Source organism: Cryptomeria japonica, chromosome 2, assembly GCF_030272615.1.
Source record: "Cryptomeria japonica chromosome 2, Sugi_1.0, whole genome shotgun sequence".
NCBI lineage: Eukaryota > Viridiplantae > Streptophyta > Pinopsida > Cupressales > Cupressaceae > Cryptomeria > Cryptomeria japonica.
Genome location: NC_081406.1, coordinates 94,557,753 through 94,629,841, shown reverse-complemented (window position 1 = coordinate 94,629,841; position 72,089 = coordinate 94,557,753). Strand labels below are relative to the sequence as shown.

Here is a 72,089-nt window from a genome sequence, read left to right as displayed (position 1 = left end):
AGCCATCAGTGCCTTGGATTTAAAATCAACAACAAGAAAGAAGTTTTCATCATGTTGAAGATAAGAAACCCAAATTTTTTCCAACATGCATGCAGGTTGAGCCAAGTGAGCAATCATTAAGTTCCCCTAAAGAAGAGACACAGCCAGATGAACACAAAACTATCTTTATCCCAAATTAGTCCTTAGAAGGTTCAGACAATGACTTTCAATGTGGTATTGTGGGTGAAGATGGCCATATTACAGAAGTTGATGTGAATGCATTCACTTGTAACTCTGGCGACATTAAAAGAGGTATGAATGTACCATTATTAGATTCTCTTGATAAATGGGTTGAGGAAAAAAAAAATCGAAAAAGAAATGCATGCATGTAAAAATAGTTTGATTGAACCATCTCAAGGCATAAATAATTTATACTTTCAACCCGCTCGCTTTCTCAATGAAGATTTTCTTTGTGCAAAAGAAAAAGAAACAGTTCCTATCAAATTTGATCTTATGCTTTTAGAATATAACACCCAGGGGTCACAATTAGTAGCATGCACAAATTCTTTTTCAAATGACAGGTTGAAGGAAGAACCTTTGATTTTTGATGTTCCTCTTGTATGTCCAAATGAAATTATGGTTAATATTGCATGTAAAAAGAATGTTGAAGCGGTGATGAGAATAGAGAAACTTTGGGAAGATCTTGAGAATAAGATTACTTGGGGAAAACTCAATGCACTATACTTGCCAATAGAATTATGTGATCAATCAAAGATTAGGAATAATCCTCTTTTTGAATTATATGAAATCAGCTGATGAAAACTCGTTTTCTTCTCTTGCCAAAGATGAGATGGGAAAATATATTTTTTAGAATAGTTCTGAAAATGATTGTTTTGAAATCATGTTGCAAAGAGAGGAGAACCACTTGGATATTAAATCTGATATTTTTTACGAATGTAAACAAATGGAAAATGGTCATAGTGTTGGCATTTCAAATCAATACTTGAAGGCTTATGTTAATGATGGCTTACTGGAAAGTGAAATTGTTACATCGAGCTTCCAAACCATGGTTCATGAATTTTCAGTTAATGAAGAAGAAGATGGAGAGTTGGTGCTCGAAAAAGAAAAGTTGTCTAAATTGATTGCTGAAAAGGATAGCTTGTTTGCATTTTTGAACAATTCCTTTATGTCTAAAATAAAGCTTGAGGTTGTTGATTGTATCCAGGAGATATATGATGAAACATGGTTTTTCGGCTGCGAGCTGATACATAGGGGCTTCTTATATATGGTAAGTCATCATTTGACCTACGTGTTATTTCAATAGGTGTTGAAGGCTCAAACGATGTTGAGGGGGATATTGTTGACTTGGTGGTCGCACCTCCTTGGAGACTCGTGACATGGTTTAACTGACTCTCGTGGGTTGGGTTAAATTTGGCATTTGTATTGAGCATTGATAGTTCAAGCTTTTTGCGCAATGACAAATGATTCTAACAAAGCTATACTGCCAAATCAAAATAGAGATTTGGTTGTTGGCCAGAATAACTTGGCAAATGATTCCCATTCATGGTGTTTCCCATGCAATGACGCACAGATGCCCCAAAAGTACCTTAGGGATAATCTTCAACAAAAGATAGTATAGCAGTGAAGCCTAGGGATTGCACCTGATGCTAGTGCCTATGGATACTAGTCCAAGGGGTTGACAATGCTATCTTGATGGCCCGAGTGCAAGGCATGTCACAAGAGAAAGGAGGAATTTCTTCTGATCATGTGCTTCCCTCTTGGATGGAGTTGCAAATGCGATGTTTTCCAATGATGTTCCTGCATCAAAGGCTCTTCAAGTTTAGTTAGACTATTACACACATTTGAAATAGAAGCTGAATGAAATCCAAGAAAGTAATCTACAACCTAAAGTTACTTTTGGGAGAAATCTAGGACAACAAGGACAATACAAGGGTTGAAGCCCCTCCTGTGCCCCCAAAGAAAAAAAAATGCCAATTATTTAATGGATTCAACTATTATTTTGGCATGTAAACCAACCTTTGTAAACTGTCAAATGGATTGGTAAATAAGTTGGTATGTAATGTGAAAGATCATCATATTGTAATTTTTCTCTTTGTTGGATAATAGAAACGAAGTGGACAGTTATTTCTCTAATGGATGTAGCCCACATTAAATATTCATGTTATTGTGATTTGTTTTTTTTGCCTCTTATTTTACATTGAATTTTTTATTGTTTATTGCTCTAGTTTGCCTTAAACCCTAACAACTAGTATCAAAACCATGTATTTTAGTCATTTGGAAAGAAATTTCATATTTTAGTGGGAGCAATAGTAGAAGAAGGCAAGCTTAAGGTTGATAGGTTTAATGGTAAACTATTAGTTATGGAATATTATCTATATCATTTAAAGGATCTTTACTTACCGTTGGGTGGAAAAGCAAAGAAGTCAATTACTATGATAGATTTGCAATGGTAGATTCTCAGTAGGAAGGCACTAGGAACAAAATGGATGTGTATGACTACGTAAATGGATTTCAATATAGCAAAAGAAAAAAAATGATGGTCCTGATGCTAGAATTCAATGAATTGTATGAGAAACCCAAGGGATTAAATAAAGTATTTCTTATAAAAAAATTATTTAATATGAGTATGTGAGAAGGTGGATCTATTGCTAATCATTTGAATGATTTCAACATGGTCACTAGTCAGCTAAGTTCTATTAAAGTAACTTTTGATGATGATTTTAGGGGTCTCTTGATTGTGTGCTCATTGCCAAAAAGTTGGAATAGCTTGGTCATGGTTTTAAGTAATTTTTTCTTTGGTTCAAACACTTCAAAGTTTGATGATGTTATTGGTGTTATCCTTGGCAAAGAAATACGATGAAAAATCACAAGTGAGACATTAAGTAATGCTTTGACAGTTGAGAACGGGGAAAGATAGGGGGAAAGATAAAAGAGACCAACAAACCATGGGAAATCTAGGGCAGATCCAAATCTAGGGCAAGGTTCGAGTGTTGGCATTATGAGAAGAAAGGACATCTAAAGAAAAATTGTTGGTCTCGAAAGGGAAAACAAGGGGATGGACAAAAAGAAAATAATAAGGAAGCATATGTAGCAGGTGAAGTGATACAAGATGCTTTAATTATGTATTTAGATAATATTATTGATTCCCAAGTGTTAGATTTAGGGGTATTCATTTCATGTCACACCCCATAAGAAATATTTTCTAGACTATGTCTAGGGTGATTTTGACCAATTTATTTAGGTGATGATAAACCATCCAAAATTATTGGAAATGGAAACATACAGATAAAATTACCAAATGGAAATCAATGGTTTTTGAAAGAGGTCATACATGTTTATGATTTGAGAATAAATTTAATATCAACGAGACAATTGGGAAGTGAAGGTTGCACAATTACATTTATAGACAATTTGTGGAAGGTCACTAAAGGCCCATTGATAATAGAAAAATGGGAAAGGTAGGTACATTGTATTTATGTACTATTAATTTTGATTATTTTATTTCCTAAGCTTCCATAGGAACATTCAGATACAACATTATAGCATAATAGACTTGGGCACATGAGTGAGAAGGGGATGAAGATTCTCCATTCCAAGAATTTATTGTCAGGTTTGAAACATGTTGATTTAGATTTCTACGAAAATTGTGTTCATGGAAAACAGAAGGGAGTCAGATTTCCTAGAGTTGGGAAGGAAAATAAGAGTGAAAAGTTAGATCTTGTGCATTCAAATATATGGGGACCAGCTCAAGTATCATATCTTTGTGGCTCTTATTATTATGTGACTTTCATTGATGATGCAAATAGAAAAACTTGGGTTTACTTCATTCCTAGAACATATGATGCATTTGATACTTGTAAGAAAATAAAAGATTTGGTTGAGAATGAGATAGGAAATAATTGGAAGTGTCTCAGATCAAATAATGGAGGTGAATACTACAACAAAGAGTTTGATAGTTACTATTCATTACGTGGGATTGGTAAACAAAAAATAGTTCTAAGAAAACCATAGGAAAATGATGTGTCTAAAAGGATGAATAGAACAAACAATGATCATGAACGAAGTATGAGATTGCATGCAGGATTGCCATTACAATCTTGTGCAAATATTGCAAATAGTTGTTTAGTTAATAAATAAAATGCCTTCAAGTTCCTTAAATGGTGGCATTCTAGATGAGGCATGGACAAGTACAAAGGAAAACTACTCATTTTTTAAGACTTTTGATTGTGAATCATTTGTCTATATCGACATAAAATAAAATATAATCAAATCTTGAGGCAAAATCCAACAAGTGTTCTCTTATTGGATATGGAGTTAACGATTTGGGTAAATTGTTTATAGCATTATGAAAATAAAAATCATTAGGAGTGGAGATGTCATATTCAATGAGAAGGTCACGTATAAAGATTATTTGCAAGGAAAGAAATAGGAAAAGGGGCACACATAATACACTATGCTTGATGAAACCCAAAAAAATATAGTACCAATAGTGCCAAAAAATATTGAACAACCAAAACAACAATAGGTACCTCAAACTCCTGCAAGAAGATCTACCAAAATAAGTAGACCCAGTAAACGATACTCCCACTCATTATATTATGCATCATTGACTAATTTTGGTGAACCAAAAAGTTATGTAGATGAAATTCAGGTTGAAACTAGAAAAAAAATGGGAGCAAGGAATGAAAGAGGAGACGGATTCTTGATACAAAGCCAAACATAAGAATTAGTTGAATTTCCTTAATGTATAATAGCATTGCCAAATAAATGGGTTTACAAGCTAAAGGAAGAACATGGAGGCAAGAAAGGATGTAAGACGAGACTTGTGGTAAAAGGCTTTGTACAAAAAGGGGGTATTTATTTTGATTAAATATTTTCTCCTATTGTTGAAATGACTTCAATTTGAACTATTATAAGTCTTGTGGCTACATAAAACTTGCATCTTGAAAAATTAGATGTAAAGACAACTTTTCTCCATACGGATTTGGAAGAAGAGATTTATATACAAAAACCATAGGGATATGAGGTCAAAGGTAAGGTGGCTTAGTATGCAAGTTAAACAAGAGCTTGTATGGCCTCAAGCAAGCAACCCGACAATGGTATTTGAAATTTGATAGTTTTATGGTTGAACAAGGTTACAACATATGTCATCCTTATCATTTGTGTTTATTTTAATAGATTGGATAATTGTAGCTATATTATATTGTTATTATATGTTGATGGCATGCTTTTTATTGGATCTAATATGCAACATATAAATGAGCTTAAGAAAAATTAACAAAGGAAGGATTTGGGTGTAGCAAAATAAATCCTTGGTATGAGAATAACTAGAGATAGAAAGAATAACACATTAACATTGTCTCAAAGTGATTACATAAAAATATTGTTGAGAATATTTCAAATGCAGGATGCAAAACTAGTTAGTGCACCCTTACCCAGTCATTTTCAATTCACTAAGTATATGTGTCCCAAGACATAAGAGGATATGGAGTACATGTCCAATGTTCCATACTCTTCAATAGTTGGTGGCTTCATGTATGTCATGGTGTGTACATGAACAATCCTAGAAAAGAGAATTTGAATGCAATACAGTGGATTTATTGGTATTTGAGAGGTACTATTAGAGTCATTTTGTTTTGGAGGTTCTAAATCACTCTACAATAATATGTTGATTCAGATCTAGTATGAGATATTAATAACACAAGTAGAACAACATAGTATGTGTTTACCAGTAGTTGGAACAACACTTAGTTGGATTTTATGATTACAAAAGGTTGTTGCACTTTCCACAACATAAGAAAAGTATTTTATTGTTACCGAGGCTAGTAAGGAGATGGTTTAATTACAAAGGTTTATGGAGGAACTGGGCAAGAAGCAAGAGAATAGTAGGTTGTATAGTGATAGTTAGAGTGTCATCCATCTTGCAAATAACTAGAACCCTTCATTCTAAGATGAAACATGTACAACTCAGGTACATTTTCATACACTCGGTTTAAGAGGATGGACAATTGAACATGGTGAAGATACACACTAGCAACAATCCTAAGAAATATGTTAACCATGGCAATTACTCTAGAGAAGTTCATTTCTTGCTCAATTTCTATTGGCCTTCACCAGCCAAGTCTAGGTGCATAAATTCAGTGGGAGTTATAGGTGCAGTGGTGCTTGTCCAGGATTAGTCTCCAAGTGGGAGATTGTTTTGGTGTGGAGCCTGATCAATCTCCAAGTGGGAGATTGTTGGTATGTGGTTATTGATCATGTTGTTGGGCTTAAATATTGGTGACTTTTTCAACTTCCTTTTCTCCCCAAATCAATTAATAAGGGAGTGCAAGCAAGAAAATCCCCCGCTATGCCCCCGAAGCAAAAATTGCTCATTATTTAATAAAGCAATTGGCTATTATTTTTAAATGTAAAAAAAAAAATTTAAACCACCAAAAGGCTTGATAAATAAGTGATTGGGTAATGTGAAAGATCATCGTGTTGTAGTTTTTTCTTTGTTGGTAATAGAAAAGAAGTTGATGGTTGTTTCTCTAGTGGATGCAGCCCACATTAGGTGAACCACATTAAATGTTTGTGTTATTGTGATTTGTTAGTTTTGTCTCTCTTATTATGCATTATATTTGATATTGTTTATCGCTCTAGTCCGCCTTAAACACTAAAAAAGTTCTCTTCAATTTCAATCAAACTATTACATTCATTTGAAGAATAAGTTGAATGACAACCACGAACATAATTCGCAACCTAAAGTTACTTCTAGAATAAATCCAAGACAACAAGGACCAATTCTTCCATTCCAAAAAAATATTGAAGTAGATTTAAATAAAGGAAAAGGGCACATAGTTTAATCCCTTGAATCACTGAACATAGTGGAACAACCAAAGAAGGCTCCAACTAGGTCTATTTATGGGACATTTTAGCAATCCCCAAACAAAAATCATTGTTGCAAGAAGCCTTGGAAATCCTAGATCTAGTTTTAAAGGATAAAGGCATAGAATGTGGCGTAAAGAGATGGTTAAAGGTGCTCAAACCCAAGTGGTCATGACACTTGCAAATATAAAAGATGAAGAAGTAAGTCAAAACCTATGCCTTTCTTCTTTACTCTAACTGTGAGAAATAAGTTGTTGCATAATTTCATGATAGATTCTAGTGCAAGAACTACAGTAATGCCAAACAAAATTGTAAACTCGTTGCAATTAGAGTATGTACCTTTAGATAGGGGGTAATGCAATTACATGGGAAGAAGGTCCAATAAATAGGTGTTCTCAAAAAACATTCCCCTAAATTTATATTCTTGTTCTAGTATTACTGTACCATATGAGGTGGTGCTAATAGATATTCCTCCCATCTTTGAACCGTCTTTCCAAAGATTTTACTTCTAAAATTGGAGCTTATTTGTCCTTAGTTTGGTCCCATTTGATTAAAAGGACTTTAAATATGGTTTTAAAATGAAAGTGTTATTCAAACCACTATACTCAGAGTATATAGCTCATGATGTTATGATGAACTTTGAAGCTACACGCACATCATTTTCAAAAAATGAGATGTATTGTATAGAGATGCTTAAAGAAGATGGGGTAACTAGAAACAAATGCTAAAAAAAACAAGTTCTAATAAATGATTACAAAAAAGGAAGAAGATCAAAGTAAGAGCCCTAAAGATGAGTCTAATTTTTGAAATCTAAGTATTGATGGCGCAAATTGCAAGAATAGTTTAGGAGTTGGTATTCGTTCGATGTAGATTTATTTTTTAAGATTTAGGACCTGTACTTTTGGTACCTAACATTTGGCATTATTGTTAGGGATGAGAAAGTAAGAGTCTAATTTTGGAAACAAATTGTAGATTATGCAACCTTGGGGTCATTTCTTGTCACTGCTATAAGAAAAGTTAAGAAGAGTGGTGACTCTATTGTAAGATAAGCCCAAAAGAAACAACTAGACCTACAAGAATTAAAAAATGGAGAAAGGAAAATGATATAGAAGACAAAAATACCTTATGTGATTCAAACTAATATAAGGATGCAATAGACTAAGTAGAGGGATAAGAATCCAAGTATGTTATTTATGACTCAAAGTATTGAATTAGTGCGTACATCGGGTAGGGGAGATGTATCAAGGAAATAATATCAATACAACTTAGATGAATCAATTCAACTTAGATGAATCAATTAACAACAAGGTTAGAACTAATAGGAGAATTCTCAAGTAGGATTATAATGCACTCAGGAATGAAGCAAATATTACTATAAGAAATATAATTACACCCTAAGGATTACATATTGAGGTTGCCGATATGAATTTACCTTTATCTCCATCTCTAAGAAATCCAAACAAAAGTTTATGTCACAACTCTCCCACCTCATCTCATGAAACTGAATAGAAGTTGGAAACCCCTTTTTGAAATGTATATGCAACTACTTAGTCATAAATGAAATGAAGGGAAATGTGGTAGGTGAATATTTGATTTGATTGATCATCTAAAAGAAAGAAAAGGAGAAATTGAAGCTCAAATAGCTCTATAGAAATGTTAGCTTGCACAAAAGATCCCAATTACTAAATCAAAAGTGATATATTCAAAACATCAACAACAAAATAAATATGTAAACCTATACATTGCTCCTATAGTAAAACATTAGAACATTCCTAACTAGTAGGAAAGATGATAGATAAGTCATATGAAAGTGATGAAAATATAAGAGAACTCTAGGAGGATAACTTAAAAATATCCTCCAATGAGAAAAACCCTTACAAATAACATATATGGACAACTGAATTTATTTAGTGCACTGATTACCCAAACCCTATTCCAAATGAAATTAAGGAAGAACCTCATGATTTCAAGGTAACAATTAAGTGACATGTGAGGAGAATCTTGGGCACTTCAACAATATCACTAATGAGTGTGAAATTAAAGATGAAGATGTAATGATAAATTTGTTTGTGCAATCCCTAAATAAGTACAAAGGCATGGTATAATAGTCTCCCTAATATTAACATTGACAAATGGGAGGAGATCATAAGTTTTCAAGTTGTAATATGGTGCTAGAATTAATCTTTAATTTGAAGTGCGTTGTTCATGAACTCATGGCCATCAAAAAGGGATTAAAATAAATGATGATTGACTTTATAGCATATTCATTGTGTCAATGAAAAAGGTACCACAACAATTAAGGCCAAATGAATTTATGTTGCTTGTCTTGTACTGTGATAAATTTGATGCAAAAATTGGATATTGCCTTAGAGATAAGGATCCACAAACTCTTAGGGAAGCATAGTTGCTACCACCAACATTTAAATCAATATAGGGGTATCTACTAAAAACATTGGAAGAGTAGATGTCAATATAGCCTTGTAGAAAAGCCCTGACTAAACTTCTTACAATTGATGATAAACTAGACAATTTTATGGATGTTGTAAAGATCTAGAACATACAAAATTATGAGAAATGAAAAAAAACTACCACCTTTCAATGTTGCAACTCATTTCAATGAGGGATAGTGTTTGCACAATAGGTTGTATAATTATGACTATTCTAAAAGACCACAATATCATGATAGACACAATTTTATTGTTTAGAGAATTTCAAGTAACAGAGTAAACTATCCCATGATCATTTATGAAGAGACAATGTATATTTCTATGAAAATTCCCTATAGTGTAAAATTTGTTACCCTGTGATCCTAAAAATAATTTGGTTCCCCTAATTGAAAATAAAGAGAAAGAGTTCTGATAAGGATGAAAGTGCATGGTATTATGATTAAGTGATTGATCAATTAGATGCATTTGATAGTCACATAAGTAACAAGGAAGATGATTACTCTAATCATGAGATGTTGATTGTTTTTCAATATGGTCAAGATGTTCAAATAGGGCGATGTAGATTTCCACCATGATTTTGAGCATTGAAGGAAATGATGATGCAAATGTATCAAGAAAGAATGTCATCCAATAAAGATAAAGAATCGTTGTTGATATTACAATTGTGCATGTTCAAAGTGGATATCAATTAAGAAACAAGCATGTCCTTCTAAGAGGTGAGGAAAATGTTGCAGCACCAAAAGAAATGAATCTAATGCAAATAAAGATAAGAATGTTGTAGGGAATAAAACCAAGAATCATAATCCTGATGATGAGATAATTGAAAATACAAGAGACCAAATACAATAGCCAATGGTCAAGAGGAAATAAATTCCAAAAAATAATCAAGGTGTAGCATCTTTGCGAGTAAAAGATGCCTAAGAGGAGAATAATTATGTCATCAAAGTATGATACAATTTATCTCAATTTAAGCAAATATGCAATTAGAGACAAAAGAAAGAATAAAGAGGTAATGGTATTTTATCTTGTGATCTTGCAATGCATTTCATCCCTCAAGCTAGTGATATTCTATGGTACTTGTTTATACCTTGTAGACATGACATAAATACATATTTAAATTTAAATTTATGTGCCAATAATTGAACTATTTAAAATCCCTACACATAGGGATATGGTTGTGTCTTATTTTACTATTATGAAGAACACTAATCAATCTACTACAAACTCTGATTGTACTATTACTTCCTAAAATTGAGGAAATCACTAACATGTATTTATGAAACTCCTTATCCAACAACTAACCAATTGTTGATTCATTTTACACCACATTGTTAATTAATGGGTGGCTTTGACATAGCTACATGTTAGAGCCTAGTGCATAAAGCAATCTCATGCCTCTCTCGGTAATGAACCATTTAAGGTTGAAGGAGTCAAAGTCATATGGCAAGCACTTTCCCATGGATTCGCATGAGGTCAATTTTGTAGGTGTTGTTAACAATGTGGAATTCCAATTGGCTACATACCCAAAGAAGTTTTTTCTAATGGACATAATCATTGTTGACTATCTAGTCGAGTGAGGTATATTATTCATTAAATGGGTTGCCTCAATAGGTGGAAATATACAAATGGATGTGTCCTACGCTACTATTCCATTGCAAGGTGAAATTGTTAAGTTGCATAGAGAGAAGGTAAAAAATTAAAGATCAATATAAAACATCTGATGAAATACATTATATATCTACATACCCTAATCACTTCATTGGATATTGTGGTGAAGAGTCATAGTGCCACTAAACCTCTCTCATTCTGGCCCTATTGCCACTAATCACTTTTGCTTGGCTTGAATGTTACTCATGAACATGGAATCAACTGCACAAAGTCTTGGAGATTCAACACTTATTGCTTTGAAAATAACAAACTGTAGCGTCCTAAAATTGCGACACTTGCAATTTCGAATGCATTTCGGTCTTCACGATGGCGACGCAACACGCAACCTGAATGGAGACCCTGAAACTTGCTCACGACACTGAAAACTGCACTTTTCAAGCACCCTGGCCTGAACCTCCTTACACCCTGCTGTCCCGGGAGGTGGGACCAGAGCGCCCAGCGCCCTGGTCCTTCAGGACCAGGGCGCCCAGCGCCCTGGTCCCTGGGTCCTATTTTGGGCCTGGTCTCTTTTGGACTTCGGGTCTTTATGTTTGCAAATTGGAAATTATCTTTCCTGGTCGGCCTAAGGTCGGGAAAATCAGTCTATCAGCCCTAAATGACAAGTATATAAACTACATTTTCTCTCTCATTTTGGGTAGAAGATGAAAGTAAGAAGGACATATGTGTACAAACATTCAAGCATTCAAGCATTCAAGCAATTAATCATTCCAAGTCTCCATTCAAGGCTAAGTGTTGCATTTAAGACAAGGATTCAACCATTGAAGAGGAGATCACATACTACATACTACAACAACATACAACATCTATACCTTTGCACATAAGGATACAAACATCCTTACAACAAGGTATTAGTACTTGTTTTACATTACAGACATTTACATTTACAGCACTTGCTCATTTCTTGGTTAATTCCAAAACCGGGGTTTGACCTAAAGGCAAACCCCTAATCCCTAACCCCCCAATCGTCTTCGCTTTTCTGTGTGTAGGTTGCAGGTACGCGACTGAAATTGAAGATCTGGAATCCTTGTGCAGAGACGAACAGATCCCCCTTCGTTTCGCGGATTTTTCGGAGGACCGTGGCGCTCGGGCGCCATCGTCCCGACAACTTTCGCTCAAATTTGCAGGACAGCGCCGTATCGACATTTTACTGCTAATTCCAGGTCCGCAGCTTCATCCTATATCCCTATCTCAGTTTATAAGCGAATCTTTGTCACTTTCTATGCATTCCTAGCTTAATTCTTCTATCAACATTCTTTACAAAAGAGGGTAGCCTTGCTTTCTTAACCCTTGAAACACATTTAGCATCCAATCTTGCATTGCGTGGGATTGGATCTTGTGGGTTTCAACCCCTCTTTTGAATGTAAAGTCTCTCCCTTAAGTGAAAACCATCAACCCTAGTGAATCTCCCTTCTCTCTCCTTGGAGTTGGAAGAGGGGAGAGCAACGAAGGTTCGATCGCGATTTTCCGCTTTACATTTTGGTGAACCCGACGTGAACATCCTTTCTGATTATTCATAGTTAGATCTGAAAATTGGATTCCTTGATTACATTTCCATGTTTGATCTTTGGCAAAATTTTAGAGGTTAATTGCATAAAAACCCTAAATTTTCTTTTTAAGTAATTAAACTTGTGAAATGTTTAATTGTTAATGCTTGTTTCAGATCTGCCCTTCTATTACAAATTATCAATTCATATTTGCGCTTTAATTTTGAAAATTAAGTGGTTAAGTGTCAAAACCCTAATTTTTGAAACCCTCTTGATTCAACCTTTGTCCGACAATTTCACTGATCAAAACACCTCCAAATCGGCTGTAACTTTGGATTCCGGCATAAAATCACAATATCTTTCATCCCTGAAAATTTGGAAAAAAGTTGCGAGGACCGTGTGCACTCCGAGCGCCATCGTCCCCGACATTTTCTCCGAAATTTCGGGAGCTAGATCTTACTGTATTTTCCTGCTAAAATCCAGAATTTTGGCTGATTTTATCAAATCTAACACTTTCAAAATTACAGTCAAAGTTGGTCTAGGGATTGCTTGGATTAACGCTTCTAATCATTCAAAAATCATTGAAATTGAAATTTTGTGTCAAAATTGTGTTCTTACTGTCCTAAATCTGAAAAGTGTGTTATCATTCATTCGAAATTTCAGTGCTTTATTCAAATTCTTGCAATTTGTGACTTTTGAAATTAAATGCTTAATTACAACAACTTTAATTTCCGCTTTCAAAATTGAATTTTGCGTGAAATTGAGTCAACTTTTGAATTTCAAAACTTGCATTGCTTTCGGTATTCCCTCTAAAATCATAAAATTCAAAATTTCAGTTTCCCTCTCTTTTTCAAAATTCAAATTTTGCATTTTTCGACAATCTTGGTAGGGTTCAATTTCGAGATTGCAACTTTAATTTGGCCTATCTACAGATCGTAAAATCTCTCAATTTTTTCAGATTAGCTCTAAAATCATCATACCTTTCATCCCTGCAAATTTCGAAAAAAGTTGCAAGGACCGTGTTGCACTCCGAGCGCCACGATCCCGGACATTTTTTCCAAAATTTCGGGAGACTGTCGTGATTGCATTTAACAGCTTAAATCCAGAAGATTGGCTGATTTTACTGAAAATTGCTACCTTTAAATTCAAAATCTTCTCTCTCTTTCTAGTGCATGAGTTTTACAACAATAAGCCCTACTTACACTATTCCCGTTAGACGAAGCCGTAGAATTAAGTCTTTCCGAGGTTTAATTACCGAGGAGATGGAACCTAATTTGAATAGCCTTTTTAACGAGGACATGGGTAATTCCTCTAATCCTCCTAATGATGAAGAAGCTCTCCATGAGGTTTCTGAAGAACAACTTTCGAAATTGGATAACCAATTTGACGATTTTCGACAATGGATGTCTCAAGAATACCCTGATAGTCAAGCTCTTCCTTTAATTGAGGGTCTAAAACGTATGCTTCAAAGTGATAAGAATGGAATTGATATTTTGCGTGGTATTGCACACATTGTGGATTCGAATGTGATGCCTATGAAGAGTTGTGCTGAAAATTTGGGTTATACACAACCTCCTACTCAAGTCAATCATTCTATTCCTTTGATGACTTCTATTGCTAGCGTACCTACCTTTACATCAAACATAATGGCTACTTCTACACAAGACATTCCTCCTGTGATCACCAGTCATGGGGGCAACCCTTCTTCTTCAATTAACCCTCTTCCTTCATTTAATCCGACTTCTTCATTCATTCCTTCAATGAGTGTCCCTATTATATCTCCACAAATGAACATGACGCAAGGGGGCAATTCATTCAATCATTCCATTCCTCCTTGTAGTGTTCCTCCTGTCCAATCATCTCCTATGACTAATTATCATAGAGTCCCACCACCTTACTCTTTACCTTCTTTCAATAACATAACACCTCCATCTCAATCTAACACATCTAATATGAATTCTTCGACTGAAGCGACCATTAACAATCTTGCACAAACTGTCTCTTCTTTACAACAACAAATTGCCTCTATGAATCAATCTAAGTTTAGTGTGCCCACATTTGATGTTGCGAGCCTACTTTCTCTTGACATTGTTCGAGCTATCCCTCCTAAACATGTTGAAATCCCGCATTTGGAGCTTTATAATGGTAAAGGTGATCCTCTAACACATGTTAAGACTTTTCAAACAATATGTACTGATTTTGCTTATGACCAAAGGTTGCTTGCAAAATTGTTTACTAGAACATTAAGAGACAAAGCCCTACAATGGTATTGCTCGTTGCCTTCCTATTCTATTACTTCTTTCGAACAACTTGCAAATGCTTTCATTCAACAATTTCAAAACAATATAAGTCCTAAGGTTACTTTGATTGATTTAATGCATTGTAAACAAGGTGTTAAAGAAAAAGTGACTGATTTCATTGGTAGATATAAGCATTTGTATGCTCAAATTTCTTTTCCAGTGCCCGACAATGATATTCAAAGAATCTTTATTTCTAATTTACAAAAAGATATTCGAGACAAACTTTTGTTTTCTGAGTTTACTTCTTTCCAACAGTTGTGTGCCACTCTTCACAATTATCAACTGACTGTGAGTCAAATGGAACAATCACATCCTATGGCTCCGAGTGATAAGGGTGATAGCAGTCAACAACCATTTGGAAAGTTTAAACCGAACAGAGATTCCATCAAATTCAATGAAAACATCATCAACAACAATGTGAATGCAGCATCAGGTGTGCCTCCTATTTCTAAATTTTTCAGGAAAGAAAGAAAGTATACTCCTTTGAATGAATCATTGCATAGTATTATGAATAAGTTATTGGAACAAAATGTGCTTACTCTTCCTCCTGTACGACAAATTGATCCTGCAAAGATTACTTCACCTTATTTTGATAACAAAGCTTTTTGTCAATTTCATCGTCAACCTGGGCATGATACTGAAAAATGTTTTTCTTTAAAGGGTAAAATTCAAGATTTGATTGATAATAATACTATTTCTGTTTCTGGAGTGAATGATAAAGGCAATACATCTGTAGCTCCTCCTAATCAAAATCTTCAGATTTTCACTGATCCATTACCTTCTCATACCTCTAATGCAATTGAGGCTAATGATTCCTCTCTCTCATCTGATGGTCTTGTGTCTATGACTCCGAATGTGATAAGGATGAGAACATTCCTCCTCCTCACTCTTCGCAACTTCCTACTAAGACTAGACGAAATCGTTCGGCACGTGAACACCGACGAAAGCGTCATCTTAGGGCTCAAGTAGCCGCTTCTCAAACTTTACAATCTCCAAAGACACCTTCAACAAGCATTATTCCATTTTCTCCTCAGCCGACGATTGAGCCGAAATCTCCTAAACAAAAGATGCATGATGGTCTTGATCCTGTGCGAGTTAAAGATCCTCTTTTTATAAATCTTGATGATGATATAGATGAAAATGTTATTCATGATGAAAATGCTACTTCTCCTGTTCATTCTGATAGTGAATATGAACTTGTTGATATTGATAACCATTTATCTAATGAATTTTCTAAAGCACTTATCCTAGCTCCTAGACAAGAACAATGTGGCTCGGAACATGAACATAGCCCTTGTTTGGATCTTGTGATAGCTCCATCTGCTATGTTGGATGTTCCTCCTCTAGCGTGTTCCCTACCTTCCCGAAACATTGATCAGCAAGATCGGGGGGTAGATGACATGCTAGACTAGTTTCATTAGCATAGCAGATTCTCTCCCCCTCTCTTTTGTTACTTCTTCTATATGTTACTCTCATTCTTCTATTTGTTGTCCTTAGTGTTGTCTACTTGAGGACGATGCAAAGCATTGAGATCTCTTTTGGTCTCTCTCATGTTGACTCAAAAGACACATGTGTTCCCTTCTTCTAGGTGACCTTCCTTGATTGGGGAATGAAGAACAATTATGCATACATACATATGATATACATGAATTATCATACAGCATACTGACCCCGAGGAAAGCGAAGTCACCTCGTGCTTTGTGTTTTGTGTCTATTATCCTTGGGTTTATCTCACACTTGGGGGCTAAATCTTTGTGATAACGTGCTCCTTTCCTTTCTCATTTCTTATGTGTATCACTACGTTAAAACAATCACCCCCGTTGAGGCGTGTGCGATCGCTTTAACGTAGGGGGGCATACACCCTGTCTATCTCTTCAGGATACTTGAAAATTTCTTGGCGAACTTAGCTTTGCCTTGAAAATTTTTGGTATTTCTTTTACATGACTCATAGTGAGGGAACCTTACTACTGACAGTCATGGTTCTCCCTCGTGATCTTCCCTTTTACTTTGTCAATCGAAGTCGTAAGATCCTTAGTCCACTGGGGGCTTGGTGTGTCTTGCCTCCTTGACGTGGTGAAAGTCTTTCAATATTGTTTCCTTGTACTTTACCGGAAGTATGAGCATACATACTCCCGCTAAAGTGGGGGCTAAATGTAGCGTCCTAAAATTGCGACACTTGCAATTTCGACTGCATTTCGGTCTTCACGATGGCGACGCAACACGCAACCTGAATGGAGACCCTGAAACTTGCTCACGACACTGAAAACTGCACTTTTCAAGCACCCTGACCTGAACCTCCTTGCACCCTGCTGTCCCGGGAGGTGGGACCAGAGCGCCCAGCGCCCTGGTCCCCCAGGACCATGGCGCCCAGCGCCCTGGTCCTTGGGTCCTATTTTGGGCCCGGTCTCTTTTGGACTTCGGGTCTTTATGTTTGCAAATTGGAAATTATCTTTCCTGGTCGGCCTAAGGTCGGGAAAATCAGTCTATCAGCCCTAAATGACAAGTATATAAACTACATTTTCTCTCTCATTTTGGGTAGAAGATGAAAGTAAGAAGGACATATGTGTACAAACATTCAAGCATTCAAGCATTCAAGCAATTAATCATTCCAAGTCTCCATTCAAGGCTAAGTGTTGCATTCAAGACAAGGATTCAACCATTGAAGAGGAGATCACATACTACATACTACAACAACATACAACATCTATACCTTCGCACATAAGGATACAAACATCCTTACAACAAGGTATTAGTACTTGTTTTACATTACAGACATTTACATTTACAGCACTTGCTCATTTCTTGGTTAATTCCAAAAACCGGGGTTTGACCTAAAGGCAAACCCCTAATCCCTAACCCCCCAATCGTCTTCGCTTTTCTGTGTGTAGGTTGCAGGTACGCGGCTGAAATTGAAGATCTGGAATCCTTGTGCAGAGACGAATAGATCCCCCTTCGTTTCGCGGATTTTTCGGAGGACCGTGGCGCTCGGGCGCCATCGTCCCGACAACTTTCGCTCAAATTTGCAGGACAACGCCGTATCGACATTTTACTGCTAATTCCAGGTCCGCAGCTTCATCCTATATCCCTATCTCAGTTTATAAGCGAATCTTTGTCACTTTCTATGCATTCCTAGCTTAATTCTTCTATCAACATTCTTTACAAAAGAGGGTAGCCTTGCTTTCTTAACCCTTGAAACACATTTAGCATCTAATCTTGCATTGCGTGGGATTGGATCTTGTGGGTTTCAACCCCTCTTTTGAATGTAAAGTCTCTCCCTTAAGTGAAAACCATCAACCCTAGTGAATCTCCCTTCTCTCTCCTTGGAGTTGGAAGAGGGGAGAGCAACTAGGGTTCGATCGCGATTTTCCGCTTTACACAAACATATATGCAACTAACAATATATTGAATTTGATTCCATCTTAGTGTTAGTTTGGTTTTGAGGTCCTAACAAGACTTAATATACCTAACAATATCGTAACTAACATTTATTTAATGATAACCAATAGATATACAAAAAAATTAATTGCATGAATGCATTTGATAGCCAAAAAAATTGATTGACCTTTCATAGTTAAAGTTGGTCAAGGAAAAGAGATGCTAATAGGAAATGAAGTGGTGTAATTAAGATTAACCAAATTCCCAAATGGATAGTTTAACTATAACAGGTGGTTGAGAGCAAGTCAAATGATAGATGAAAATAAAGTAGGTCTAAACTTCAATATAGAACTTGAACTTAAAATGGTTTGCATTGATAGGAAATTAAAGCCAACTAAGAAGAGAATGTTGATAACATTATTGAAGACATTTAGAAAGAGTTTTTTCTTGGACATATGATTTGTTGGAAGCATATAGAGAAGACCTCTTCCAACATACAATTCCTCTACAATCGGATGCAAAACCATTTCACCAAAAGTAGCGATCTATCAAAAAATCAAATCAAACCCACCCTTGGCCCAAGTTGTGAAAGGGCCCGAAGCTAAAATAATTGGATATCATCAAACCAATTAAGCACTTAGAATGAGTCTCAAACCTAGGCTTAGATATAAAGAAGAATGGAGATTTTAGAAATTGAGATTTTAAAGTCTCTCAAGGATAACTATCATCTCCCAAATATGGATCATTTGTTGTCTAAATTATTGTATGTGATGTACAACTTCTCAAGATATAAGCAAGTTGTAGTCAAGGAGTTTGAACAACACGAGATTGTGTTTACAACACCTTGGGGCATATATATGTGTACGTGAGAATATCATTTGGACTTGAGTATGCAAGGTTGAATTTTCAATGAGTTGTGGATGTTACCTTTTTTGGTCCAATAGATGAAATAATGGTGGTGTTACCTGACAGCTTATTCTAAGGAAAGAATGGATCATTACAAACATTCGAATCAAATATTCCAAAGATGGCTAGAATATGGGATTTCCTTAAATCCAAAAAAATGTGTATTTGGCATGGAAGAAGGAAAATTGTTTGAACACATGTCTAACAACAGAATAAGGATATATGTAAAATCAATTGATCTTATTTCTAAGCCCAAAACTATTAAGGATGTCCAAATCTTCTTTGAGAAAAATGATTTCTTGAGGCAATTCATGCCAAACTTCATCAAGAATACTAAGGTGATTTCCAACATGACAAAAATGTGCCATGGAATTACTTAGACATATGAACCAACTAAAGCATTCATGGGAATCAAGAAAGACCTTGATGAAGTGTTGGTTTTGGTAAGCTTGAATTATTTTAAAATGTTATATATGTTCACATTTTCTTCATTACATACTATCATTATTGTATTGCTCCAAAAGAACAAGGATGGGTATCAAAAACCCATCACATTCTTTAGTAAATTATTGAAGGGGTGGAGATGAAGTACTCAATGATGGAAATTCACACATATGCCCTAGTCAAAGTTATCAAAATTTGTAGGTCGTGGTTGATTGGCGCAAAGATAATTGCATACATGTCACGCACAATATTTAATTATGTACTCAATTAGAAAGTTGCCTCAATCAAAAGATGCAAATGAATCAATAGGATCTAAGAATATGATATTGAGGTACAAACAATCAAGCTAGTTAGAGGTCAAGGTTTAGCCAAGTTAATGACTAGTGTCAACATAAAAACAGATGTAAATGAAAATAGTGCTTATTGCACATCCATCAATTGCCCATTAGAGAATGATCTTTGGTATAAGGGCATTGTCGTTTATTTGTTAAACATGAAATGGCCTATTGGAATGAGTGAACTCCAACAAAAAATCATGAAATTGCAATTTCAAAAATATGCATTGATCCATGACAACTTAATGTGGAGGACTACTACCCAAATGCTTAAACCAAGAACAATCCAGCAAACTAATTGATGAATACCATCAAGACCTATGTGGGGGAAAATGAATGAACAACAAAAAATCATAAAATGCAATCCCAAAAATGTGTTGATCCATGACTACTTAATGTGGAGAGATCCAATTAAATTACTTCTCAAATTCTTAAACCAAGAGCAATCCAACAAACTAATTGATGAATGCCATCAAGACAATATTTGTTGGCAATTGACACTCAATTGGTTGGTTTCACTATGTTGTCATTGATGGCAACATGGTTTCTTGTTCCGGCTTCATGTTTTGGTTCAGTTGTGTACCGGCAGGCACTTCACCGACACCGACACCGACAGGTTGAAAGGATTTATTTGGTTACCGGTAATGCAGGCCAACATGGTTTAGAATAAGGTTATCGGTATTGAAGGCCGACATCTTCTGGATCCGGCATCAGCAATTGTTTTTGATATTCATGTATTTATGTTATCTAGCCGACATGTATATTGATATTGTAATTATCTTTGTAAGCCGACATAAGGCATGATAAATTGTATAGGGTATATAGGTCAGTTGGATTAGATTATTTTGATATGTGGATGATATCATGTGAATATGTATTAGGGAGGAAATACTGAAGGAGATGCGAAATATCTGAGAGAGATTATGTATGTGAGGATATTTTTGTAAAGGGGTATTCCGGTAAAAGGTTTAGGGTTTTAGACCAAAACAAACAGAGCTTAACCGGAACTGTATTCTGGCATAGAAGATGCTATCTTAGCAGATCACTCATTTCTCCGTATTGTAGTCTAGATTTATATGTAGTTAGTGAGGCTCCTTTTGTGATTGAGCAGTGTGCTCTAGGCTGTAAGCCTTCCTGCAAGTGCAAACCCCTCTATTTTGTAATATCTCTTCATATGGCCAGTAGATTGATATTGTGGGTCACAAATCCCACCATGGTTTTTCCTCTTTGAGGTTTTCTACGTATAACTCTGTGTGTTATGGTATTCATTTATGTGATTGGCTTATTGGTTGTTTTACTTCTTTCAATTCTATATGTACTGGTATACTGGTTGGTGAATGCATGTTTTAATAAGGTTAAAATTGATCATACCGGTAGAAAACTGATTCACCCCCTCTCCCCCCCTCTCAGTGTTCTTGGATTCCAACAATATTTAGGTGGCCTACCCTATTCAAAGATTTAATTGAAAGAGTAAGGAGATGTGATGCCTATCAAAACTTGGTAAATTAAAATTTGTCAGTTCTCTTCCTTTTCTAATTGTGACAATAGCAATTTCGAATCAATTTCACAAGGAGGATACAAGAAAAAATTAGCAGTGAATATAAATGTACTCTAACGACAATTGATTACTTCACCAAATGGATCAATGTAGTTCCCATCTACAAAGTTACATCAAAGGTGGTAATTGATTTTCTATTGAACAACATCATAATCAAATCAAGCATGCTTACAAAAATCACTATTGGTAATGTTGTACTTTCGTATGACTATCCAAAATCACATGCTCCTTTGCATGTTGAGAAGGCCATTTATGGCCAAATTTGATCCAACCACCATCTAAAAAGAGCTTTTCTCACCCAAAAACATATTCATCATTTGGGCATGGATTTGCATGCAATTTTAATCAATTAAGTAAAAACAATACAAGGTACAATTAATGGGCCGATATGGCCTTACAATTACCAAATAATTTCCAAATGTCTTGAACAATTGTTGTCTTCACAAGCATGCATAAATGATAAGGAATGTGATAACAATTTTCTTACAATCTAACAGTCTTTGTGGATCTTGGATGTTTTTTATATGCCAGCATTAGAAAATTAACAATGAGAGTAAAAGAAACCTCTACAACACTAAACAATCTCCTTACCTCTTAGACTTATAATTACTCAAGCTAAAGATCAATAATATTGAGTTCCTTGCTAGTTACATGTGTTGGTCATTTGCAAGTTTCTACAAAACCAAAGTGCAAAATACTCTCAAGGTTTCAACATTTACCAATGTATTCACCATTAGAGTAATTCTATAAGTTGCAAAGAGGTGGTCAATAAAGCAAATAGATATGATCCCATCTTCTTAGCCAATTGTTGGTATTTTAGAGGGTTTTCATTTTTAAAGATGGAAAGAACCTTCTTATTTTTACAATTTCTTTCATCGCAATAGTTGATGTAATTGTAACGATCATTTAATGTCATTTTAAAGGGTTTACATATTTACGGGTGTAAAAAACCCTTTTGTTTATAAATTTGTGCTTCACCTTAGTTGCTTGTTTGACTAAAACAAAACTTCAATTAATGTTGCAACACTACAATATGTAATAAAGTATTGTTTCTAATAATCTCTTTATTATTATAGATTAATACTTGTGAGTTTAGAGAAGAATCATAAATAGAAATAATAGTTATGCATCATACCTCTATTATTTTCATCTGTTGTTTTCTAACTGTAATGGTTGAATTCAACTTTATGACCCAATAAAGCACCAATCAATCATGAGAATCTTGAGCCTCAAAACATTAACAATCAACAAAATCAATTAGCAGCAGAAAGAATTATACTTGTTTATAGTTTAATAATGCATACCACAAACATCAGAAATAACGCAAAACTACTAAAATTCCTATGAACGATTACTAGAATGTTGTACTTTAGATGTTCATAAAATGTCATACAAATTCATCACAAAGGATTATAAAAATGTCACTAGCTATTAAAATAGCTACATAAGAGGCCTTATGGAACTAAGACCAACCTTACTCTAATGACAAATAGATCTTGTATCTAAATATAATTAATTTATTTTATATATTATACATTTTAATTGATTTATAAAACCTCGCCTCTATAAACAACCACCTTTAACCATCCAGAACCTATTGGTAAACCCTTGTATCATCTTCTTGAAGACTCTTTCCCTTCAACTTGAGAGTTTCTTTGACCCTTGTATCATCTTCTTGAAAACTCTTACCCTTCAACTTGAGAGATTCTTTGATTCTCTTGAAGACTCTTGCCCTTCAACTTGAGAGTTTCTTTGATCTTCTTGAAGACTCTTGCCCTTCAACCACCTTTAAACAACCACCTTTAACCATCCTAAATCTATTGGTAAATCCTTGTATTATCTTCTTGAAGACTCATCCTTGTATTATCTTCTTGAAGACTCTTGCCCTACGACTTGAGAGTTTCTTTCTTTGATCTTCTTGAAGACATGCCCACTCCCCTTCAGCGGGCAGTGTTTCAAGATTTAGGCCCGCTATTTTGGAGCCTGGTAGAGACCGCTAAGGTTCAGAAGAAAGAACTAATGTAGAAGGGCAATAAATTCTTCTTTTTTTTAATGGCTTTTTTCGGAAAACATTACAAGTAATGCACCAATTTATAAAAGTTAAAACAAGATCATTGAGCTTTTTTTCATTTGTGTACTTTTTATAGATGATTATGTATTTTGACATGAACAATGTTACAAGACCAAAAATATCAGACCAAAAATATAGCAATTGCTAAAATTTGGAACTCTAATTTCCAACTATGATACATACGATTGGTTGAGAACGCTAAAAATATAGACATTAGATCACAAAAAAATTAGTAAACGTAGCTTATAATCAAGACATAACGTATTCAATGGCCTCCAGTACAAGCTGAGCAATTTTATCATATTTTATTTTATTTTATTTTTTTTATGGCTGTTGTATCGCAAGAGACCATACACTTAAAAAGCTTTTCATTCCCGACTTTACACTTGATTGCACAAAATCAGAGCTAACTTGATATTGCGTTTCTTTTAAGGCAAAATTCAAATTTATCTATCAATCATATTGTATTAATCACACTAAATTGAAAGCAGGCACTTACGACCTCCTTCAAGCAGCTTATCCCATAGATTTTGCACTCGACCATCTCCTGATCTACTGATTTATGTAAGGCTCCACCTACATGAAAGTCTACCATGCACCACAGCATAAAGAGGCCAAACCAATTATCAATGGAAAACACAAGAAGCTAGAATACCCACTCAGATGGAAGGAACACAAACAAATTGTTTTTTATTTCAATTAACAACTTGGCAATCTGGTATGAAGCAAAAACATAAAATGACTAGTGCCTTAAAAAAACCAAACTTGAGGTATCACATAAATGCAGAATAGGATAGAAAATACCAAAACATCATTAATTTGTGAAATCTAAAATACAAAAAACCACAGCGGCAAATGGTTTACATATTCAAGCGGTGTATACATGGATAACAAACACATAATACAGGAAATATGTAGCCAATTCTGGCATGAAACTAAGCTTACGGATTGATGGCCAATCAGTCCTAGCACACAAAAATCTTACATATCTCAATTTGTATTACACAAATCTAAGCAAATAGTAGTGGTCAAACAACAAATCACACTAGCTGTTCAATAAACATCTTCACACAAGATCTAGTTAATCATAACTCGCATTTAAGAACTTCAACAACTCATTCCTGTTAGTCTCTGCCAGCTTGTCCTCCTTGGTTTTCTCAATCTTCATAAGAATCTGCATAAAGTCAACATGACAGAAATTCAAGTGATAGAGCTGAGCTGAGACCCCAATTGCTTTTTTAAACCTATGAAGCCTATTCAGATATTATTTTTTAAGTAACTACATTTGGCAACACCTGATAGTAATATCGTGTTAAATCACGCTGTCAACTAATTCAAAATAAAAAGCCAAGATGGACATCATAATGCAAATGTTGTATTAAGGTAAGAGTAATAATGCAATGTTATATACCTTTTTACCAGAGACAACACTGCGCCTTACACCATCTTCTTTATCCCGCCCAAGAAACTGAAACACATTTAAGATCAGAAAAATATAAGGTGTCTGCTGTTAGAAATTAAAATAGCTTCCAGGGAGAAGAACGGAACGCTAGAAAGAAAGAATGCAACTGCCCACTGAGTACAATATCACTACCAGAGTTTGTAACGAGCATTCTAAATCCCTATTACAAACCTTTGAAAGCTGCACTGGACCATTACTCTCTTTTTCCAGCTTCTATATTTAGCTCCCAGTCACCACACAAGCCCCACCAAACATAGGTGATGAGAATCAAGTAGTATCAGAACACAGCAATTAAGAGTTGACAAACCAAGAAGCATCCATTAAACAAGTTGCCGACCCCAGCTCCAATGTCAGAAGAGCCAATCCATATAAAGGCACCAAACCATATCAGCACCTTTAAAGTAATGCATTTAACTTGATTGGTTCCAAGCCAACTTAAAAGAAACAAAATCTTAATCATTGCTGCATATTAAACGTATCAGGCTAAACTGTATAATAGAAAGAAGCTTACCTCTCTTGACTTATGCTTATGATGTCTGTGCCTATGGCCTTTACCCTTTAACTTGTCTTTGGTCTGCATCAGATAAGGCAATATATTAAATATGCAATGCACGCAGAACAAGCAACAAGTACATATCTAAAATAGGAGATAACATTATGAAAACATTACCTTTCTTGGCTTGTCTCTTCGTTTATGTTTCCTTGGCCGGTCAGATGCTTCTGAATCACTGTCACTGCTTGAACTCTCGTCCCTGTTAACTAGTATACATACAGCAGCCTTAAAAACTCCAATAAATAAAATGGACAAAATGAACTATTTATTCTATTAATTTGCTCATCTTTTAACCGATAGCTTGCATGCTGTGTACCCTACTGTACCTGCTGTAAGAAAACAACATAACAGGACCAAACACTTCAAAACTATATACATAACACAAATCTCATCTATTAAACCTTATAGTCACAAGCTTTGACCTATATTACCAGCAATGCCAGGAATCAAAATCAGTATGGGATCAAGTGGGAGCAGAAGCAAGGATGACACTTCAAAACCATATACGTAAGAAAACAAATCTCATACATTAAAGCCCATAATCACAGGTTTGACCCATGTTACCCTGAGTTTCCAAGATGGGGACGGCAGGGGACAGGGGTGCACGTTTCTGGGACAGTGATTATTTTTGTCAATTTTGGGGACAGCTAGTGGACGACGAAGGGGATGGCTATATAAAAATAGGGCAAATTAAAACATATAGGGAAATTTAAAATATTCATATGAAAACATGCACATATACATTGTAGAACCTTAACATATAAGAACCAGCAGAGTTCTTATGGCAAATTTATGTTAAATTAAGAGTCACAGTCAAATTGCTTATAGAATTCATTGTCAAAATTCACTGTCTATATGCAGAATTTATGGGGATGTCCCCTAGGAGTCCCCTGTCCCCAGGGACGGGAACGCCTGAAAAAAATACCAGAGATGCGTCCCTGGGTAACATAGGCTTATCACTTATCAGCAATGCCAGGATGCCAGGAATCAAAACCAGTAAGGGGCCAAGTGGGAGTAGAAGCAAGGATGAGATGGACACGGTATGCCACTGGTGACCCGAGCACCCTGAGGGTACATCTACCAAAAATGGCAAGAATCAACGATGGTACAAGACCAAATATGAGCAAGAGCGGGAGGAAGAATAGGATTGATAGGGTATGCCCCTGCCACCTTGAGCACACTGTGACCGGCAAGGACATACCTTGGCCATCCTATGACGTGTATGGGCACTCCATACACGGCCAAAGCTCTGTATAGGATTGAGCAAACAAAATGGCAAGAATCAAAGATAGGATAAGACCAAACATGAGCAAGAGCAGGAGCAAGAATAGGATTGATAGAGTACGCCCCTGCAACCTTGAGTACTTATGACTGGCAAGGACATACCTTGGCCGTCCTATGACATGTATGGGCACTCCCATACACAGCCAAAGCCTTACCCACCATTTTCACTTTTTAAGCCTACAAAACCCTAAAATGTGAATGACAACCCTAAAAGTGACCAATATTCATTTCACAAAGCATCAAAACAACATTGACATGTTTGCATTTGTGACACTAGCTAGATTTTTTGAATGGTCAAGGATTGCAAAGGTGTCAAAGACATTTGGTAGAAGCTACAAGAAGAAACTAACTTACACAATGCAGATTTATCAATCAAAAGTAAGTATTTTGTGAGATGCTTTCCAGTTTTTGAAGAATTTTTTAAAAGTTTTTTCCAAAAAAAAAAATGTATATTTTAATTGTTTTTTTTTTGTTATGTTCATATGTATTGTAAGGATTACATTTTCAATTTTTAAATTTTTTTCTTATAACAGCAATCTACAGAAATGGCTACTGGTTCAAGTATAGTGGCCCCAAACACAAGTAGACACTTCAAATATGATCAAGCATCACATCTATAGAAATATGTTACTTCGACTAAAAAACTTCCAAGAGGTGGGGCTTCTCTTAGGTGTTGGTATATGAGCTCGTATAGAAAAGTGAAAGCTCACATCTATGCTATGACCATCCTAGGAATTAGAGTTTGTCGAGGGGCAAACAAGAAGGGGCTGCCAAAAGAACACATTATGGCATATATTAGGGAACAAGATGAAGTTAATGTGAAGGAGAGAACAAAATCAAAACTAAGATCTCATCATCTAGCAAAGAAAGAACCAAGGAAGCCACCTGCAGTGTCTTCTTCAATAGTGGCTGCCCCACATCCTTTCTTGGAGACACCATCTACCCAAGAAACCCTTCTATTTCTTCCTATAAATGAGGCCCCCTGAAAAATGCATCTCAAAATGAGGTTAGGGGAAATACAACTAAACACATTGCACATTGCATTTAGGCCAGTGGTCTTCCTTTCACCCTAATGAAATCACCATTTTGGCAAGAAATAGTTCCAAAAATCAGTCAAACACCCTCTGGTTACACAAGCCCTAGGTATGAGAAAGTGCACACCACCTTATTGGCAAAAAAAAAATGTAAATCATAGAAACGTAACCAAGACCTATTAGTGATTCATGGGTTGAGATAAGAGTATCCATCATATTTTAAGGATGGAGAGATTGTAAAAGCTTACCTTTAATAAATGTTATTGCAATGTCCCCAAAAGGGCCAATGTTTTTAAAGGCATTGATTGTAAGGAGCAAGTGAAAGATGAAAACTTCAATTCCAAGATCCTCATAAAGTCCATTGAGATGATGGGTGCTAAGAAAGTTGTCCGAGTCATAACGGATAATACAAAAAATTGCAAGATGATAAGTGATTTAATTGAAATAAGATATGAACAAAAAAATTTGACACCAAGTCCCATCCACCCCCTCAACTTGGTCTGAGGGGCATTGAGCAACATGGACATTAGCAACAAACGGAGTGTGGAAGCAATCAAATTCACAGACAGCCCAAAAGATCAAATCATTGATCTCGGATGATGATTGATGGACTTGCGTGAATTACATCTTTAGTTTCATCGAGCCCATTGTGAATCTGATCAGTTTTGTTGATACAGAACCACCATGTGTGGGAGAAATCTATGATGGCATGGACTGCATGATAGAAAAAATAAAGGTCATTAATAACAGACAAAGAGAATGAACCCCAGGAAACATTTTCCCAAGGTGAAAAGATTGTTCTTAATCATTGGAATAACAAGACTATGCACTTACATATCTTTGCATATGCAATATCTTTACATATGAGAGCAAAACCATATAGAAACAATGAAGTTGTTGAGTACATGGAAGCATTCCAAAGAACCTTCTCAAATCCAAAAGTGGTGGATAAGGTTAAGAATGAATTTGGAAATTTCATCACAAGATGAGATCATAGTATTTATACTCTTTGAGACAAGTACAAGGCAAACACTCATACATTGTGATAAATCTGCAGCCAAAGTTATATGTTTCTCCAACCTCTTGTGATAAAAAATTTGATTTTTAACATTCTTACCATTCTTTCACATGTTTAAGTTGTATTGACTTTCTCTCCAATTTCAATAGTTTGTCGGAGTGGCAATGGGGTTGTTTGTGGTTCAAATAAAGTTACACGAAATGATGACTTTGATCTAGATGCTTTTGATGAAAAGAAAAATACAATATTTTTATTGTATTAACTATTTTCAAGTTTTGTAATGATTTGACATATGGATATATATAATATGATATAACTTTAAATAATCAATTATCTTTTCAATTCACATAATGAAATGTGGATGTGTTATTTAAAAAATCGCATGCTGTGAATTATGATTTGACATATATATATATATATATGATTTAACATACAACATTGAATGAATCATGAAATACATTTTCAATTATGCTATTTAACTTATTTTTCATATCAAGTTTCAAAGTCAAGGACCTAACCTGTTGGAGCAAATCGAACAATGTCAATTAAACATTTTAACTGTGACATCAACCCTTAATGTTGCTATTAAAAGATCGTTTTATATCAGCTGTCATGCAACCAAATACCAAGACACTAAAAGCAAAAGCAAACACACGCTGTAGCCAGGCATTTATGTTTCCTTCGCTTTTTCTTTCAATCTTTAGGCCTTTGGCCGTTTCTGGGCACTTCATCCAAATTGATGTTGAATAGGTAACAAAATAGTTATACAAACCTAACTTATAGACATTGTGGATTGATTCCTGTAACAAGTTTGCTTCAGTACCAGTATGGCAGCTTATCTAACCTATGCCTTAGGCTCTTAACCACCTGTCACTAGCTTATACACAATCTGTTCAAATCTAAATGCTCAGATCTCATTCACAACGACTTTCTTTATATGTGCTTAAATAAAATGAGCCTTAACATATGTATGATAGTAATGCCCGGAATACTTAATCAGTCTTCCTCTGAAACAACTAATAGTCATTGCAATGGTTCTTACTGATATACACATATTCAAACAATCTTATTGACATGCACATATTCAAGCAAAATTAACATAAAGATTGAAAGATGCAAACAATACAAACTATCTTCACCACAAACTTGAATCCAAGTAATATTCAACAATGCAGCTTCCACGCAAAAAAGCCTGCTTCTCACACTGTTTGCATCTTTGCACACCCAACCTATCAAAGGGACCTAATACATGAGTTTCAGTAAAAGAAGCTGCCAAGCAACCACGGAAGATGACCAAACGATGATTATGGCACACTTTTAACAAAAATGGACCTCAATGAACCTCTTAAAGAGCGGTCTCCTGGAGGTGGCCACCAGAAAAAATTTATATCCCATGTATGATAAATGTTTAGGCGGCAGATAGGAAAAGTGATTTGTTAGCAGTTTTGAAAACCAGATTAATTTCAGGTGGTGGGCCATGTAACTCAATACACTCCAAGAAATTTTCTGATTACACCCTGTGAAGAAAGAAAGTACTGGAAGAATTATAGTACAAATAATGCTTCATAAAATATGAAATTGAGTTAAAAATACAATCCCATATGGAAACATTTTCGCTGAAAAGGCTTCTGACTTTACTCAGCAGCTTCTCAAGAAGTGAGACGACTATGCAACCAAAAAAAAATCAATATGAACCATATAACAAAGAAACAGGTCAACTGTTGATAAGGTTCTGTTCTCATCCATTGTCTCCTTCTTTCGAAGCCTGTAGCCCATAACCCTTATGAATCTTTATGGATTAAAAAATAAAATTTAAATTAAATACAAAATCTTTCCCCACAGAAATCCCTTAGGTCAAGGTCTTATTAGGAGGTCATAGCTTCAGTTTTTTATACAATAGATGGCCTAGATGTTCCCATATAATGTGTTTATTCCAGACTACAAAAAGAGGAATATTATCAGAATACTTGGAATAGATAGAAATATTCTCAATGTAGCTCAAGAGTAAGGGTGGAAGTTTTCACCACATGCCTAAGAGTTATTCAAAGTGAAACCATCAATGTGATCTTAAACTTTTAATAATTCCCCACTTGAATGATCACCAACAAAATATATGATTTTAGACAGAAACAAATTCTAGATGATTGCTCAAGGAGCTCCTAAATTTAGTCAGCCGTGTTTTCTTTGAAATGAACATTAGATTAGGCTTGTTAATGCCCCACCATTGGGTTCCCCAAAACACTAAGCTAAGGGTTCCGGTTCAGGTTTCACTGGCACAGCACAACATTTTGGGGTTGGATATGCTCTGAGTATACAAAAAACATATAATAAAATAATAATTGTGTATAGCCAGATGAGGTATACTACCATGGTATAGTCATTTCGTTGGCAAAAATTAATTCAGCAATGTGGGGGCATTTTTAATTCTTCCCATCAAAAGTGATGACCAAAACAAAAATTAGAGAGCAAAGAACAAGCAAATAAAGAAGAAAATTAGAAAAGCCCATCCCTTCACCCACCCAGACCAGACCACAAACCCGAACTGGGAACAACCCAGACCTGGATCTCGTGTTTTTTCTTAGCATACCAGTAAAATTGCTAAAACAGAGTCACCGCCTCAGTTTTACACCAAACCTCACTAACAAGTGAAATCTTATATTTGCATCAACAATTCAGCTGTCAATAATTTGGTATCTCTGCAAACAACAAAACCATGCAGATGTAGAGCAACAATCACCCAAGCTTAATCAATACAACTGGTGAAATAGTGATCGAGAAATTGTCAATACACAAACGAGATAGCAAAACACTAGCTTAGGGTTAATCTATAAAAACTAGATCATTAGTGTAAATTTGGCATTCATTCAGACAACAAAAGTTATCATGGCTGATTATTTTTTATCTTCTGTTTTTTATTTCCAAGAATTCAGTGATTTTTTCCAATGTACTGCTACTCCTTAGCTAGAACTAGCCAATGTCAATACAAATCTAACTAATATTCTTAACCCTCGGTGCTAGTAAAATACTTTCTCAGGGTCAGCCCATATGGAGCTGCTAATATATTCGTCTGGGCTGGTCCATTGCCGATGAAAAAACTACACACCACAGTTTAATTCATATAGAACTAGTTAAAATACTTGGAGCACGTAAGAATTATCACTAGGACCAGACAGATAAAATACTTATCTACACCTTACAGAGCTGGTAAAACTAAACATACTTAAATGATGTATGACCATACATATCTGCTAAAATAAAAAATACTCAAAAGAGATTATACAATACAGAACTCGTAAAACCAAAAAATACTCACTTAGTTGAACCGGGCATAACAGGTAAAATTCTCACCTAAACCGTTGATGACTGGTAAAATAATCGCATTGAGTTAGGTCATAGAGAACTCGTAAAATTCTCACAAAACCAGTAAAGCTCTCAGTAAATGCATACGGGGCCAATAAAATGATCGCCTAGGGTTAGCCGCACAGAGCTCGTACACTTCTCACCTAGACCATACAGAACTGGCAAAATGTTGACCTAGGGTTAGAAGTAGTAAGACGTATAGAACCGGTAAAGTTCTCTTCCGGACCATAGAGAACTAGATAAGCACATAGATCAATGCTCCATATTGAACAGGTAGAATACTCGGCTGAGCTTTGATACGTGAATAAGAACATTCTCACCAAGGGCTAACCAGGTTGTAAAATACACCTAGAATTAATCAGCAGAATATTCCCCTACGACTAATTAGCATAGTTCACCCTGTTGTTATTCCCTGAATAATTAGGTTTTGGGAAATCCAAAAAAATAGCGGAACTCGTAAAGGGCATCCATCTGCCTCATTCAGACATGCAACTATTTAACCGGAAGAATTAAAACGAGAGTTCTTCAAATTTGCATGCTGTCTAGGCAAGTGTTGAAATGAATTAACAAAAAGTACGAAAAAAACAAGAAATATCTTACATACCTCCGGTGACGCTTGCGAGAGCGATCTGAGTAAGAAGAGGAAGACAAATCTTCCTCGCTTTCGCTGTGCTTTCGCCTGCGTTTGGACTTAGACTTGCGAGAATGGTGTTTTTCCTTGTTCCTTTGAATATCTCTGTCCTTTTCTCTGTGACGGTGGCGATGGCTGCTGTGGGGGTGCTCTGAATCAGACGATGAAGTCTCCGAAGAAGACGAAGCCGCCATTGCCATATCAAAATATCTGGTAAATACTTTGCTTTCTTCCTTCTTCAATCGGGCTTCAAATTCCAGGCATGAAATATATTAGAGGGAACGTTTAGGTGCGTAATAGGTCATCGGATCGAATCTCCCGGAAACGCCATAAGACATACATACTATCGCTTCCTGGGCAGGCTTTAATCTTTCTTCTTTTACTTGTTTTCTGAAGACTTTTGTGCCTTGAAAAGGAAGGGTTCTTATTGAGTAGGTGAGAAGTATATCCTTTTCTTTCTTTCTCTTTACCTCTTTCTAAATGAGAACAATTAAGGTTACTTAAAGGATTGAATTTAATGGATGGACTGATCTCAATGAACGATAGCTGTGTATTTATAGAGGTTTGAATTTTAGTGGATGGCATAATTATAAAAAGGGTCATCACCATCATTAAATGATCTAAAATCTTTATGTAAGAATTATGTTTGTTTGTCTTTATAAACAAGAATAATAAAATTTTGGTACATTTAATGTAAATCAAGTATTTTGGATCAAGGTAATTAATATCAATGAACATTTTTAGGATTAAATTTATTACTTTTTTATACAACAAATCGAAAGTTTAACTTTTTCCTTCTCTACCAAAAGAGAGTTCGACTAATAAATCATTTATGCTTTTAGGTCAATAGGTTTAAGTTTCGATTGAACTTGATTGTGTAGTATTTACAAGTTTCAATGAATGCAAAGAAGTTTAATCAAGTTTTCATATGCTAGTTAAGATCAAATATAAATTGAAACACAAACTCAAGGATTGCACTTGATATTGAAGATGATGGGTGATGCTTTTCTAGCCCTAGCCATGTCTTCTCTTCATTTTCTTGCATTGTGTGAGGGTTTTTTAGGGTAATTTTGTTTGTTTTTGGACAAGGACTAATTTAGTTGGAGATAGCAAGGAAGAGTGTGTTGGTGTTTCCAACTAATTACTCCAAAATCCCTCTATGAGAGGCCAATCTCAATCTTCAAGGCCTTGGATCAGTGGACCAACTGACAGAGTAATGACTAGGGATAAGGAACTAGTCACACTCTCTACATTTTAGGCTCTGTTAAACCAAGGTGGATATCCCTTATAGCAACATCTTTGAATATTTTCAGGCTATGTGATGCTACAACAAATATGTTCTCAGACTATTATGTGAGTCAGTAAACTTTAAACCTTATAGGATGCGGCCTTCATCCTTACACAATTCTGACCAAAATGAGAACTAACTAACCTATATACTTGAAAATAAAAAACTGATAAAATAAAAGAGTTACTATATTGTTGATAAAACTTTCTCTTTGTCATAATCAACAGCACACCACCATGATCGATGCCTTGTCCATTTGGCTAGATATTACAATATAATATATGCAAGTTGCTTCATTTGTTTGCCTAATATGATTGATACCTAATATCAATCACAACATGAAATGAATTTCACAATTATATCTCAGTACTTTCTCTCTACATAGAAGATCCCTTTGATTAAAGATGGCAAATTTAATCCTCTACTTTAGAAGAAGCTGAAATTCATTCAAACTCATCGACACAATGAAGAGATATGAACCAAAACCCTTGATTTCATTGATTCATATAATATTTTGGATAACAAGCATAAAGAAATAACATAATAAAAATCATTGAATTGGATTTCGAGATATATATATATATATATATATATATATATATATATATATATATATATATATATATATATATATATAAAGAAAAACATATGCATATATCCTTTGCAAAATTTTACTCAAAGTAGGACATGAGAATGAGTCACAATACTGCACTACAAATTTTATGAACACTATTGCATACTATTCACCCTTGGTGAATAAACTAGTAAACTAAGTAGATTGTTTCTTTTTTGTCTTGTGGAAGAAGCCCTCGAGAAAGAAGTTGTACAATCAGGCCTTGACTATCCTCTTATAGAAAATGAGGATGCAACAAGCTTTGGGCCCTTTACAATATCAAAAATTAGGTAATCGACTGACAGGTAAAAGACAAACAACTTTTGGGCTTCCTGACATGGATAGACATTCCTCTCTATTGCTCTACAGGTGGTAGATGTTGGAGATGATCTGGAATCCTCCTTTTCCTTGCTTGAGCTCCCTTATCAGGTTGAAAAGAGTGATAACCCTACAGACCTATTTAATGCACAGTGATAGAGGGCAGCTTACAAATTCTTCTCAAAGATATGCTATTAATAAGTAGAATAAAGATCAAAATCTTTAGACAGAAGTAAAGATTGGCGAATTAACCAAGAAATTCACCATCTGAAATCTCCTACGTTTGAGATTGTACAATTATCTCCTCTGAGAACTTTCTCTTTCCCAAATTGGAGGATTCTACCATTTCTAGGGTTAGGGTTTGCTTAATCCTATTGAAATAGTGATTAAAAACTTTGAAATTAGGCTCAGACCTGAAATAGGGTAATCAAAGGCTTATACAGAGTCAAGAAATACACAGAAAGCAATATGAAGGATACAACGAGTGTAGCAAGAATATTGCAACAACCCTTATCATATAAACCCTAATTGTGATAGCAAGGAACTATAAAGAGATTCAAAGCATATCCTGAGCACTATAAATGTGAAATTGAGCAGAAACGATGTTGATATAGCCAAGGAAATCTAGATCATCGGGCAATTGAATTTATTTGTTGCGGGCATGTAGGCTGGTGTGATGGTGGGAGATAGTTGTTACAATTCATATTTGAACGTTGGGGCCCCTACAACAAAATCCCAGTTAGTCGGCGATAAATGAAAACTTGGCATGTAGAAACTTTATTTATTTTTATTCATTGTCGCCTCTTCAAAAATGTCTCCTTCCACCTAACTAAGAAGACGGGAACATAGGACCCACACCCTTATTACGTGGATCGGCCATCCATTTGTCCACGCTCTTATTGATTCAAGTGTCTTTCGGCATCCCTTGTGGGCCCTTTTGGGATATCGCATTCTTTAGGAACCATGGAATAATAGAACAAGTGTGCAAAAAGATCATAAAAGTGTGATCGGCTAATATGAGACTTGTGAGGGGCCCACTAACACAACACTATCGGGGATCGGAGATCAGGTGGAACAAAGCTTGATGACAATGAGAACTAATGAGTTATACTTTCATCGAGTGGTGATAAGTTGATAGAGCAAGGGTAGGGCCCCTTTAGACATAAGTGAGACCTAATGCCTAAAATAAGGTTGATCAACCGATCGAGCATTTTTGGAATGAAAGCATATGAAATGCGACCCAAAATGAAAAGGGAATTCGAGACTAAAGGGGATATTCTGATAGTAAAAATGACGAGTAACAAAGACTAGGGTTTAGGGTTTATGGGATTTAGACCAAAAACATTGTAGCAAAAATAAACCTTATACCCATGACACACAAAAACTTTCAAAAAGCATCCCAACAGAGTGCTTGGTTTTGGGTAGCATGTGGATGGTTTTAGTGTGTGGGGACTGGATTTTTGCTTGCACATAAGTGGGTTGATTGTGTTCATATTGGGTTCATGGAGGGTGTTTTTTTTTTCTTTTTGTTCTTGGGCTCGATGGGTGGGTTTGGTGCTTCGCAAAATCTGATTTATGAGAACTTGGAGAGGGCATATCCTACTTTACCATTGCATGCAAAATCTATGAATCATTATTTAAATGATTTCAAACAATAAGGAATCTTCTTTGAATGGAATGCACATAATCAAGAAAATGAATGGTTGCTTGGAGAGATGTAAAGATTGCTCAATCTTAGAGATTCAACCAAATTTTGTTTTGGATGATGTTAATTACTTGAACAATCATCAACTTATGACTATAGTTGACCATCTCATAGTTCTTATAGTTGGCCAATTGGTTTTTCGCTCAACCCCTAACCACGATTAGGAAAAATCCTACTCGGCTAAACACAACAACTATAGTTGCATTGGAACTATGGCATTAGAAAGGCCAACTATCAAATGGCACTAGGATAGAGTTAAGATAGTTGACCACTATGTTAAGTGGTTGGATGGGTTGTAACATGTGTTTGAACTAGTTGGTTCACTCGGTTTAATGCCTATTGTATTGAAAAACTGAGTTGGTTTTGTAATGGTGTAAATCTGGAATTAGGGTTTCAGTAAATAAAACCAATAACTAGCCAAATTAAACATACATTGAAAGAAGGTGGTAAATCCAATAGATCTATCTAAACAATTTGATTAGAAAAGGGGCTGAGAATAGAGATTAGATTTACTATTTTTTGTGTATATGTGGGTTTCCTTCTTTCTTAGTTGAATTTGTAATGTAATTGTGAAATTAGTGTAAAATGAGAGATAATTGAAGTAATCTAACAGAAACAATAAGCTATAGATGTCCAATGGAGCCACCAACTAAGATCTGGGCAAAATAAGATGTTAAAAACCTATTGCTAAAATTTTAGCCTAATTTTTCAAGTGCTAGCAAAAATCCACCCTAGTCCTCCAAATTTTCCATCGTGGAAAGCTAAACATGTTTGTCACTATAGACATAGCTAGAATTCCCGAGTATAACTCTTGCACCTATTTCTTGCACACAAAAATAAAGGGAAAGATGTTGGGGATAAAAGGTTTGCCTATGTCAAACCCTAGTTTTGGAATTAACCATGAATGAAATAATTATTAAAGAGATATACCTCAGATCTAATATTGTTTATGATGATGCAATGCTCTTTGGATGTAATCACAAATGTTGAATGTAGTGGCATGACAAACACATGGACATGAAAAACCCTAATCACAAACACATGCTTGCACAAAGATTGATGTAACTTTGCTCCATAATGCTTGAATGATGAATATGTAGCCTTGAATCTCTAAAGATGCTTAATGATGAATGCTTCATGGATGCACAAATACTAGGGTACATGATTGATTGTCAAAATAAATTGATGGTATGTCTTTATATAGGCTTTCCTAGGTCAATTATTGATTAGGTTGACCTCCAACAGTCATGTGTAACCCTAGGAATCAAATTCTATTGGGGAGATATAGAACCTAACCCATTTCAAATTAGGGCCCATTTGAGAGGGACCGTGGCATTTTGGGGCAAACTAGTCTAGACTAGGGCATACGCCTTGGTCCTTCTACAAACATGACAAAAATAAGCAGCTGAGGGGGAGGGTATCCCATGATAGGACACACCAAAGGGTGTTCGTGACAAGTTGGAGAATAGGGTCAAATTAGACCTAAATAGGGGATGGGGATAGGACACACTAAAATGGGAGCACAAACATGAGGTTTAAATTGGACCAATTACAATTTACGATGCTACATATAGCCCCCACTTTAATGGGAGTATGAGCCTACCCAAATATTCATAGTAAAGTAGGAAAACAAGAGAGAAGAGCAATTGGGAGCGAGATCACGAGATAAGACATGACTGATTTTGAGGAACCAAGCCCCTAATCTTAGGATCTTAACTCACACAATCTTATGCAAGGACACACAAAACAAGACAAAGACAAACAAAGACAAAAGACACACAACACAAATTACAAAAAGGCTCCAATTCAACTAGTTGAAGAGACCTCGATAATCAAAATGTCTCGGCCACTAATATCCTTCTCAAAATGCTATCACAAGAAGACAAGCGATCACATAGAAAGAGAAATAGAATGCATCAAATGATGAACCATGATCCACAAATAGAAAACCTATGAGATCATGGTGAAGAGAAAAGAGAGGACATGGATGCCATGGGCTAGCAAGTTGCGCTATGCAGGTGATCTATGTTAAGGAGGAGAGTTAGAATAGTCTAGCTATGTTTGCTAGTTCCACTCATCCTGTTGCATATGTTGTTGTCTAGTTTTAGGAGTTAATAATCTCATATAAGAATTTGTTTTGTTTGGTTTCAAGCATGCAACAACCCATATAAGACATGAAATAAAAATGTAAAAATATATAGTTTCAAGAACATCTTATATAAGACTTTGTTTTGTCCGGTTTTGAGAATGTGTACCCTATGTAAGACAAATATATGCCTGGTTTTGGGAACACCTTGTATAAGACTTTGATTTGTCTAGTTTCGAGAATGTGCACCCCATATAAGACATATATAAAAATATTGTGTCTGGTTTTGGGCATGAAGCATCTCGTATAAGTCTCAGTTTTGTCTACTTTCTAGTTTGAATGGCCAATATAAGACATGCAAAATATAGTACAATATGGTACAAAGAGGGTGATACGCTATGCTCCCCCTTAAGATGTCAACATAGCCCTGTGTTGGTGTCTTAAAGAAGATAGAAACAAGTATACACACCTTCAACACTAAGGAGATATTGTTTTAGGAAACAATGTTCATAAATCCAAGCCAAATAGGCTTAACTCTTATAAGCGAGGAAAAGATAGTTGAAAAAGATATTTCTTGCAACAAGTGTAAAGGGAATCCTTGGAGGGGAAGAGATATTCTCTCAAAGACATATACATCCAAGAGGATTTATTGAACAAAATAATAGCATCATCCAAAAGAGAGGAAGGAGAACAAGAATGCATACCCTCCCCCTATTGCTAAGTGGAAGGGATTCTTGATGAAGGATGGAACACTTTTGTTCCAAAGTGAAGGGTTTGTTTAAAATAGATATACATTGCCAAGTGAAGAAGAGGTTGTAGACAAGGATACACACCTCTTGTATAAGAGAGAATCCTTGAGCAAACAAACAACTTCACACAAGGAATGACATCATATCGTAAGCAAATGCCACTCAACAAAGGAAAAGTAGATCCTTAGAAAGGATAGGAAAGATCATTGCCCCCCAAGCATAGGGACAATGAGAAGGATTTACACAACCTCTAAGGAGAGATTTATTCATAAGAGACGTATTTCAAGCAAAAAATAGGTCCTACCCAAGGAACACACATGTACTCGAATGAAGGATAATTCTATGCAAGAAAGGACATCACGTTATGAAAAATGTAACACAAAAGAAGAGGTAACCTTCAAAGAGAAAGGGAGAATTGAATATATATTATCCTTTCCCCACAAGTGAGGAAACAAGGAAGAAATATGTTGCTGCCCCAAGAAGATTGTTCTTGAAAAAGCATCACCGCTCATGACAAATAGCTCCCAATGAAATTAACTACTAGTGTCATATTGTGAGGAATAACATGGTAGGGTAAATGGAGTGTTAAGGAACTACATATTCACCAAGAAAAAGTGAAAGATCAGTTGTAAGAGCTATGCAAGCTCAATCATATTGGTCTTGATTAAATTCTTTAAAGGCTTTATAATTTTCAAGCTCGAATGAGAATAACCACGATGAAAAAGACAATGTTCATCACCTTCCTTATTCTTATAATTGTGACTAAGTTTAATGAAAGGAAAAAAAACATTTTTATCATACTTCAATCTCCAAAAGCTTCTTGCAGCCAATTTCTCTTGATCATAAATAGGAATAGGTCTTGTCTCTTGAGATGTAGGGCAAGGCGTGCAAGAAGGAGGAGTATTTTCTTCTATGATTTTGATAGATGCATTATCAATGAGTTCTTGTATTCCCTTTTGAAAATCAATACAATCATTGGCACAATGACCATGGATTTGATGATACGAGCAAAAAGGATAATTTGAGGAAGCAGCACCTTTAGATGGACAATAATTTCTATGTCTTGAAAGATACTCCTTAAACCTTTTCACCCTAAGGAGATAATCCATAATTGAATAATGAGGATATATTAGACCTTCGGTGTTGGCTTGAGAAGGAGGGTTTATAGGGACTTTGATTCCTTGTTCATATTTTCCAAGTCCTTGTCCACTATAACCTTGTTTTGAGATTATATCATAACCACTCCTATAAGAATGTTTCAATTGTGAAGAAGGACTATTCTCATGAATCTCTTTAAAATATGTAGTGTAAGTGCACGTGGAAGGATCAAAGGGAGAATTAGATGAAGAAGGAATATCCTTTATACGAAATTTCTCCTTTCTATCATCATTATTCATATCATCTTTAACAGGTTGAGAATGAAGGTCATTATCATCTAAGGCTTCATCTTTTCTTAATATTATGTGAGGAGATAGGTCATGAATAAAATTCATAACACTATCTTCCCTACAAATATTTTGATAGTTAAAATAATCTCTAGGAGAATAAGGGGGAACTAAAGGGATTGATAAACCAACATTTTGATCATGCAACCCTTGCACTAGAGTATGTCTATGAGAAGAGGATAGTGTCATGTTGGTCTTAAATGCTTGCTTTCCATTGAAGAGATCATTGATAGGAGTATTGACTCTTTCCTCATTCACATTAGATATAGTTCTAGGAGAGGTACAAGTGTTAATTTGTTAATATCATCTCTAGGATTATCATAGTCAGAATAAGCTTTTATGTGATCTACACATGTAATTTGTACGTTCTTAAAATTTTATCAATAAACAACATATAACATGGATAAAAGAATTGAGAAATGATTTGCAAGTAGGAAATATCTTTGAAACCCTAAAAATGCAGTATGCAAGAGTACTATGAATGAAAAGAAAATGTAAAATGAAAGAAGCCATTATCCAACACATGATTGTGATAAATGTAACAAAAAAGCAATATAATCATATGTGAAATAGAAAACAAAATAGATATAGTAAATCCCATTATGATTGCCTAATATCAGACCTAAAAGTATAAATGAAAAATTATATGCAACCCACAAGCCAAAATTAGCAAAATAAAATAGGGTTTTTATGAAATCAACCACTAAATTTATGTTTGTATGATTTATGAGTGCAAAATTTATTTTTCAAATGTCTAAAAATTAAATCCGAGGCCACAAATGAAAAATAAGCATGCAAGGATTTGGGTTCACCAAAATGTAATTTAGTGTAAATTTGGAATTAGGGTTTCAACAAATAAAACCACTAACTAGCCAGATTAACAAGTCATTGAAAGAAGGGAGGAAATCCAATAGATCTAGCCACAATTTGATTAGAAAAGGGGTTGAGTATACTAATTAGATTTACCAAAAAAAAATTGTGTGTGGATCTCCTTCTTTCTTAGTTGAATTTATAATGTAATTGTGAAATTAGGGTCAAATGAGAGATAATTGAAGTAATCTAACAAAAATAGTAAGCTACAAATGCCCCATGAAGCAACCAACTGAGACATGGGCAAAATAAGATGTTTAGAACCTGTTCCCATAATTAGGCCTATTTTTTTGGGACCGAGTAGCATAGATCCATCATGGTCCTCCAAATTTTCCATCGTTGAAAGATGAACCTATTTGTCACTATCGATACTGCTGGAATTCCCGAGTACAACTACTACACCTATCTTCTATACACAAAAAGAGAGGGAAAGATGTTGGGGATAGGGGTTTGCCTAAGTCAAACCCCACTTTTAGAATTAACCATGAATGAAATAATGCAAATAGTGAAATAATTGTTAAAGAGATATACCTCATATCTACAATTGTTGATGATGATGCAATGCTCTTTGGATGTAATCATAAATGTTGAATGTAATGGCATGACAAACACATGGACATGAAAAACCCTAATCACAAACACATGCTTGCATGAAGATTGATGTAACTTTTCTCCACAAAGCTTGAATAATGAATGCGTAGCCTTGAATCTTTGAATATGATTAATGATGAATGCTTCACGGATGCACAAATAGTAGGGTACATGATTGATTGTCAAAATGAATTGATAAGATGTCTTTATATAGGGTTTCTAGGTAAATTACCAATTAGGTTGACCTCCAACAATCATGTGTAACCCCAAGAATCAAATGTTATCAAGGAGAAATAGAACTTGCCCCATTTCAAATTGGGGCCCATTTGAGAGGGACCAGGGTGTTTTGGGGCGCCTTAGTCCTTCTACAAACATGACCAAAATAAGCATCCAGTGGGGAGGGTATCCCATGATAGGACATGCCAAAGGGTGTTCATGACATCAAAGTTGGAGAGTAGGGTCAAAATGGACCTAGAGAGAGGATGGAGATAGGACGTGCTAAAGTGGGAGCACAAACATGATGTGCAAATAAGACCGGTTACAATTTATGGCACTACAGGTTCCATAATTCTATAGTTGATCCCGATGAACTCTGCTTTGATGAGTTTTTTATTGAACGAATACTTCTTGCCATGAGGATGTTAATCTTAACTCTTTTAGTCATATTTGGTGCCATTGTTGGAGTGATGTGGATGTTTTAAGTCTCACTTCATATGGAAGTGGAAGGACTAGGCAATCAACTACTTTATAGACTGCTTGTTGATTTACTTCTTCATCATATAATTTTATTTTTTTAATGATATTGTTGTATTTTAGGATGTTTTCATATAGTTTATAACTTGTGCCTATATCGGCTGAAAAGTCACATTCCTTTCCCTTTTTTCATATCTCTTTTCTAGATGTATGTTGCTACTTTAGTACAACTTAGTGTAGTTTTAGCAATATCATAAGTAATGATATAAACAATGTAAAATCACTAAAAAATCTTTACAATTTAAATGCAGTTTTTTTTAACTTTATTACAATTATTTATGTAGAAAATATAATTTTTTCAAATGAATGTAGAATTATTTTGCAACATTGTATTTTACAAATTTATGTAAATAGACAAGGGCTATAGTTGCTAAATTATGAAACCTCTTTCTATTTTATACAATATTTTCTGTTTGTTTGAACAACTTCTTAACACAATATTGTCTTCAATCATCCTTTATCATTACTATTTGAATATAACATTTTTCTTGTCCAATCCATTGATTTGGACTACAAATTTGTGTAAATACAGTGTTTAGTTATAATCTATTCTCTACTTATTGTTAGTGTTATAGGACAATTATTTATGGATTTAGATATAACTGCAATTAGCACTGCATATCATGTGAAAGAATTTATATGCAACTTAGCTACACCTTATCCATTAGAAATTAACACATTTTGTTGTTATGTTCTTATATTTTGAATATTGAACATATATTTATAAAATTACAGTGTTAATGTAGGAACAATTAAAAGAAGAAAAGGTAAAACAAGAGGAAAAATACACGTGGTCTATTGTGATGGAGTGAAGGAGAAGGTCTGCAATTTGTTTTTATTGACCTGATAATTAGAATTATTATGAATAGTTTTTTTTACATTCCTTTTCATTTACCTTTCTAGTGAAGAAGATTTTTCATTTGCATTGTTGCAGGTTGGCCACTTTAGAATTGAACCCCTTGGGTTGTTTTGTGGTTGGGGAGAACATCCAAAGATTTAATTTTTATCTACTTTGAAAAACTGATATGCTAAATGTTGAAAAGCTTTTGGTTTTTTAGTGTTGTAATTATTTTACTAGTAGTTATCTTTTCTTTCTGAATCTTTTGTCTATACTACAACAATAAAATTTCTCTATATCTATTCTTAGATGGGTAAATTGAAGAAGTGCATTGACCTAGAGGATATTACTATTAATATTAGGAAGGATGCCCCTATTCCAGAATGTTCAATTCTAGGCCATAGGTTATTTAATATGTGATGTTTATTGCTAAATGTCATTATTAGTGATCTATTTTTAGGTTCACTACTAAACATATGAACTTTTTTTCTTGGTTCTAAGTATGATTTTTGGGTTATTTCCTCCTTAAGGGTGGAAGGAGGTCAAGCATGATAATGTTGTCACATAGTTGTCTCTTTGGTATGACTCAATCAATTTTAAAGAATTCAAATATGTATTTTTGGATGCCAGTAGTTCTCTAAAAGGTCAGAGTGACATGAAGAAGTTTGAGAAGGCAAGAATGCTCAAGGTAATCTACCTCTCTCATGCTTGCTAAATTTTGGTCACCTTTTTGGAACAATTAATCAGTCATTTATTATTTTGGTACCTAATAAATATTGTGATGCAAAGGGAATTTTTTGTGTTTGTGCAAGATTACACAGATAAAATTTGAGATACATACACAAAACACTTCAAATCACAAAACATAACTGAGAGATAAATTGATGTTGCCTCTTATCTTATTGATAGGCTTGCTTTGAGGGTTGGCAATCAAAAAGTGATCTAGTAGAGGATGCTTAGTTTGCACAATAAATTTGTATTTACATGAATATTTTTGAATTTATATTGATGTGTGCTTTCACTAACATTTAAGAAATGTTGGTGTTGTATCATTAGACTTTAACAGGGAAGTTGGCTACAATTTTTTTCTCTATTTATAAATTGGTCCAACATGAATTGAATTCTCTTCCAAACAAGAATTGTGTGTCTTATCAGAGTGTTGTTAAATTTTAGCAATTATTTATATGTGTGTTAATATGTGGAAAACAGGCTAGTAATTCAACTTATGATGTATAGATAAACAATCATTAGGTTTGTGACACTATTCAAACTTAAGAGCATGTGACACTATTAGAGAAAGTCATACTATCCCATGTTGATGTGACATAGCTTCATACTATTTCCATCTTCTTTTTCCCACTTGTTATTTTGATTGATTTGATCCGACTTTTGAATTTCAGTTATAGATTTGGCTAATCATTGGACAAATTTTCAATTAGTAAACTTAATAAAATTTAGCCAATTAAAGAAATGTGTGCATGCAAGCATTCCATGATAAGACTATCAACTCTTCATTGATTTATTTTCAAGCTTTTTCTTCCTTACTTGTGGAAAAGTTTTGGCATGTAGATATTAGAACAGGTCACCGGTCCAACAAATTGAGAAAGTGAACTTGTATGCTTGTATGCAATATGTTGTCATATTTAGTGAATAAAAAATAATTAGATGTACAGATTAATTATTTATCTAGTATTATGCAACTTTGTGTAAGAAGTAAAAGGTATATGTTCTCTCTTTATTGATTTAACTATTTTGAAATAATATTTTTATTATTTTCTTGAATTATAGGATGATGGTGAGGCTGATACAGTTGGTTGTTGTACACTAAAAGTGGAAAATGTGAAATCACTTCCTCCAAAGTCTCCTTAGGTGACATGCTAACTGTAATTTTTATGTCTTGTTCTTTCAGATTGATTACCAACAATCTCATAAGCAACAAATGAAATACACAAGTTGTTGCTTTTCTAAAGCTTCTGATGGATGGGGCCCTTTCTTTCAGCTTGGCTTCCTAGGTATAGATTCTATCTAATACTTCAATATGGTTGAGGTTGATGAACAATTTTGTATCGCTATGGTCATTTTAGAAACAGTATTCATTCTTTAGTTGAATGCTAAATTGTTATTGTGTTTCTTATAAGTGTACTTGTATTCTTAAGGTAAAAAGGTTTGCAATTTTTTATTTGATGAGCTAGATCGAAATATACTAAATGCTCATCTCAAGGAAATAATTCCCAAATTCACAACAAAAGTCTTCAGAACATATAATTCCTCCATCACATTGGACAAACTAGTATGTGTTACATTCCTTAAATATAGTTCTGCCCAATGCATGCATAGATCAAATGTAATTATGTACATGAATATAAAATTTAATTATATTAAGATTCCTAAAGCTCCTAGAGTCAAACAAGACCCCTAAGACCTTTGGTGTTTGAACTGGGTAGTAATTTGCATGATTACCCCATGTTTCAATTACTAGGTCACAAACCATAGCCTTATGAATGGTTTGGCATATGGTAGTACTTTTGTTGAATGTTAAAGGTTTTTTTTTGTCTACAAATATTTCACCATTTTTCTACAAAATATGCATTAACAAAGTGCATTGTTTTGTATATTGTATGGATATGGACGCATATTTCACTAAATGGAATCACTCTTGCACTGCATACTATTTCAATTTTTTAGATCATAGCATCAAGCCTTTATAGAATTGTTTCCAAATTCTTGCAAAATCACAAGACTTGAATCTAGTCCCTTTTGGAGTGCATTGATATGTGGTACTAAGCAATTAGTTTTTTTGAGTGTGTTGGTTGAAAATTTTGTCAACTCGAGAAGAGTTTACAAAATTGTGGTTTCAACCACAACAACACAAGATTATATCTCTTCTAATTATTAAGGGAAGGGTTCCCCTGTGATTCGCTACTCCATTCTAATAAAATAAGGTACTAGAAAATTTTCTAACTACTATTCTAACATGGGTGGTACATCATCTTATCCTCTTTTTTCAAGATAGATGTTATTCTTTTCCTCTCTTTTCAGGAAAGAATTTACAATGTAGAGCAACAAAAATTCTTACAATTTCTTTGTTATAAATTAACTTGGAAAGCAAGAACAATATAATATAGATAAGTAAAGAAGCAAAGTGTCCATAAAGGTGCAAAGTCCTTTGTTGCTTCTTCGGGGCCGGAAAGAGTGCTTAAGCTCAAAGTCTTAAATTCACTGTTGTCCTATCAACCTTTTTATAATTTCTTCTGTAACCCAAAGGATTAACTAAGAAAATTAAAATAAAGCTCAAAGTCTTTAAAATGATTCCTAGGTTCACCTTTGATAATTCTTTTGTGAAGTAGTAATATGAAGCTCAAAGTCTTCAAGTTACCATTTCCTTTTCCAAGATAACACAATCAAGCACAAAGTCTTCAAAGTGAAACCTTAATATATACATATCAAATATTTTTACTTGAAATATCAAAATGAATCACAAAGTCTTCAAAATGATAATACTATCACCAATTCCTAATTTTAACAACAATAGTCAAGATATCACACAAAGTTCACGAGTTAACAACCACCTCTACACTTTTTTAATATTCTCTCAACACACCTTCACTTGAGTAAATAAGTCTTTATAATGAAAATGACATAAGAACACTCTCACCATAAACACAAATGAATCCATCACAAAGTCTGGATGCCAAATGCTTTCTTCTTATTTCATCAAATTTGCAAAATCACAAGAGGAACACAAAGTTTCACTTTTTCTCTTCACTTCGGCGGAGTTTTGGCACATAGATTAAAGATAATAGATCCCTATTACAAAGAGAAACCTCATATTTATAGAGGAGAGGTGTAGCATGAAACTAGGAAATAACTATGACTAATTCAAAGAAAAAACCTAATTGACTTTGGACTCATGCATTGCCTAAGTGCAAAAACTACATACAAAATTGACACTGAAAGGTGTCAATGTCTTATTAAAAAATGCATCTACTATGAAAATAATTAAGTGTCACCAAACACTACATTCTGATCCTGTTTCATTAATTCCTCAAACTTTTGTAAAGTTGCTTTCATTGGTTCCCAATCAAGTCCTTTTGTGTGACTTGTAATGGCTTTGACTCGAGTGATTGAATCTTTGAGGTTCATGTAGCATTTCTTGCGCTTCTTCAAAAGTGAGGCTAGATCATCCAGATTTACTTGGATATCCACCAGCTTTTCTATTGAGGACATTGAGAAAGTTTGTTTATCAACTTCTTCACCGATCAGCAAACTAAATTCTTTAACAATAGTGTCTTCATGGAGGGGCTTTTGATTCTCATCAAGGAAAGTGCAAGGAAGAGATGAAACATTTTCAATGATATCTTTCCCTTTCTCATTACATTCTTTTTGTGCTTTCCTCGAATCTTTGATAAGCACCTCGAGAACATTCATATGATTTTCTAGTATCTCATGTTGCTCAATGTACATTTCCCTTGAAGGAATCACTCCATTATCAACCAGAATATCAAGCTGGAAATCTTCTAACTTCAACCAAGAGTTGAAGTCCTTCTCATGTGCTTCTAATTCATTAGAAAACAAATTCAGAGTTTTATCAATTTCAATATTTACCTCCTCCAGATTGTTGACAAGAGTAACTGCTGAACATAAGAGATGTGTTCCCTGACTCAACAATCTATCCATCCATTCACCAACTGTTCTACCACGAGAGTTCACATGTTTATCTTGTCTGACAATTTGTTCATCCAATGAAGAAGTGACTGGCTTGACTACCTCTGAAGATTTGGTAATCTTGATCAGGACCTCTATGAGTTGATTGACTTATTTCTTTAGCTTATCCTTCTTCACTTTCTCTTCATTGAACATTGCCAAAAGGTGTTGGAAAGAAGTCTAAGCATCTTCTATTGTACCTTAATGCATTTGTTTTCCCAAATCAATCCTCTTGATGATGTAATCAGTAGGTTGCAATTTTTCAAGATCTGTACCTGGAGGAGGAATAACAATCTCCACATATTTGTTCTTTGATTCATCTACCTTCGCCCTAGATAGAGTTTTAGTCTTCTTCTTACCCTTGGGTTTAACAAGCACAAATTGATTAAAATCAAAATCATTCAGAGATATGGCTTGCTTCTTCCTCTTGGGAGTGTTAGATACTAGCCATGGTGGCAAGGAAGCAAATTCACCCACTATAGAAGTAAGAAATTGAGTAGCCAATTCATGTGTCTGAACACTAGTAGTAACAATGGGTGAAGAGAAAGTAACAATGGCAGGTGTGTTTGAAACAGTAGAAACTTGAGGAGGAACCTAGGTTTCTTAAATGAAATTCTCAAAATCTTCCAACATGGAAGAAGTAACCTAAGATATATTAGGAAGGAACTCGATATCAAGATTGTCAAGAGGTGTATCTAGGGCTGATTCACTTGTGGAGTGGAAGGAATGATAAGTACTTCTGGAGCTTGGGATGAAAATGGTATAGTAGAATCCAAAAGAACAACGTCAGTAACAAAGACTAAAGTAGTACCTATGATATCACATGATGTAGAAATAACTCCTTCATGTATTTCTTGAGAATGATAAGTACTTGGGATTTCAAGCAATCCTTCCTCATCAAATTCTCCTTCCTCTTGTTCTTGTTCATTCTCTGGTTCATCTTATTCTTGAAGTTGTTCATCTTCATTTACTTCTTCTTCCTCAACTTCATCATGAACTTGAGTCTCTTGTGCTAAAGACTCACCTTGAGCTTTACTTTTTCCAACAATGAACTTGAATTTAGGACCCTTAGGAGTTATGGGTTCCTGTCTGTTTTTGGTTCTTAACTCAGAAGTTTTCCCTTTGGGGCTTGCAGCATCATCTTCAAATGATTCGGTCTGGTAAGGCCTCAGTAGAGCACCATGTAGGTTCAACCAAACAATGGTATTATCAAGAATCTTTTGAAACATGGCCCTTATAGAAGTATTTTCCTTTTGGGACCATTGTATGAGAGACAAAGGTAATCCCAAAACTTTGTTTCTTTCATATGTGGGGTCAAGAATGTCACCATCTTCTTTGAGATCTTCAAGAACATCAACAAGATCGAAGTTTTCAATTTGTTCTACTGTCAAATGACAGTAGTCCATTTTTCACACGTCTTCTTTAGTCCTACAATCTACCCACACATCCTCAATTCGATGGATACGAGTATAGTTCTTTTTAATCTTATTCTTCATACCCCTATAATCAAAGAACTTTCTAGGTTTGAAGAATCTCATAGTCACTAATCTCATCTCTTCCTCCATGGCGCGAGCCTTGTAGATGGAATTGATAGAGTATTTGCCTATGGCAATGGATAACTTAAGACTTATCTTATGAGCTCCAAATTGACGCACATGGATAGAAATCATTTGGCGAGCCATCTTCATAAGGATAATCTTATTAGATGGATAGCTCGGGAGCATGAATGGTTCTCTATCAAAACATCCAATTTTGATATATGTGAAGGTGGGAAATTAAAGGAAAATGCAACCATACTCACTCACCATCTTCCATGCTTCATCAGACACTCTCTTATTTTGGAGCTCCTTGTCAAGTAAACACATGTAATGAGCAAAGAAAGCATCATTTACTCTCCCAAAATGATGTAACCTCTCTACGAGAGTTAACTGAGAGAAGTACTTGTAAACAAGAATTTGAGTCCTGTCACCTATAGTTGATAGACCTGGAAAATGCCTCATCGAGACAGTTGTATAGACAAGATAAAAGTCATAGAGAATTTCAAGGTGGTAGACACCTTGGTCAGTTGTTCACATAGGGCATCTGCAATTTGTTTGTCCCTAAAGATCTTCTTCTTATTCTGCCTGATGACATGAATGTACTGATATATCCATTTATGATATGTATTTGAAGTTGGAAAAACCTTTACTCTGCTGAGAAGAGTAATGAGATAATTGACTTCTTCAATGAAATCACTACGGGGAAGAGTTTCTGGCCATCTAGAAATTGTAGGCCTAGGTTTTTTTAGCCAATTCTCATTCATATTCTTCCCACATCTCCAAATTTTGATCAAAATATGCCACTGTTGATTGCATATCAATACCTGCATATTGATCAATAGGAGAACAATTGAAAATTGTATCAAAGAAATCATCATCAAGTTTGATGAGTGTCTTCCCATCCATATCATTCACTGATCTGGTGGTAGAATCATATCTATTGGCAAGAGCCAATACAAACTTTGGATTTTGAGCCGACATGGGGAAAGTGTCCACTAGATGAATTTCACTGTTTATGGTGGGCTCCATTTTGTAGGATACTGGTGGTGACTTCACCCTCTTCAATAATTCATCGAGATCCACATGATCAATCTCGGAGTCCCTGATATTGTCAATGTTTGATGTCACCGAAGAAGAAGGAAACACTAGATGCATTTCTTGCTTTTTTAACTTCGTTGATTTCTTACTCGATGAGGGTCATGACATCTGCAATGGATGCACTGCATCACAAAAAGATAATCATTTGAAATGATTAGCCTTCATAAAAATCTCCATCTGGTAGGAAAAGTTTATCAATTGATCACAAATTGATCAAAAAAATCTTCAATTTGTATGTGTGTGCTTTGGATCATTTGATATAAAAAGAAATATCAAAAGATAATGTATATCATAGTTATAACTCTGAAATGCATTGAAGAAGAACTCATATTATAGTGCAAATCAGAGTTGTAACTTCGATACACACTATAAAACCAAAATGAGCAAAGTGCATATCGGAGTTATAACTCCGATTTGTACTTTGTTTAAAGGAAATGCTAAAGGAGTGTCGGGTGGGGTGTAAACCCTGACCGACATTCAACAAACAATATTCAATTCAAAAAGGTGTCGGGCGGGATTTAAACCCCGCTCGACACTTCTAAAAGGAAGGGCAATCAAAACCAGTGTCGAGTAGGGTTTAAACCTCGCACGACACTTTAACAAAAGCATCAACTAAAACATATGGTGGTCAGTTTTGTAACCTTGACCACTATCACTCCATAGAGTGGTGGGTGTCGAGGGTGCAAACCCACCCACCATGACTATGGAGAAAGGAAGTAAAAAGAGGTGGTTGGGGATGCGACCCCGATCACCACCACAGTTATTGACTATGGTGTTGGTCGAGGTAATATCCTCGCCCAACTATCACTGCAATAAGAAATAAAAAAGGGGAAGGAAAAAATGGTGGGGGTGTGTTTCATGGTGTGTGGCTGGACATACAGTCTCGTTGCTTACCATGATACACATCATGAATCATGAAATCGGGTTTGTAACCCGATGTATATTGCGACATGTAGGGTTTCAAATTCGATTTCACACAAAATCTAGGGCATGATTAAAATGAAAGAAAAATGCTTGAGAAATTGATACATACCACGAATAATGAAAGAAGCTTGAGAAATCGAGCTCCCCAATCCACCAAGAAAGCGATAATAAGAAGATTAAGGCCAATTTAGAAAACAAATGGGTGGAGAAACCCAATTGAAAACAAACTCTAAAACATTAATTACAAATCGTGCATATTTAAAGCGCAAATCGGACTTATGGGTCTGATTTGCACTCAAATTGATTCCTAAGGGTAGAGTTGGACTTAGAATCCGATTTTACACTAAACAATCAAAATGAATGCAAAATCAGAGTTAAAACCCGATTTTGCATCAAAACAAGAAAGTTCACTTTTTAAGTTAAAATTTCAAAATTTTAACTCAATGAGGAAATTTCAACACTGAACAATACATATTCAATGACAAGTGATACAACCAAAATATCTCATTTTCTTGACTATGAAGGAAAAGAGGGCGAATTATAAAAAATTCGTAGGGGTTGTCCTATTTTCATGCAAAATGAAAATGAGGACAACATAGTGTTCATCTTTGCTTTTTTTATACTCATTGTATGAAATAGGATTGCTTTGATTGGACTTTCTTATGGGATTCATTTGTGAAATATCTTTTAATTTAATGTACAACCTCTGGAGTGATATACTTTTGAACATAATGTAATGATTCTTGTAATTGTTTTGTCTTTTTTATTTATTATCCTTCAACAACTTCAAGACACAATTGGCAGCGGTACACCAAAATAGATTGTTGGCTATCAGTGAGTAAACAAAGAAGCAAGTGCAAATTCACAATTCATAATTTCTAGATTCTTGTTGTCGATTGTTTCTTTGAACATTTACATTGGACTACATATATATGTTTTGTTTTTTTTTGAGCAGCTTTAGGTCTGATTATTTTTAAATGTTTGAGTTCTTGTTTAGGTTGCAATTCTCTATAACCATCAGTGCTCTGTGTCAAAGTCACACAATGCTCAAATGGATAAATTATTAGGAAAAATGACAGAACTTATGTCATGTCTTTGTTTTTATTGCATCACATTAAATGCATGCACAATGTATTTTTCAAGTTTTAGAAATGTACATCGTATATTTCAAGTTTTATAACAATACCTCTTAAACAAGCAGATGTGCTTAACTGTTGGAATGATGTTGCATTGAGTTTGCACTTTTTTTTTATTGTGTTAAAATTGTATGGATTTATTGACATGTTATATTTTTCAAGTTTTAGAAACACACATTGTATATTTCAAATTTTAGAATGGTAAATTTTGAACAAGCAATGGTTCTTATAACTACTACAATGGTGTTGCATTGAGTTTGCACTTTTTTATTCTTGTATTAAAAATGTATGGATTCATTGAGATTAGTCAAATATACATTCATAGAAAGACTTGAAATAGTGGGTCTCCCATAATCTGAAATATACATTCATAGAAAGACTTGAAATAGTGGGTCTCCCATAATCTGATTTATAGGCCAATATAAGTTCATTGTAATATATTCATGATTGAATGAAGTCAATCCTAGTAAAATCAAAAAAAAAAAATATTGTATCTATATGCTACAATAATATAATCCAAGTTAAATTATTTATTTGTTTATGCTCTACCTGTATATTACAGAAAGAAAAGAGAAGGTGGTAGAGTGGAATATAGAGGACCAACAATTTAGAGTGACTTTCAATAGGCATTAAAGAAAAGGGAATTTTGGCTCATTTTGATGGAAGTGATAAATGTTCTAGAGTGTGGGTTATGAAGTTAGAAAACTATTTGGCATTTAGATCCATGCCATATTTGAGACAATCAAGTTTTCCACTTTGATCTGGATGGGATAGCCCATGAGTTGTGGTACTATGGCTTGGTTACTTTGGGCCATAATTTAATCACCAGATACAATGTCTTCACAAACAAACTCATTGTGAGATTTGATAAGAAAGATCTCGAATTGCACTTTAGAGAGCTTGCATAATTAAAACAATATGGTTCTCTTCACACATGCATATCATAAATTTAGGGACTCCCAATGATGGTTCCTGATATCATGGTTAGGAGCCTTGTAGTCCTTTTTAGTAAAGGACTAGTGGAGCCCATTAGAGGATGAGTTAATGCATTCGATCCACCATCATTACAATAAGCAATAAGAAAAGCATGAAGCATGGAGCTTGATCCTCCAAAAAGAAATTCCCATTTAAGATCTTCCATCATGATAAAGATAAGAAGCGTAATAATAAGGAAAAAATTCAACCCAAATAATCAACTTCAAAGAAGTTGGATGATGAACTTAGAAAAGTGGTAAGGAAGAAAAACCTTTATTTTACATGCATGAAGCCATGGACCCCAAGGCATAGTAATTTGAGAAAGAGAAAAAATGTCAATTAGAGGCATATTCAATTGATGATCTTGAATCAAAAAATTTAGACCAACAAGCTAAAATAGAGGATAGTGGAGAAGAAGAATCAATAGAAGAGTCTAGGGAAGAGAAGGAAAGTGGAGGTACACTTGCTAGGCTCTCTAATCTAAAAAAAAAATGAGTTATTGAGGGCTATAGGTTATTTTGAAAGGGCAGCAAAATTATTGCTCTTAATTGATATAAGTGCTACACAATATCATTGATGAAGACATCGTAGCACAAATAGCACTAAAAACTAAAGACTTTGGATGTTTTAGGGTCATGGTTGCAAATAGTTACATTCCATAATTAAAACTATCATTGATTTATTATGTTAATGATGATTTTTATATTGTGAATAGAGGAGACAAAGAGGTTCTTGGTATGCAGTGGCTTCATTCCCTAGGTGAGATCACTTTAAATTTAAAATCCATTTAGTTGAAACTTTAGACAGATGATAGAATGGCAGTGTTAAGAGTAATGTACAAGGAGGGATCTTGTATTGCTACATACAAAATGATGTAAGGCATATTTGATTATGGTCCAAAAACAAAGTCACATCAAGAAGGTGAGAATAATTTTTAGATTTTGGTTAATCCTCTTTTTGACATGGACGTAGAGTTAACATTTCATAATCCTCCTTTTGAGATGTATGTTGATAATTTTGGAGAAGAAAATTTTTCACATGATGGGTTGCTTCATATGATTGGTCATGATGTATGATTGGTCATGATGGATGGGATCGATATGGCATGATGGATGACCTTGTGGATTCACCACAAGGAGAAGAGTAATATTTTGACTTAGAGGTTGATCGGCAAAGAATTTTAGTGTAGAAATTTAAAGCATTAGCAAACACCCTATAGATATAGTTCAAATGATGATCAGTGTAGTACAACCTCAACATGGTGGAGCCACTGTGGGGATGAGTATCTATGCCCAGGATCATCAACATGGGTTGTTGGTAACTAAATATGATGGGCGAGGCATACCATAGGAGATTAAGGATAAAAAAGGCAAAAATAATGTTGTTACATTACCTTTCCTCACACTCATATTATGAGTCCATTCACGTTCATACAAGTGGATTTGAGGGGGACTTTGAGAAAAATGTAGAGTTCGACTGAGTTGGTGACTCTTGGCAAGGTAATTTCAGTTTAAGAAAATGATCATTTTTTTTCATTTTTCTTGATGATTTTCAATGTTGTGGTGGTTGTTCTTTATTCTGGGTGCTAATGTTTTTTAAAATCAAACTATAAGTTGTTATTTTCAAGCTCAAACAACTATAATTTTACACAATTTTAGACCATTCAGCCTCTTGACAAGGTTAATTTATGGTTTCAATTGAAGGTAATGTCTAATTCAGCTAACCGAGTTTAGTGTTGGATAGGTGTTCATCTTGCACTTATGGGTTATGTCTAAATCCACTATCCTCTATTTTAGCTTGAAGGAAATGTCTAATTTAGTAATATTATGTCCACTCAAGTGGAGTTCTAGTGAAAGGGAGACTTGGTCATCATAAGTTAATTTTGAATTGCCACAAATGTCATTAGAGGGAAAATGGTTTATTTTGAATTTAAATTGCTCTTTTTTCCCTTTAGCTTTATAAAAGGAGGATTGGGTCTCTAACTTGGATATTTAAAAAACGCATACATAACAATATGTTGGTAGAGTGAACAAAGAGTTCTTATGGGAATTGATTAAGGATGAAAACCCTCATCAAATCACTAGTTTCAGATTTGAGGAATGGGCCCTAGATGGTAGAGTGATTTCACACAAGAATCATTATTGTTTTCACGGAGATCGCAATTCAGGTTTTCAAGAAAAAATGAAAATATTCATGATCTTTTTATTTGTAGATTTGGTGTGAGTTTAGCAAAGAATTTTGGTTATGGTTTAGTGTGTTCTTTCCTTGTGAGTTTGTTGGGTCATACCACTACCCTATATTAGATTGTGCCATCATTTAATCTTGAATGAGCTTGATAGGGTTGCAATTCATTTAAAATCTTGTTTGGGTTACATATGTTCTTGATGTGTGGTCATTTTGAGGTATTTATTTCAAGTATTGTTCTAATAGTTTATTCTACCTTGAAGTGTCATACATTTATTACTGACTTGATGTGAACTTTGATAGTCCTAGAGATGGATTTTGAAATGGGTTTAAGGCATGGAAGGAAGTGCCTAGATCTTAAGAGTGCTTGCAATGTTAAGGTGCATTGTTGGCATTATTTGAGGGAGTTTTGGATTATATTTTTTGAAATTGTCCTTGTTTCAACCCTCATTATTATTGGGTATATCAAAGATTTGATTGTAGGCTTGTTGGAATGTTTCTGTAGGTGTCTGATGGGTGGTGAATAGTGACAACCTAGAGGGATATGATTATCAGTAAGTTTGATGTCCTCATATTTCTAGACGCTTGAGCCAATTAGGCGTCATTGAGGAGTGTTGTAGATCCGTGTTCACTTTCTATTTGCCTAGTTTGTGGAAAGAGCATACTTTGGGTCTAATTAGTGGCACAAGTGATTTCTAAAGAAGTTGGAGTTCATTTTCAAAGGAACCCTAGTTGTTTTAGTCAAGATTTTAGACATTCTACATCTTAGAAATTTCTATTAGACTATAAAAATAGTTTGAAATTGGGAAATAAGTCCTTCACTGCTCTCAAATGACTCCAAAAATAAGATTTCATACGATTTTAATTACTAGTGAAAGTTTATCATATACTGATGCACCACCTCTCTTAGTGTAAGTTTATGCTTATCAATTGGTGTATATATATTATTTTTGTTTGTGCTATACTTTAGAGGACGGATTTGGTTCCCGTAATAGTGAAGGGGGATATTAATACTTTTAGAGGAAAGTGGACACTTGGACGAGAGTTGTTCTCTCATTGTATAGGGAAGTTTGGATAGATTTTCTCATGTTGTATAGATGATTTGTAGATTTTAACAGTTAGGACATCCATTGATGTGATCAATTTGGTGTGTTGGGTGAGAGAGATTTTGGTGCAGGCACTTTATCAAATTTTCTGTTGCATTGTTGTGTTCAATCCATTTAATGTTTCATCCTTTTTTTCTAATTAATGTAATGAGAGGGGCAACTTTGTATATTATACTACACAATGTAGATTAGATTAAGTAGTTAGTAAATAAATAAAACTAATGTCATTTTTGGAACTTTTTCATAAGTAGATGGTTTGCGAACACTTTGGTGGTTATTAATGAAAATGGCTTTATAAGACAATACAAGTTAATCTTAAATTAATCTTGAGTGAATGAAGGAATCAATCTTGGTGAAATCAGTAAATTATGAATAAAATAAAGCATTGCATTTATGTTAGCAATAATGTACGCTTAGTTTTATTTTTCTTTATTAACTACCATTTTTAACAATTTTCTTAGTCTTTCATAATTTTGAGATATTTGATAAGGTGCAAAACTAATCAATTATGGGATTGCATTTCCTTTTGAAGCCTCACTACACTTGTTCATTTAATTATAATAAAATCTCTTAAAATTATTTTTTAGATTGTATAATTTGATTGACTATTCAAGCCTATACAATTTTGGCTGGTATTTGCTAAATGTTATGGTATTATGATGTGTTGAAAGATATCTTTCTACAAGGCTTCTTTTGTATATAATATCCTTATGCTTATTTTAATCTTTTGTAATCTATATCAAAATATTGTTGTGTTGAATATTGGCATGATGTCTAAAAGAGTTTTTGAGTTACATGACAATAGAAAAATCTAATCATTTGCCTAGTATGTTATTTGATTTGTATAATTGAGATTTAAAGAGAGAAATTAATGAATTTTGAAGACATTAGGTGGCCTCATTTTTTATTTTCTAATCTCATTCCAATTTGGAGATTTGATTTGCATTTAAGAACTATCTAACAATCTATTACAAAAGGTCGTTAAGTCTCCTTTTAGATAAATTTTCCTTACTATTGAAATCCATCACAAAGAATGCCTTTCACGTAAATTGACCTTTTTTTTTTATAAATTCAAAATATTTGGTTACACAGACATGTCTATTTCTCTAAGTTTCCCTCTATGATAGTTCCTTGTTCATTATACCTTTCTTGAAGGTTTGAACTTATGCAATGAAAAATTTCACTAGCTCAAGACTTTGAATTCTTCCCTTTGTCCAAGAAGCTATTGGTAAAATAATATTATCATTGAGACCATTTTGCATTCTTTTCATAACCACAAAAGTGTTTCCAACAATATTAAAGATAAAATCAATCCCCTTTAACATTGAGTTTAAGAAATTCCTTGGACTTTTCAAGATTCTAGGGTTTAGGAATTACGTTTCATCTCTATGAGACTTCACAAACACATAGCATATGTGAATCATAACCACATTGACATAACTACCTTAGTTAACCAATCAAATCAAACACTACCATGGATAAATCTAAAGTCATCACTGCAATTCAACATTATCATATAAAATTATAAAAGAATCTTGATAACATCGATATTCAATATCATCTTAAATTGACACAAAGGTAACACTTGTTAAAACTTATCATAACCAAAATGAAATACAAAAATTTCAACTCACTTCTACACCTTTTTTATTTTTTTATTTTTTTATCATGATAAGTCCATTTTGAACCTCACAACTAATTAATTTCAATCCATACCATCTACCCAACGAATGGTTACGATTTCAATCATTTTTTTTTTAATTTCTAATTTTTTTTTGGCACATCTACCACCACTTTTTTCATTAACAATTGGTTCGTGAATGAACTCACCAAATTCTCTCAGTTAAAAAACTTTTTATGCAAAATTATATAGGAATCCCATAAAAAAGTATATTGCTATAGCTTAAGGCACAAATGACGCTTTATAGCTATTGAGGCTCAAGTTTCAAACCAATCAAACCACACGATTTTAAAGATCTAATTGTGTTTCCTTTTCAATAGTTGAGGTATCCACATCTCTTGTTAGTTCTACCTAAAAAGGATTGTAAACAAGATGGCATAAATGAATCTACTATCAATCCCAACCATCCATGCCAAAACTTTGTTTTTGTTTGGTGTGATTTATGTGTAAGAATAACTCATCAACTTGTTCTTATATTTGAATGGGAGGTTTAATTTAGTTATAGTAAACAATATTTCTAGAATTTCTTGAATTTTCATATTTGTATCATAATAATAAATTGAGAAAATTGAGCATATATTGCTAAGTATTTCTAGTACTACATGATCATTTTTATACCATTTTCATACATGTTGCAGTTGTTTCCGACATCATTCAACCATGTCATCATATAATTGTTTCCATACCAATATCTCATGTTATAGACATATTTTACATTTTCATGTGCCATACATTTCAATTTGCAGCTATGGATGACTATGCATGTATGTTGATTGATTTCTTTCATAAGCAGTAGAATATATCAAGTAGTAGAATATACATATAAAATTATTATTGACTATATGTTCATTAAGTCAATTTTTGTTTAAGTAAAGCTTAAATATGCCATCTTTGTACTTTCATATTGGAGATAAATAACATTTATTTGTTATGTTTTTTTTAATATCTTATAAATAATTTATTAAAACATTTAAATTTTAATTTATCGAAGTATTAATTTATAGCTTTATTATAAAGTTCTTCTTAATATGTTTTATTATTACATATTCTACATTTTCTTCATTCATTTTGGGTTCATTTTATTATGACTTACACAGGTAAAGCATTTGAAATGCTACATAAACAAATTGGTAATTCTTCCTTGGTACTTCAACCCTTTCACAACAAGAATAATATGCAAAAAAATCTAGAAGCCCATATTAGTCCTTCAACCCTTCACAATCATTCATGTGTTATTGAATGAGTTAGGTCAGGCTCTTACCTTAGAGCTTCATCATCATGACCTCCTACCCAATATGAACAATAAGAATCTATTTTCAATAATTCATGGGTTAAATTCCATATTTAATTTTCTCTCTTTACATCTCTCTATTATGAGAACACCCTTAAATTAAAAAAGTAGTTTTTATCTCATTTTTTATAATTATCTACATTTTTTAAATCTTAAATTTTCCTAATTTTTTCATAAAATTCTAATACTTTTGGTTTGTTGAATTTTTAGACAAACAATTTTTTCTTCTTTAGGACTCATTATAATAAACAATATCAGAAGTGGAACTTTAAGCAAGAGATTTGTACACCTTTAGTTAAAAATATTTTCTTTTTCTTGTTTTTATGGGTGAGTGAACTTGATGTGCTCCATTTTCTCAGTCATGTTGATAAGTTGCTAGGGCGAACCAACATATAATGCAAAATTATTTGATGTATGTGACAAATTATTGATAACACTTCATCTTGACATTGCTTTACTTGCCAACATTTACATCCTTATCGACATAAAAAGAAATAAAATCTATTCTTATTGTCCATAAAATTCACCTCTTGGGTGTGGTGAAGGTCAGAAGTGGACAACTCTGGAGCACAATGGAGTAATTTTCCCTCTGCCTTATAAGCCACATGGAGTTAAAATTCCTTAATAATTGGAAGCTAGTTGATCTTTCTCATGATGAAGAGGAGGTGAGATCTTGTTGGTTTTATTTTTTTGTCATTTTTTGTGTTTTTCTATTGTAACATGCAACTGTGTTACTGCTTTTTTCTAAATTTCAGTAAGTGTGTCTCACTATTTTATTAAGCTTTTTATTTTTTGGTATAATTATTTACATTGTTATCGATAATATTGTTCAATATTTTTGAGAATATGTAGATTTGTCTATGTTTTGGTTTTGTAGGCTATGACTCTGTTTGGTGTCATGAAAAACACAAATTATGCTTCAAAGCCAAAATTCATAGAAATTTTTTGGAGTGATTGGAAGCAAGTTCTATGGAAGAAAAATGTCATCCAAAAGTTTAAACTTTGTGACTTTACCCAATTTATGAATGGCATATCAGTTAAGAAAAAAAGAAGAAACAAATGACCACAAAGGTGAGTTAATATGCTATATGAATTTTGTTAAGGTAGTTAATCACTTTGGAAAAATTAGATAAGTAAATGTATTATTTTGTTTTTTTCTTAAGTCTATGTTATGAGAATTTTTTTAATGATATTGTTGTGTACTAGGATGTTTGCATTTAATTTGTCGCCCGTGCCTATATCAGCTAGAAAGTCGCATTCCCTTCCCTTTTTTCATCTTTTATCTAGATGTATGTTGATACTTTGGTACAACTTAGTGTAGTTTTAGAAATTTTATAGCTAATCATAGTAAACAATATAAAATCACTAAGAAATTATGTTTACAATTTAAATGCATTTTTTGTTAATTTTGTTTCAATTATTTATGTAGAAAATTGGATTTTTTCAAATGAATGTTGAGTTCTTTTGGAACATTGTATTCTACAATTGCAAATAGACAAGGGCTATAGTTGCTAAATTTTGAGCTTGCAAGAGTTAAAATTTAATAAAGTATAAGAGTTTCAATTTGAGCTAGTAGGTTTGATTTTTATTCTAAATACCAATTTATTTCATGTGTGCTTTGAGCCACCCATAAATGATTATGAAACGTTGGATGAAGACAATTTTGCATTGAAATTGTTCAAAAACCCTAGGTGACCACAATAACGCATTTATGCTCTTCATTTTACCAAAATTTATCGGCATGCAATAGCGGGTTTTAAAAGCAACATGTGGTATATTATTGCCGAAAATGACATAGAACTAAATCAAAACCATATAAGGGCCATGTTTTACTCAAAATCTACACCAAAATATTTTAAATAATGTTTTTGGTTGGCATCAACCTTGTATACTCATTCTAATTAGTTATGAATCTCCGCAATGTTGTCATATTTTAGGAAAAAGTACAATAGATTCTTCATTTGAACGCCAGTTTGTGAAACTAGTTTCAACTTTGTCTACAAGCCCTTGTAAGGCGAGCTTGTATGGCTAGGAGATGTAAAGACTTGTTTAATTTTCTTGGAACCATATATTAATTGACATTTGTTTCATTTGAATTGGGTTATTTAGGGTATTATTTGACACGAGAAATTGTTTGATGCTATGATTATTTTTGTGAGAGGAGAAAATGTAATTTTTTTCATTATATTTTTCTTTGTATGGTCAAGTTATTTTTTGTCTTCTCTCTCTTATCTTCAATGTCTTTATTTATTTTGAATTTAATATTCCTATTCAACTATAGAGAGTTAACTCACAATTTAATTCTTCTGGTGTTTTGCGACCCTCGAGCAAGAGTTGCTTAGAGAGCATGTGCGTGATAAGTACCATAAGATCCTCTCTTTATGGAGATAAATTAGGAATTTTTCTTTAGATGCATGAATCCTAGAGAATTACAAAGTTTTTTTGATGATTTTAGAGAGATAAGAACTCGATGCATAGATGTTACACACCGGGAGTACATTGCTTCACTTGATCTCTGTGGGCACTGATATTTTATTTTATTTGTAGTTTTCTAGGCTTTACCATTGCCTTGTTTAAGAATTATTTATATTTCCCATTAGTTTTATTACATCTAAAACACACAACTTTTAGCTAAAAAAAAGAGTTTTCATTGATCATCAAATTCATTAGAAGTATATTTTTGGTTACTCACCTTTTAAGTTCACAATGTGCCCATAATGTTTTGATTGTAGTTGTATTCCTATATTGTTATCTATGATCATCGCCTTTTATTTGCTTATAGGTAATTGCATGAGGAAATTGTTTACTTCATTTGTATGCATTCATATGATAATCTAGATTTTGGAGATATGAGAACTCTATTGATATTCAAATATCATGTGGTGGCAAAAAAATTATATATTGGTTAAGATTATGGCATAACTCCCAACCCAAATGTGTATGGTGGTTGTAATTCAGTTTTCCAAAGATAGCAACAACATTACAAGTTTAGATAAGTCATACATTTTTGTTCTCATTCTCATTTAAATTTATATTTTTCTTGTTATTGGCATTATAGTAATCAATATAAAAAATGGTGTGTTGAACACTTGACAGGATTGAGGTGGGGGGGGAGGGTGTTTGGGGGATGAATCAATCAATTTTTTAAAAATAGATTATTAATAAGCAAAATTGACTTACTTAAAAATAACACATTAACCATCAACACATGAACACCAAATTTACATGTAAAACCCAAACATGAAAAAATCATGGTGAGAATCCAACTCACAGTATAAACAACAATGTTTAAAATATTTTAGGCTTACTACTAAGGAGCACTGACACCTGAAAGGACTTGTAGAACTAAGGAACACATCCTTAGGCAAGATACAAAGAGGACTTGCTCAACTAAAGATCACTTCTTTAGGACAAGATATAAATTGCTGCCAAATGATTCATTGTTAGTCAACAACGAATGAAATAGATGAATTGAAATTGAGAAGGATTCTCCTGAACATGAAATTTTCCTTGAACAACTGGACCAAACAACCAATATCATGGCAAAAATCTCTGATAATCTTCACTGACACAACACATTGTCTTGCAAAATATATCACCTTCAAAGCTTTTCTCAAACAAACTTTCATAGAATCACAAACTCAAATCTACTTGCAAATCATTCATATACACTTCTCACACAATTCACTTCTCATTCACACTATAATTTATCCACCCACACATCTTAAATACGAGATAAGACATTGAAATCCTAATAAAGGCTCGACCAAAATAGAATAAGCAATATTACACAAAATAAGCCACTTGGACCTAAAATACTTAAATCGGTCCACTCCAAGAGAAAAAGGGAACCAAAACATATTGCAATACATCCATGATTAATCCAATCATCTGCACACTCTAACACATATCCAAATTCGTAACGTGTAGAAATAACAACTAGTCAACCACATAAACTCTTTCAGTGTAAAATACTCAATGGAGATCTTAACATTCCATGGTGAGACCCAAAACAACATCTTAACATGTCTTCAAACATATATCCGAACCAATATAATATGATCCACTAAACTGCAACATAATTAACAACATATTTGGAGGCCACCAAAAAAATTTCGGACCATCCTGAATACAGGATGTGTAATGCCCCGCCAGGAAACCCCGAAGGGATAAGCCAAAATTACAAGAATAGAGTGCAATTTTTTTTTTTTTTTTTAAAGTTACAACACATAAGATACAACAAGATATCAAAGATTCAGATTACATAGCAGAAGACAACAACTAACACCTAAAGAGTTTCCCAACGAGATTACTTAAATTGCACAATCCATTTAACTCACACAATTAATCCAATAAGCTAATTATCTTAACAACGAGATAATTCATAATCAGGATAATTTCTTTCAAAAGACGGAAATATAAATCACAAGCAAGGATTCATCATTAAGATCCATTCATAATCCTCATTCAAGCTTTTCATTTCAAATTACAAACCATACATCTAACAATCTAATACATTAGGATTTCATCATAACACAAGAGATCTTTCCAAGCATATTTAAATTCCTTACCAACAACTGAGTATAATTCATTACTCTAAGTTACATTCTTTCCATATTCCAACTTAATGCATTTAAAGGACGATTACACACATACATTTACGATAAATCGCATCCCAACCAATTATGCATTCGAACAACATGGCATTCAAGATAGAATTGAATATAAGCATTTAAAGTTAATTCCAATTATCCACTTAACCATTCAACATAAATTAATCATACATGATAAAGCTGAATAAAGGAAACATGAGAGAATACACCACATAACACCATAATGATCTCGGAGTTCACCCCTAAAGGGCTACATCTCCGGGTCTGCGCAACTGCAAGACCCCCTCTGATAAAATAATAAAGTTAAGAGTACAAGAGGTTACACCATACAATCCAGCCATCAAGGCGATACATAACAATATACAGACGACCACATCGGTCAATAATACATAAACGATCCTGAAAAAGAATAGGATCCAGCCGAACATAATCCAAGCTAATACAAGAGGTCCAAGAGAGCATCCATAAAACTGAGCCATCACCACCCAAGGTCTAACATGAAACCGACACTCACAAGGGCAGAGACAAGGACGACTCACAAAGGTACTCAAAACAAGACAAAACGACAACACACTAGCGAACGTAGGGACAAGTGTCATCACACAACCTGGTATGGATACCATGGCAAGTCTTCATAGGTCCCGGCCCATACACTGGTAACCCTGGCAACCTAATCCGAACTTCCGGCCCATCCAAGCCTCATGTGGACCCACACATCCTCTCGTGAAGACAAGGAAGATGGTTTGCCATTTCAGGCCTTCTCACAGCATGTCGAGTCTATGATAGCACTCGTCCCATGTGTGAGGCACAATTATCTTATTTAGAGATTATATTCTAATCTACTTAGGTTATCACTTATTAGACTCACTCTCGACGGGTTACCCAACAGCCACTTTGGGCGCGGCCCCCAATCGAAAGCCACTTTCCCATACGACACTAGACTAACTCAGACGAACTCAAAACCAAGGAATACACATGGTCAGACGAACGGAGTTCAAGAAGAGATACACAATCATCAGGTCAAACACGACTCAAGGATGAACACTTACAGACGGTACTCTAACTAGAGACCCGACCAACAACGGTCAACCACAATCATCATTCGACTCACACACAAAGAGGATATGATCAAAACGACACTACCACAATACAACTGTCAACTTGGAATCGAGGACTAAAATAGGAACACCAAATCATCCATACGACAGGGTCCTTTTAAACAAAGCACTCTTGCCATATCATAATTAAAAGCGAATACAGAAATTAAACTCGCAATGCAATAATCAGAAAAGACAATATTTCCTCAAATTGATTTAATCATTACAAGACGATCGAGTTCTACAAGATCTAAATCAGATTACAGTTATCTACCTCATCAAGGGATAAGTTGTTCTTGGTTTTCTAACTCCTAAGGTTCAAAGCATCGAACAGGCAAATTAAGCCATAATGAGTTTTTAACCAAATCATATTAATAAAATATAGACAACCATAATCAACTAAAATAAGATATTTAATCTCCAACAAAACATCATAGCTTTACTAGTTCAAAATCGTCCTCTACAGATTCATAATTTCCAATCCCAGATGCATAATACGGATCACGAAAATATAAATGTAGAAGGAGAATCTAAATGGAGATAATCACTTTCAAGACATATCGTTTCAATTCAAATGCCCAACGATAAATATTTCACTACTTCTCAATCACTCAAATGATATGTTCTACAATAGCATTTAGCATCATCAATAGTAATTCCATCATATTACAACGATTTCCAAATAACGTATTACTCTCTATTTTGTTTTTAAGCAATAATACCTTAATCGTAATTACCATTCAGATTATACTTAATCATGAAAATAACTTTCCTTAAGATAATAATAAATATTACATGCTCTTTTTTTTTTAAATACTAAAAAAAATTACATTAAAAAATACGATTTTAAAAAAAACTACGTTTATAACAACAAACAACGCATTAAACATTAACTATGTTCCCTTTTTTTTAAAAAAAACAAAAAACAAACGTTTAAACACACACAGGCGGGGGCGGGCCGTGCCCTAGCCGCCGCGCCTGGGAGACACTTCGTGGGCGGCGCCACGGTGGTGCCCGCAGGTGCCACGGTGCCCTGCGGCCACCGCCGTGAGCCGCGGCCCCAAAAGGGTCTGCGTGCAATGAGTGCAGGGGACGTGCGTGGGGGGGGGGAACGAGCGGGGACCCCAACCAAGGGTTACGGTTTAAAACAAAACTCGCCCAGGCCGAACAAAGGCAAACGCCCAGGCCGCAATAAAATATATATATCCCCTTTCTTTGAAACAAACACACAGTTCGGTATACACTCCCAGTTGAAATTTGATAAAAAAAACAAATTCGATAAAAACGCCCAGGTTCGAAGTAAAATAAATGTTTTCATTTCCTTAAACAAACACAGTTCGAACTATAAGACAAAACGCCCACTAACAGGTTTGATAATGAATTCCGATTCAATACAAATTCAGTTTAAGCAAACGGGGATCGAGATCACATTTTTTTTTGATGGGTTTTTTCATTCTTTCCAATAACAAAGGGTTTCAATCACCCAACAGCAATGAGGAAAATACACATTTTCATTAACATCTCCAGCCACACTTCTCATGGTCAATCAAATTGATTTTCAAACACAAATTCATTTCTTTCAAGCAGAACAGAAAATTCTATTGGCAACAAGAAATCAATTCAGAATTCCTACCTTCATTCGCAATCTTGGCATAGCTGAGGGAGAGCCCAATCCTGCCAGATCCAGACCAACAATCTTCCTCTCCAAAAACCCCCAATTTTTGTCCAAAAATTCCCTCCAACCAAAATCTTCTCCAAATTTGACCATCCTCCATTTTTCCCCAATTTTGGGTTATATGGGAGAGTTGACCCAAAAACTCTATTTTTGGAATTTAAAACTTTTATTTACAAATAATACTCAAAATTTAATCCTTTTCAACAATATCAACAATATAACTTGCTTTTTCAATTAAAAATCGATTTCCTCATTTAAACAAATTTAACCTTTCCAATTTAATAATCCAACAGAATGCAATTACGTCTATTGCGATAAAATATAAAACTTCATTTCATCAGCATATATAAAATGCATTAAATATTCGGACACAGTCATCTAATCGAATTCACTCCCAATTTAAAACGAGCAACCCAATATCAACGAAAATCACATAACGGAAACCAGATTAATCTAATCCTTTAATCATCAATGCACAAACACATATTTAATCAAGACAATTACTAAAGACTAAATAATCAATTTAATCATGCACACCAAGCACGCAAACCGAGAAGGTCAACCAAACAGACGACTCGCAAACCCAAACAAAAAAAGGATTACCGACGACGACTGACGATGCTCACATGAGCACGACTAAGGCCGACTAGGGTCTTACGACCACCTAATCCAACTCTAAGGATTAAAAAGGCACACTCAAACCTGCACACCCAAGTGAGGACGAACCTCGCACTCATGCAGCGTTGCACCTAAAATTTCCTGCAACCAAAGATCATACATGCATACATATATACAATTTAATGAAATCATTAGTCCGATACTAACATCACGAAATAGGAACACTGAAAATCTGCATACAACTAGTGTGAGAACCACATCAATAGCTATGCGTTAAATCAAACATCTGATTATAACATAACATTAAGATAAACTAATCAAGATTAAACCAAGGTTAGAAATAGACTAGGGTAGGGGTACTACAGGATGACACAACCAACACCAAAAATATCAACTACAATGCACAACATAATTCTGCAACAATCAAGAGCATATCTAGACCAACATCCATCCAAATAACTAGGTTTGACATCAATAACAACCATACAAGCTCATGCTACTGATAATCTCCAACAATCTCCCCCTTTGTCATTGATGGCAACACCACTATGATTCTTTTCTAGACAACACCAACACATCACTTGATCATCACAACAACTCTCTCCCCCTTTGGAAACAATGATAAAGGGTGCTACAAACCATATTGATCAACTCACACCATTGCTCCCCCTGAGAGAAGCAACAACATCAATCTAGGAGACAAGGATAAGCGCTAAGTCTCCCTTTGGAAAGATACACCACTGAAAATGCATCTAGTTAGAAAAAGAAGGGGCAATAACCCTAATTTTTTCCTAAGATACTCAAAAGTATTCTTTTCCAAAGCCTTAGTAAAAATGTTATGACTTCTTCTTTTGCAACCTTCTCTCTTAAGAAATGATAACATATTGAGATATGTTTAGTTCTTGAATGCATAACCAGATTCTTCAAAATGTTTATAACATTGGTATTATCAAACATAATAGGAATAGCTTCATCATATACCACTTTGATATCCTTAAGAGACTGCTTCATCCACAAAACTTAAGTACAACAAGATGTTGTGGCAATATATTCAACTTGTGTAGTGGATAATGATGTTGATTCTTGTTTCTCACTCATCCATGAAACCAATCTATCTCCTAGAAAGAATGCACCACCGCTAGTACTTTTCCTATCATCAATACTTCCATCCCAATAAACATCTATATATGCTTTCAAAATGAAATCTCCATCCCTCTTGTACCATAGGCCAAAGTCCCAAGTTCCTTTCAGATATCTAAAAATCCTCTTCACTACATGATCATGAGTTTTCTTTGAACTAGCTTGAAATCTTGTGACCAAACACATAGCTTACACAATATCTAGTCTAGAAGTAGTAAGATATAACGATCCTCCAATCATAGATTTGTACTTCTTCTAATCAACATCCAAAGATGTAGCATCTTTTCCTAGTTTACATCCAACAACTAATAATAGGTTTACAATTCTCCATATCAAACTTCTTTAATATCTCTTTAACATACTTAGTTTAAAAAATAAAGATTTCATTATCCAACTAAGTAACCTAAAGATCATGAAAGAATGACATCTCTCCAAACATAGACATCTCAAATTATTTCTACATATCTTTTGCAAATTCTTTACACAAGCCATCACTTCCCCCAAAGATAATATCATCAACATAAACAAAACCAATCAACAACTTAATGCCTTTAACCTTAAAATAAATATTGTTGCCTATAGTTCATTTTTTGAAGTTTTGCTATAACAAATATTTGTCCAATCTTGCAAACCATGCTCTAGGTTCTTGTTTGATTTCATACAATGCCTTCTTTAATGTGCAAATCATGTCCAGATATTTTGACAATCTAAATCTATCTGATTTTTCAATGTATACTTCTTCTTCCAGATCTCAATTAAAAAATATTGACTTAACATCCATCTGATATACTCTGAAGTTCTTATAGGTAGAAAAAGCAAAAAACATTCTAATAGCTTCCATCCTAGCAATTGGAGCAAAAGTTTTTTCAAAATCAATACCTTCTTCTTGAGAATAGCCTTTACATACCAATCTTGCCTTATTCCTTGTGACTTGTCCTTGTTCATTCAGTTTGTTCAGGAACACCCACTTAGTTTCTATCACATTTTTATCCACCAGTCTAGGTACTAGCTCCTGAGTTTGATTCTTTTGTGTCTGATTCAATTCTTCTTCCATTTCTTTTACCTAACTTTATTCTTTTCTCGCTTCTTCATATGATTTAAGTTCAATGAGTGAAAGAAAACTATAATTAGTTTGCTCATTTACCTCTATAACACTTCCTCTTGTCTGAACTACTTTGTTCTTGTTTCTGATTTTCTGATCTTTTGAATGATTCCTCTACACATATTTAAGGGTCTTGATTTCTTGCTTTGGTTCTTTATCTTCTTTTATTTCTTCTGATTTTGCTTCATTGTTTCCTTTCAGATCTGTCTTTTCTTCTATAGAAATATGAATAATCTAAAATTTGGTCTCTTAAATAGATTTAGGGGCAGTCTAATCCCATACCTCACATGCTTTCACATTTTTACTCTCCACTATCTTGTTTAATCTCTTATTGTAAAATCGATAGGCTTTGTCATTCGTAGCATATCCCAAAGATATTCCTTCATCTCCTTTTCTATCAAACTTTCCAAGGTCATTCTCATCTCTTCTAATACAACACTTACTCCCAAAGATTTTCAAATATATCATAGTAGGTGGTCTTCCATACCACAACTCATAAGGTGTCTCAATATGATTTACTCTTATCTGAACCTTGATAAGAATGTAAACAATAGTATGCATAGCTTCTTTGTAGTACACATCATCCAAGTTAGCATCTTTCATCATAGTTCTAGTCATCTCAATAAAAATTCTATTCTTCCTTTCTACCAAACTGTTCTGCTAAGGAGTTCTTAGAGTACAAAGATTTCTTCTACGACCATATTTCTCACAAAAATTGTCAAATTTATTCAAAGTAAAAATTCTCCACCTCTATCAAATCTCAAACACTTGATTTTATACTATTAACTTGAAAACTTTATATCCTTCAAAAGCTTTGGATTTTTCTCGAAAAAATATAGCCCATGTCATTCTAGAATAATCATCAACGAGTAACATAAAATATCTTTCACCGCTATGTCTGCTTGTCCTTGTAGGGCCACACAAATTTGTATGAATTATCTCCAGTGGATATGTCATAGAATATTGCTTCTTCTTCAAACTTCTCTTTTTTTGCTTCTCTAATTGACATTCCCTACACATAGTGTCAATAGGCTTGATAATATTTGGTAGATCTCTTACTGCCTTAAAGTTACTAATATTTATCATGTTATCAAAATTAACATGTCCCATCCTATTATACCATAACCAACATTCATTGCTCTAACTCAGATAAC

General features: G+C 34.3%; 1 protein-coding gene and 1 pseudogene across 2 annotated transcripts; one reads left to right on the top strand and one right to left on the bottom strand.

The window, feature by feature from the left end:
• Positions 1-24,244: 24,244 nt before the first annotated feature.
• On the bottom strand, positions 24,245-33,284 carry LOC131028215 (uncharacterized). Of its 2 annotated transcripts, XM_057958462.2 has the most exons (6): positions 32,771-33,278; positions 25,588-25,669; positions 25,429-25,491; positions 25,089-25,130; positions 24,867-24,923; positions 24,245-24,629 (listed from the first exon to the last, which is right to left on the bottom strand). In XM_057958462.2, the coding sequence occupies exons 1-6, from the start codon at positions 32,995-32,997 to the stop codon at positions 24,537-24,539; spliced, it is 564 nt and encodes a 187-aa protein (XP_057814445.1). In that variant the 5' UTR covers positions 32,998-33,278; the 3' UTR covers positions 24,245-24,536. The 2 variants fall into 2 exon arrangements, 1 of the variants encoding a protein (XP_057814445.1); XR_009102579.2 differs by lacking the exon at positions 24,245-24,629 and having other exon boundaries at positions 24,865-24,923; positions 25,089-25,311; positions 32,771-33,284.
• Positions 33,285-43,801: 10,517 nt separating this feature from the next.
• On the top strand, positions 43,802-45,988 carry LOC131028229 (DNA topoisomerase 1 alpha-like; annotated as a pseudogene).
• Positions 45,989-72,089: the final 26,101 nt, after the last annotated feature.

Excerpts from the sequence above, each read along its gene's own strand:
- LOC131028215 (XM_057958462.2), bottom strand. The coding sequence starts at position 32,997 with ATGGCAATGGCGGCTTCGTCTTCTTCGGAGACTTCATCGTCTGATTCA. Across the intron at positions 25,131-25,428 it reads ATAAGCATAAGTCAAGAGAG|AAGCTGGAAAAAGAGAGTAA; the intron begins GTAAGCTTCTTT and ends AGCTAAATATAG. Across the intron at positions 24,630-24,866 it reads GTGTTGTCTCTGGTAAAAAG|ATTCTTATGAAGATTGAGAA; the intron begins GTATATAACATT and ends GACTTTATGCAG.